Source organism: Malus sylvestris, chromosome 1 (genome assembly GCF_916048215.2).
Source record: "Malus sylvestris chromosome 1, drMalSylv7.2, whole genome shotgun sequence".
NCBI lineage: Eukaryota > Viridiplantae > Streptophyta > Magnoliopsida > Rosales > Rosaceae > Malus > Malus sylvestris.
The window spans coordinates 7,975,333-8,047,421 of NC_062260.1; the positions used below are offsets into that span (position 1 = coordinate 7,975,333).

At 39.4% G+C, this 72,089-nt stretch overlaps 3 protein-coding genes and 1 long non-coding RNA gene across 5 annotated transcripts; 2 read left to right on the top strand and 2 right to left on the bottom strand.

The window, feature by feature from the left end:
- Positions 1–1,963: 1,963 nt before the first annotated feature.
- LOC126582683 (uncharacterized) lies at positions 1,964–5,809 on the bottom strand. 2 transcript variants are annotated; one of them, XM_050246890.1, is made up of 3 exons: positions 5,404–5,809; positions 3,513–4,264; positions 1,964–2,728 (listed from the first exon to the last, which is right to left on the bottom strand). In XM_050246890.1, exons 1-3 carry the CDS (start codon positions 5,689–5,691, stop codon positions 2,200–2,202), a joined length of 1,569 nt encoding a protein of 522 aa, XP_050102847.1. In that variant the 5' UTR covers positions 5,692–5,809; the 3' UTR covers positions 1,964–2,199. The 2 variants fall into 2 exon arrangements, with proteins under 2 accessions (XP_050102847.1, XP_050102913.1); XM_050246956.1 differs by having other exon boundaries at positions 2,577–2,739.
- A 21,912-nt stretch (positions 5,810–27,721) lies between these two features.
- LOC126582820 (cysteine-rich receptor-like protein kinase 26) lies at positions 27,722–30,813 on the top strand. The gene is made up of 7 exons (XM_050247071.1): positions 27,722–28,676; positions 28,801–28,926; positions 29,065–29,195; positions 29,348–29,558; positions 29,657–29,894; positions 30,011–30,161; positions 30,273–30,813. The coding sequence occupies exons 1-7, from the start codon at positions 27,764–27,766 to the stop codon at positions 30,630–30,632; spliced, it is 2,130 nt and encodes a 709-aa protein (XP_050103028.1). The 5' UTR covers positions 27,722–27,763; the 3' UTR covers positions 30,633–30,813.
- A 14,716-nt stretch (positions 30,814–45,529) lies between these two features.
- LOC126582906 (uncharacterized) lies at positions 45,530–54,969 on the top strand. The gene is made up of 2 exons (XR_007609628.1): positions 45,530–45,781; positions 54,190–54,969. It is a non-coding gene; the product is annotated as an uncharacterized LOC126582906 (long non-coding RNA).
- A 4,811-nt stretch (positions 54,970–59,780) lies between these two features.
- Positions 59,781–60,260, bottom strand: LOC126582948 (uncharacterized; the record flags this gene model as incomplete). The annotated part of the gene is made up of 1 exon (XM_050247253.1): positions 59,781–60,260. A coding segment is annotated over one exon (480 nt), but the record flags the coding sequence as incomplete, so codon positions are not given.
- Positions 60,261–72,089: the final 11,829 nt, after the last annotated feature.

The following is a 72,089-nucleotide window of genomic DNA, read 5'->3' on the forward strand; positions in this document are numbered from 1 at the left end:
GAAAAAACCAGGACTCGATTTGTGGGCCGGTTCGTGATTTGACTACATGAATTAATATTTGATTTAATTAAATTAAAATCAAATAATTTATTTTCACCAAATGTTGACACGTGTATGACTCGTCTAATTTTGATGAGTTACATCCATGTGTACAATTTATGAGACACATGGCGCATGCCATATATGTCCTGGCATGTCGAAATTTTAATCGGTTGTGTGAACATTTATTTCACCGAAATTTCGATGTCTACACCAGTTTGACAAAAGAAAATTTCGATATATTAGTTGAGTGAGTGGCAATTATGCCTCAAGCTTTGCCCAGAAAGAACGAGTGAGGATCCTCACTGAATTCTCTTTGTGAGGATCTCGGAGATCCTCCAATTACATCCGTTCATCGTACATCTTGCGGTCAGTTTTCGTCAGGTACTATTTATATTCAATTTTAAATAAAAGAATTTACAATAATTTCTGATCACACGATGTATGATGAATGGATGTGATTTAAGAATCTTTGGAATCCTCACAAAGAGAATCCAGCGAGAATCCTCACTCAAAAGAACACAATGAGATGCAGGCGTATGCGCAGAGAGCAGCACACGCGGATGATGCACGGCCGACATGCAACAAAGGGTTGAAGGCCAAGGAGGCAGGCAGGGCAGGCACTGCTTTTAGATAGCTTGGTGTGCACCCATTTGCCATTTGATTAGATTTGTCAATTGTCTGCCCCCAGTGAAAAGCTCAAAGAAACGCACAGAAAGAAGGGATCAGGATCCTAGCTAAGGGTGAGGATCCTCCTGACCAAACTCATTGGGCCGTTCAAATTTTATCCAACGGTTACAGTTATTATAACTTTTAAAAGAATTCCCTGTTTGTAACCATTGGATAAAATTTGAACAGCCCAATAGACTTGGTCATGAGAATCCTCACTCTTAGCTCAGGAGAGAATCCTCACTCTTTGTGCTTGTACAGCTATGACCCTACCCTCACTTTCAATTCCCTGCACACACTCACACACACGCACACACTTAAGCTGAGCAAATCACCCCCCCTCGTCTTCTTTTCTCATCCTCTCCCTCCCCCTCCCACACAAAAGAAGAGTCATTATATCAATGTATACTATAATTGCATTTTTTCGGTTGGTCTAATGGATAGCGAGCAAAGGTTTAGAACTCCAAACCATAGTTCGAACTCTCAGTCCAGTTTGACTCAATGATCAAAAGTATGCTACTGTCTCCTGTGGTATCGAGACAACATATAAAAGCAAATTAGTCTATCATCAATGTGTGATGAAATATCTCATATATTAGCGTGAGTGTATGTATAATATAAATTGCATTTAAAAAAGTAAGGAAAACTAACAAAAAAAAGTTGAAAACTTTGAGTCTTAATCAAAATAACAAAAAGGCGTTGGAAGTGAATAGTACCAGAAGTGACTTTTTAGAGTAAAAATATGATTTTTCGTTAAAATAAACAGTATCGGAAGTATTTCGTTAAAACTCCTTTAAAGTACTTTAGATTCACCTATTAAATTCTTCGAATTCGTAACAATTTATTCAATGCATGGATGAATCTACTCTAGAATTTCCTAGGAAGGAAAACCGCTAAAGATTGATGAATAGCTAGCAAAGAACCAGTGGTCATGATTGTTTTAATTTGGATAAAGTGGACTTTTGAGTCCCTAGAATTCGATCTAAATAATGAAATCCGCTTACGAATTTGCAATAGCACAAACTATTATGTCTAATCAAAATTTAACCAATTAATATCACGGTCTAATAATATTTTACTTTCAAATTAGAGGTATAGATTCAAATAGGCATACCTAGGAAGTGAACGGTAAGGACCCTTTGACCATATAATATAAGTTATATGACTGCATTAACAATTCTATTAAAGAGAGCTTAAATAAACTCCATCAAGGAATTAAAGAGGTTATATCTACAACAAGAATGAACAGTTACGATTATAACAATAATCAACTGGTAACCTTTGAAATTGTTGCTCTAAAATCTGTGGAAACCCTCAAAATAAACCATTGAGTGTGTTAGTAACAAATAACAAAATGCGGTATGACAAAGATTCTAGTTGTTAACTTAAAAAAGATTTCATGAGCATCCACCCAAGCATGCAAATTTTCTGCACTTGATTTGGCTTACATGAAGCCAATTAACAAAATTCAGCTTCTGCTTTGTACATCCCCTATTCTTTCAGATTTGAGAATGTTTGATGATCGGAAAGAAGGGACTTCTCATCATTATCATCCAAATCAATGACCTCCTCTAATCCATATTCGAAGTCAATTTCGCTTTTTTCATTTCCATTTGGCATTTTTGATTCTGAAACATGAACTTCAGAGTATTCTCCTCGTGAAGGGGAACAATTCGTTTCCAGCTGCTGCATTTCGGATTCTGCTAATGCTTGCATTCTAGCCCGGTCTCTGTCTCTGGGGTATGTGCAGTAAAGGAAGGAGTAGATAAAAACGCAGAGTGTCATCGGAATGCCCATTGCTGTGTAGAGTGCCTTGGCAAGTGATGCAGCGTTTTCTCTATCTGTTTCAACCTCTACAGAATCTGATGATCCTTTAGGAACTGGCTTAAAACCATAAACGTGCTGCGCCAAAAGTCCTACTATCGGGGGAGCAAATGATGATAGGATGGACTCGAATGATTGATCCAAAGCATATATGCTGGTACGAGACCTCTCAGGGACTATCTCGGCAAATATGGGACTGTGAACCAGCTTGCACATTGAAAGAGTTCCAAGAAAGTATAAGTATCTGAACTTTTGTGACCAGTAATTTAGTTTTTGACTGCACGAGGATCACTTGAAAACATGACCATGCAGAATTGGAACGTAACTCTAGTCAATATGACTTATCAACCCTAACTCTTCAGCACTGATCATGCAAAGAGGGTGAAGGATGTGTTTTTACTTGACAGATCATGCATATGTTTCTGTCAATGCAAGAGTGTCCATACCTAGCCTATGAAGCTCAAGAGAGTTTTTGAAAATATAATAGTAAAATTTATCAATAACTCAAAGAGTGTACCTATGAAACTAGTTAAAATACATATTGATATAAACATACTAATAAGGCTAACGAAATGAGTTGAGAAGATTTAAATGGAACTCTAAAATGCTGAACAATTGTCACTAACTCAAGAGAGTTAGCAAATTTGAATTTGACATGGCGGACCTCCCCAACCTAATTACAAAAACAAATTCAAATGAAAGTTTCTAATGTGCAAGACTCGAAGAAAGCTGGATCGACTCCTTTTATAATCTTATTGTTTTGTGAACAAGAACACATGTGAATAAACTGGTCACTAGGATTAGTATGAAATTTTTTTTATTAGCAACTCCTAGAAATAGAAACCAAATCCAATCTTCAATGCAATTTTACTCTTCTCATCCCCACCATGGCATGGGGAAAATGCAAGAAAAGAAAATTCGATGTCATGGTAACTCTAAAGCCATGGTAAAAAGGGACACAGTGGGTCAAGGATACATACTTGTTAGTTGCTGGAGCATTCCAGGAAGTAAACCATCCCATGACGAACAAGACCAGCCCGTGTGAGAATCCTGTTGTTGGGTCATCAGGCAACACCAGTAGCAAAATAGCAGCAAAAGGAATGGCTGAACCGGCACTTATCTGTGAAAGAACTATCCTCCCAGCATTGGGAAAGGGTTTTGCAAGGGTATCCCCCATGATTCCTCCAAAGAGACTTCCAAGTGATCCACCAATAATAAATATGGTCCAAAGAACTGCCGTTTCTTTGTGCGAGAAACCAATAAGTTCTAACCACAAAGGAGCAAATGACAAACCTGACCAGGGGAATGATCCAAAGACACCCTGAGCAATGAGAATTTGAAAAGATGGGATTCTAATAACTGACTTTGCTTCTTTAACCAGATCTTTCATTTCTGATGAAAAAGGCTTATGTGGAATTATATCTTTAGCTCTACCGCTGCTCTCTATGTAGTGCGGATCATTGGCAAAAAGGAGAACCAATATACCGACTATGACACTAATGAGACCAACCAAATGGAATGCAATTCTCCAACCAGGTATGCCCATGAACGAAGTGGACGCTATTAGTACAGAACAAAGACCGCCAATTATGGAGCCAATGTTTCCTGTTAGTTGTAACCATCCAAATGCTGTACCACGGTTGCTCTCATCAGTTGAGTCGGCAACAAGAGACTGAATAGCAGGAGTGACAATGGCAAGTCCAATTCCATTTAAACCTCTTGAAACAGCCACCTAATTGACCAAATCAGACAACTTAGTGTTGAATTGTAATCTTGCAATCCAACAAAACAATAGCTTTCACGTGCTGAAAGTTTTGAGTGATTCAAAACGTTGCAGTTCTGAATTACACCTTACAAACTTATTGGACAGTTTTTTAGCCTATTTACTTGTGGTTAGTTTAAGATTCATTATCTCGTATCAAGAGCTATGAGCTTCATGTTGAAACATGAACTGATCTCTTCCCCAAACCTCCCATCTCCACAGGTGCAACATCCTAGATTAGATTCATATTTATGAAGAAAGTATACAGAATGAGATTTGGCAGTCATGGGCGAGCAAAAGTAGGATTTTTCTATAAGATAAATAAATGGTAGGACACAGCTGGATTTTCAGACACTATCATAATACGTACTGCTGACTTAAAACAGCGAGAGAAGAGAAGAGAAGAGAAACCAAATAAATCACAACTTCAACATTATGTTTATATTCTCTGTTCATCTACGACGGGTGAATTGGCAGTATAAAAAATAAAATAAAATCTCACAAGAACAACACAAAGTCAAATAATTTTATAATTCTAAACATCTGTCTATTCCTGAAATAAGTCCTTGACCATTTTTGGTAATGTTAATAAGCACATTTTCAAACTTGGTAAGGCCAATCTACTTTTTCTTCGAAATTTACAGCATTAGTAATGATCTTGCTAATGAACCATACGATTAAAATGATGATGGACTATGAAAACAATCCATGACAGGCTCATCAAACGATTTTCTTCTTCAATCAGCTGCCTTAGATGATTTTCTCCACACATACACAATGTGGAAACATGGCTGAAGATTGAAATCAAATCAACAGTTTCCCTAAAATATAATATGGCAATACATGCAACAGCATTCCCCATTTCCAATTCAAGCAACAACTCAAAGCAAAACACAGAGCCAATTCAAAACATGGGCTGTCATAGATCTATGCATACAAACATACTGTCTAATAACGAACCGCCAAAGATGACAAAAGTAACTATTCCATCTCACAATATATTCATGTTTGAAGGAAAAAGAACACCTTTTTCGTTCGTCGCTTGTATATAAAAATTTAAAAAATGAAAACAATGAGAGAGAGAGAGAGAGAGAGAGAGAGTGGGAGACCTGAAGGAAAGTGGAAGAGAAGCCAACAAGGAAGGTGGCAGCAGCCCAAAGAAAGGCGCCAAGAGCAATGACACGGGCTCGGTTGTGACGCATGGAGAGGTAAGCAGCGAGTGGGTAGCAGGAAGATTGAACGATGGATCTAAACAGAGTAAGCGACCCCAACCCAGTCGGGTCGGTGTGGAGAGTCGCCCCAACTTCTTTGTACACCCCTGGCAGCAATGACTCATCGGCTCTCTGCATAATACTTGCCAGATTTACTAACAACAATGTCACCGACTCTGCGTTCATTGTGGCTGTTCTGTTCGGTCTGAAAACGGATCACTCTGCTCTGCTCAGCTCAGTTCTCCGACCATACAGAGAGGTAGGACCAAATCGGAGGCTTTATGTTTGAGAGAAAGCAGAAGAAGGTCTGGTTGACCAAGGGTAGATTTGGATTGGAAATCAATTACGTCCAATGTGGGACCTAGTATCCAAGATCTTACACGTGTATGGTTGGGGTTAACGATTGAATGTGGTACCAAGCGTACAAGATTCCGCCTGGCAGGCTTTTGACGTGGCTTTAGCATTAAGTGATATGACATTTTAGAACATTTCTAAAGAAGATGTCAAATATAATATATCAAAATTTTATTTAATGAATGATATGGCAAACTAAATACAAGTGCTAAATTATCTTATTTTTCAATGGATGTGTCAAATATTTATTTTATTATTTTCTTGGGTCTAGAGTTAAATTAACTATTAAAAAAAATCAAAATTAATTGTAGTTTTTATTCTATTGGTTGTTAATGGGATCCATGTATTAAAAAATTCAATTAAATATATTTAACTCATTTGTTTGTTGTTAAAAAATGCAGTTAGAAAGTAAGAAGTCAAATGACTCACATGTCACATCATATATGACATATATATTGGAGAACACCTAAATGTTTTTCAATCTTATTTGGCATATTTGACATCTCATTTGGAGATGGTCTTAGACGTCAAATTTCTTTTCTAAACTGTTAAACCTTTTATTTTTAATATCATACATTTCATTTTTATACTATTAAGATGATCTTTAATTATTGGTTTAAAACTTAAAATTTAGGTTTTAAACGAATCCAATAATTCTCCAATAGTTGGGCCTAAAATAAGTATTGGGTTAAAATCCAAATTGGTTAAAACCCAAAATTTGGGCAAATTTAACCCATAATTTATGCCAGGTTTAAAAGGCTGACCCACCAAAATTTAGGATTTAAACTTACTCAATTATTCTTCAATGGTTGGATCTAAAATAAGTTTTGAGTTAAAACCTAAAATTTGGGCAATTTAAAATTTTACGTACATTAAATCCTATGTTTAAATCTAACGATAAAAATAAAGATTTAACGGCCCAAAATTAAATTCAACTATTAAAACAATTAAAAACTATTTAAATCAAAATTCATCCAAAAACTCTATAAATACATGTTTTATGGGGTCGGTTTAGTGAATTCTCAACTTTTCTCAAAAGCTGAATATTTTTTAGGTTAAAATGTTCATAAAAATAAATTATGATAATCTACATAAATTTTATTTTGAAAAAAAATTAGCTTAAATTCATTCTTTAATAATTTCGTGATAAAATTTTAACCTAGAACTATTGGAGTAAAAAAAAAAAAAAACAGTTTCTGAGTTAAAATCTAAATTTATGAGTTAAATATTTTAGATTTTAACCCAAGAGTTGCAAATGGTCTAAATGATAGGAATATGGTTTGCACACATTTTTTTTCATATTCTGCCCTTTTTTGTACCACTAAGTGCTAAGAGGTGTAGTTTTGTGCACAATGATAAAGTGCAATTCATTACCCTTGTTTATGCTTATCCTAAAAAACATTTACAAGCTAATCTCTAGGATCAAATTTTAGCTCATACACCATCAAACCATCCTGGGTGTTTAATTGGAGATTTAAATAATATTGTGGATTCTATTGAAAAGCTTGTGGGCTGCTCTAATACTACTACCTACATTAATAACTTCATTAACTTTCTAAATAGGGGTGACTTGATTTCCCTAACTGCCTCCAGTGTTCCCTATACTTGGACCAATGGTCATAGTGACAACGTTAGGATTTACGAGAGACTTGATCATGGTGTTGCTAATCCTCAGTGGTTGAGGGAGTTCCATGACTTTTCTCTACATAATTTTCCTATCTTTGGATCGGATCATAGTCCCATCTTACTTACGAATAATGTAAACCCTATTAGAAAAGGCTTTTATTCCTTCAGTTTGAAGCTATGTGGTTACGTCATCCTAATTTTAGGAATTTTGTCAAAAGTGCTTGGACTTCAAGGCCACAAGAAACCTTTGTTGCTTGTGCAGGGACTTTCAAGTATTTGGCAAGGAAGTGGAACAAAGAGACCTTTGGTAATGTCAAAGATCGTAAAGATAAGCTTTTAACCTCTCTCTGTGATATTCAAAATAAAATTATGAGGGATCAAGATAACTCTATAAGCATGGAGGACGAGGTTAAAATTAGAAGTGAGCTTAACAGAGTTTTACAGGAAGAGGAAATTATGTGGGCTCAAAAAGCTAAGTTTAAGTGGCTTTTATCCGTAAGAAAAGAAATGAAATAAAATCAGTTAAAGATAGTAATGGTTTCTGGTGGAATTATGGGGAAGGTCTAGAGCAAGTTTTGTGCAGGAATTTAAACTGCTTTTTTTTTTGTGATAGTTCCCCTTCTCAGGAAACATTGGCTACAATGGTTGATATCATAACTCCTTGCATTGATCATACGCATAATATGCAACTACTTGAATGTATTTCCGATGAGGAAGTTTGGGAAGCGGTGAATAGCATTGGTGCATTAAAAGCACCCGGACTTGATGGTCTTTGTGTTGCTTTTTACCAAGGTTGTTGGGAAGAGGTTAAAAATACTATTATTCCTATGAATAAAGATTTCTTTCAAAATAATTCAAGCCTAAGGTTTATTAATCACACAAATATTGTCTAAATCCCAAAAGTGGATAATCCTGAAACTGTGTCCAATTATAGATCCATTGGTCTTTGTAATGTTAGTTATAAAATTATAACAAAAATTATTATTAAAAGGCTTGAGCCTTTGCTTGACCTATGCATTTCTGCTAATCAATGTGCTTTTACTATGAGGCGTTCCATTCATGATAATATCTTAATTGCCCATGAGTTGTTTTCCAGCTTCAAGGTAAAGAAAGGCAAGACGGGGTCCATGGGTGTTAAATTGGACTTGGAAAAAGCCTATGACCTTTTAAATTGGGATCACATAAGGTATGTTCTAATTCGCTTTGGTTTTAATGAGAAATGGATCAACTTAATAATGGAATGCATTGCATCAACTTCTTTCTCCATTTTAATTAATGGCTCTCCGCATGGTTATTTCTATCATAATCGTGGCATATGACAGGGTGACCCCTTACCACCTTACATTTTCATTTTATGTATGGAACTGCTTATTAGACATTTTAATCGTTTGACTTCTACTCTTAAATCCCATGTGGGAATCCTATCATCCCTTGGGTGATTTAGAATTTCGAACCTAGTTTTTGCAGATGTGTCTACTTTTTGCTCGAGTTACCCCTAAAGGGGCTAGAAATGTCTTTCAAATCCTTAAGATGTTTGCATCGGCTGCAGCTCAACAGGTAAATTTTCATAAATCTTCTATTTATTTTTCGAATAATACTATCAACCAGGATAGGAATAATATTGTGAAAATCTTGAGCATTCAACATAAAGCCACTATTGGGAAGTAATTAGGGATCCATAATATAGTTTTTTGGAAGGATCCGGTTAACGAGATAGAATTGATTAAACGGGTGAAGCAAAAACTTGCCGGTTGGAAAGGGTTGCCGGGAGGCTAACTCTTATTAATTCTAATCTCACTGGGATGCTGAATCATGTAGTGTCTTGTTTTGAGTGCCCCAATAGGGTAACAACTAAAATTGATAAAGAATGCAGAGATTTCTTTTGGGGGATAAATACTAAACTCCGACCAATGGCCTAGAAGAAGGTTTGTTCTCCAAAGAATTAGGGTGGTTTAGGAATCAAACGGATTGATCATTTTAACAATGTTTGTTTAGCCAAATTAGGTTGGAAAGTTTTAACCGACAAAGAAAATTGGTGGGCTAAAATAGTCAAAAGTAAATACTTACGTAAGTCTGATTTTTTAAATTTGAAGATTAAACAAAACTACTCACTTGCTTGGAAATGCATTCTTTCTAATATGAACATCATTCATGAGGCAATGAGATGGATTGTGGGGTAATGGTGAAGACATACTATTCTAGACCCATCAATGGGTTCTTCCTTACCCCCTTTTTCATTTAATACCCGTGAATGATAGGAATCTTAAAGTAAGCAACTTTATAGTTCATAGTAGTTGGGATAACATTAAATTAGCTACTGTAGTTGATGATGACATCATTAGAAAAAATTGTCACATTCCCCTCCATCTACAAAAGTCAAAAGACAAGTTAATTTGGGGTTTAACCAATAATGGGAACTTTTTCATTAAGTCTACTACCTGGCTACAAAATCAAAACAATCCCTCTAGTAATCGCCTTACATTGTTAAAGAAAATGTGGAAGCTAACTATTCCTCCTAAGATTAAAATGTTTGCTTGGCTTATGATTCAGGAAAGGTTGCAAACCAAAAAACGCTAAAGTCATTTTGTTAAAAATATTGATAAGTTATGTCCATTATGTAATACAGCCAAAGAAGATCAATGTCATCTTTTTTGTAATTGTGTTTTTGCTACTAAAGTTTAGAGCTTAACTTTTGGTAGTTTTAATAATGGTAACATAAGTACTAATGATATTTTTTTTTTTTGGATGGAATGCTTAAGTTCTAATGACAAAGACGGCCTTTCTGATCTTAGTAAAGTAATTATGAAATGTTGGAAAATCTAGATAGAAAGAAATAACTTGGTGTTCAGAAGTGTGCCCCCGGTCCTGGCGCGTTGTGTTTCTATCGCATATAGTGTTGGTTCGGCTTTTCTCAAGGCTAATGGGAAGTGTGACCCCAATGAGGCTTTACCTATCTCTTCCTTTATTAAATGGCATCCTCCTGACCGACATGATGTGATTAAACTCAATTTTGATGGTTCAGTTTTGAACAACTGTTATGCTGCTACCTTTGTGCTCCGTAACAGTAATTCATAGATGATTGGGGCGGGGTCTCTTAACCTTGATGGCACTACTATTTCAGTAGCAGAAGCGATGGGTTTGCGAGAAGGGCTCCAGTGTGCTAGGCGCAAGGGTTTCACCAAAGTGATGGTGGATGGGGACTCTAAACTCATCATTGAAGTTGTGTAGGGTCACTGGGGGATTCCTTGGAGAGTTAGCTCTATAATCAATGATATTCGTATCCTGGCTCAGTCTTTTAGTTATGTTAACTGGAAGCACATTTTTAGGGAAGTAAACTTTGTTGCGGATGCTTTAGTTCACCTTGGTCTCTCACTCTTAAATCCTCATTATTAGGATTTCTGTTTACCTGATGTTGCTCTTCATGCCTTTAATTTTGATTGTATTGGAAACAGTTGTACTAGAGGTTTCGTTCTTTAATGAATTTCTTTGCATAAAAAAAAATTAGATTGAACAAATCAAAAGAAAAACAAGAGGCGGAATTAAGAGACATGTGCAAGAGGTGAAAAATCTTGTGTAGAAATCACTACCCAAGATGAGTGATGTGTAATGCTCTTATTTTCCTATTAGGCTACATTTGGTAGGTAGAAATTGTGGATACAAATTTCGTTCAAGGTAGAATTGACGAAACCCCACTTACAAAACAAGAAACACAGTTAGCCTAATTAACGAACACCAAGAAAAAAAGGGAGGGTATCAGCCAAAGGACCTCTTATGCCCAAGTCAAAGAATAGGTTGAGAGAAACTAATATAAGAAGGGTTATTATCAATTTTTCTGTTGAAATTAGTTTTTATAGGAGTGAACCCTCACAAGCAACTGGGAGAGGAGGTTGTATGTCATTCTCGGTAGACTGTTATGTTTTGCTAGTGTGATGCAAACCAATTTTTGCAAGTAGCTACTTGAAGTCTAGTTGGAGGCCTTTGGAAGGTAACTGCACCGTAGCGCTGGACACCCAATGAAGACTTTGAAGAGTCAACTTCCTACAATCTTGGGCCAGGTATGGCACAAGTGGGAAGATTGGGTTATTATGGGTCCAAAGGTCACCTTGATATGTAACTGACCCGAAGGCTAGTACCTTTAGAGCATATAGATGTTAGGCTCTTTGTGGTATACCATGTGGTCTACTTTCGACGTCAAGGGTAAAACCATCATATTGAGTTGAAAGGCAAAGTATCCTTTTTTATTTAATGTGGTTAATTTATGTCTTCGTAGAAATGAATTTACAAGGGGATCAAAAATGAAAATTTTCATTCCTATGTTTGGTAATGACGGGGAAGTAACAAGGAAATATCATTTTTTCGGATATAATAGGCATTTTAATTACCAACAAGGAGGAAAATTATTCAAAATGATGACTGTCTATTTTGTGGAGGGAAACCAAAGATGGTGGAGCATGTGCTTCGTGATTGTTCATTGACAACGTGTTCGTGGCTAGAATTTACGTTGGGGATGTTTCCTAGCCGACGAGCACACAGCTCCTCAAGAGGTTGGCGCCGGTTGATGCTTTCTGTCGGGTTTCTGCTCTCTGACGGGCTTGTCGGGCAAAACCTGTCGGGTAAGGCTGAAAGAGAAGGACATAGTTAACTTTGAAAGGTGCCTTTGTGGGGCCTTAGGTATAGGCCTTGAGGCTCACAATCAAGATTAACTTTTAAGTGCTCAGGCATGCCACTGCCATCTTTAGCATGGCAGATGTAAAACAGATGTTGAGTTTTAGTTGTATATATACCCGAGAAGCCGTGTTAGTTATGACAGGTGCCTTTGTGGGGCCTTAGGTGTAGGCCTTGAGGCTCTCAGTCAATAACTAACCCAGTACTCGAGCATATAATGTTTGTTTCATTGATTACAGAAGTGTTATAACCATTATACTTCTAATTACTCGAGCCCGAAGAGCAGAATGAATCCAAATAGGTGCCTTTGTAAGGCCTTAGATATAGGCCTTGAGGCTTCTCATCAGAACTCCTTCTATACTCAAACGTTCTATGATAATCATAATATAACAGAAATAAAACTAAGGGATAGGTCGATTACTTGCGCCCCAAGTAACTTCGGACTTCTTGTTTATCAAGGACTGTCGTGGATGGGTTAAGTCCACATAAGGTTCTTTTTTATGCCCTGAGACCAGGGACTTTTGAATGATCAATCTTACATGCCCGAAGGCTTAGAACTTAGATCTGATTTAAACTGTGAAGACACATTTCAATCGGATTTAAGAACTGAGGAGTCTTTTAATCACCAACTTGCTAGAAATAACTTGGATACAACTGAAAGTATACAACATATTGCTAGACTAATGAATGAAAAGATAAAAACAAAGAGGGTCGGGCAAGGCTGATCGTCTTGCAACTTCCTATCTTTGTGATTTATCAAGGGGTTTGTGATGCGAAATATATAAGCACACAAATTAAACCCTCTTTTTATCAATTGTAGTAAAGTATGTAAGTAGGGATCGTTCTAGGCCGGGGATTAGGAGGGATTGCTAAATCACTTGGAAACTGACTTGAAAACGTAAAAACAAAGTTTAAAACACTAACTAGACTCAAAGAATGCAAAACTATACTTTAAAACACTAAAACAAACCAAAAGACTCAAAACAGCCCCTAAACACTCAAAACTACCTTAAACACACAATCTGGGCAGTTTTGGGACTCTAACACAAACTTGGACGAATTTTGGTTTTCTAATGAACTAAAACACTTAAAAACATAATCTAAGACAAGTTCTAATTAATATGACTCAAAGAAATAAGATGGGGTTGATTTTGGACGAAAATAATTAAATTAAGACAAGAACAAAGTAAACAAATTCTTAGACAAATTTAAGTGAATCAAAACAGATTGTAAAATGAATTTGAATGAAACTTATGAATGGAAGGCTAGCTAGGAGGTTCTTCTCCACACATGTCACACTTGCATACAAAACGATTTCCAGTTGCTTTTCGATAAGCTATGAATACTCAACGCCCCAAATTAACCGTGAATTGCACTAATTAACCCTCAGTTTTTCCACAAGTTATTGGATTGGATGATTGCATACGACAACCCAAAACATTCCCTACAAGTTCCCTACATGAATTGGATAATAGAGATACAAGCAAGAATCATTAAGTTCTATGAAAAACATAAGCATTGACGAGGCACTCGTTACTATGATTTGCATGAAACTTATGCCAAGAATTTACTTAACGTGATTGTGACTAGCAACCTTCACTACTTGTGAATATAAGTTCATAACGATTAGGTGAAACTCCCTTATATTCTAACGTTAAATTCATGCATGAAAATTAAGCGTGCACTCTCAACCAACATACACAAATCATTTTTTGTATGATCGGATAAGTAAATTGAATTCACAACTTATGAATCACAACTGGATGTAATCAAATCATATTGCAAGTATGAACATGGTTTCGAATCACCCCCTAACTAAGAGGGGTTTAGTTCCTCATACTCACAAAGCAAAGATACATAAAATTAGACATTAAAATCAAAGGAAAGAAAACACCTAAAATGCTCCAACTTGGGTAGCAAGTGCATCCAAGAATTCTCCTTTGCTTGCTTGCGACAGATTGCTTTGTGGACGGATTTTTGGGTAGTTTTATGATGTAGAATGGATGGGGAATGGTATGGAAAGGTTTAGGGTAAGTGTGGAGGAGTGTTTGAGGGTTGGAGGGTGGTGGAGAACTAGGCAAAGAGGGTGGAAGAAGGTGGAGTGGCTGTTATGTTTTCTAGGCACTAGAATGGTGTTTTTGGGGTGTTTTGCTATCTAGGGTGAGTATGGACGAATTTCTGTGATGAATGGTGAATATGAGAGTGTGAACCCTTTGCCAAGGGGTGTAAACATGTATATATAGGCCCCAAAAACCTTAGAGAATCAGGTTAGGCTAGGGAGAATGCACGGCAAAGAGTGTATGTGGTGTGCAATGGTCCAAGGGTGAAAAATGAAGTGATGATGCAAAGTGTGAAGGGTAAAATGGAGTGGTCTTGTAGCTAGGGGGCATGAATGATTGTGTACATTGCATAGAGATGGAAAGGGAGGTGAAAATGTGTCAATAAATGGGTCAAAGGTGCAGCAACATGTGGTACACAAGGCATGGGATTCCAAATGTGAATGATGGAGCATCAATTGGTGCATGTTATGGTTGTGAAAGTTGTATAAAATTTTGTGGGTGAAGGGAACAAGAGGTATCAAGCAATTAAGTGTAATAATTAAATGAATTGAAGCATGAAATCAGAAATTATGTAGGGGACAAGAGTGATCAAGCATGGCATGGGAATCCAAAGGGAATTCTATGTTGTTTTGCATGGCAATGAAGGCAAGTTGGGGTCGCAAATTTTTGGGCTGAGTTCTTCATCTTTTGGACCATAATTCTTCACATTCTTGGCCTCTTTAGTTCTCAAATTCGTCCATCCACTTTGGCCCAAATATGTGACATGCATTCCAAGCTCCATTTTGCTCCAAAATGCTCCAAAATGCATCTTCTTGCCTACTTTGTCCATAAAATCTGAAAACACACGAAAATGACTTTAAACATTAAAATAACTAAGGAAACACGACATAAATGCACAAGAACAAGCCAACTAAGTCGCATAAATATGCTCCTATCAGTTTGAAAGCTTAGAAAGAGGGGTAGGGAGATGAGTTTACAGAAGGAAATCGATACTACAGCAAGATTTGGACAAGGTAACAGAGCTATTACAAAGGTTTTTGGTGAGGGTTGATCCCGAAAGGGATGAAGGCTTGGGCTGACTATAGCTTCGTTTGAAGGCAAATCTGGTTTGAGCAGAGTTTGTGCTTGTATTTGTTTGTTTGTTTGAGTGTCCTAATCTATGATTTCTCTTTATTCTTTTATAGACACTTCGGCTTAGCCTTCTGTAGCATTAATCTTGCTCAAATGCAGCTTGAAGGGTAGTGACTCATCAGTTATTTACTTGTACTGCCATTGTAAAATACTTTTGGGCTGATTAGCTGGCTGGTTTACACCACTTGGTCTCTAGGCAGGTGAGCAAGTGGTCAAATAGCTCGCACCTAGTTAGAAAATGGCCTCTCCTGCCTTCTGGGCTTTGGCTGGGCTTCGGGCTTTTTCCCCTTCTAGATCTCCTTTTAGGCCAACTCCTTCTTGAGCCCAAAGTTCAAGTTTTAACCCAAACAGTGCCCCTTTTAATTAATATTCAGACTGGAACCCCAGGCGCCAATATTGATTGAAAAGCTCCCCATTATACCCACGAATCCTCTACATTCTTAGCACGAAATCCCTCTGGAATTGGAAATTTCCTAACTTCCCAGACGTTTTACTTCTCTAAATCTTTCAGACTTTCTTTTGCTCTTTGTCCGATATCTTCTACCCTTATCGTCTTCTTTGCCGTTCCCCTTCCAAACTTCATCAAATGGCTTCAGGATCCAGCTAAATCCAACTATCCTATGAATATGGCGAAGGCATCACCACTTTGTGCTATTTACTCAACGGACTGCATCGCCCTCGGGCATGTTTGTATTCTGAGCTTTTCTTTAAAGTGTATGGGGCACAATCGTTGGGTCCCGCACGGATTTCCGGGTCCCTGCAGTGATAGAGAACAATATACCCCGGGATAACTGGTTTTCCCCAAATCCCTTTTTGGCTAAGTCGGGCATTTCTTCATCCAAGTGGTCGTCATATCGTCGAGGCTTTCCTTTGATGAACGATCTGGCTTAGGCTCAGTGGATCAATGAACTAGAGTCAACTTTTAAGAAGAAATGGATGAATAACGGCATTTATGAATTGATAATGCTCTAAAAAACTACCATTATTCCCAAGCCCGAACTGCTTGCTTCTTCTCTTCTTTTCTGGAATTCGGGCACAAACACTTTTGATTTTCATATGGGTCCCATGTCTACGACTGTTCTTGATATGGCCCAAGTCTTCGGGCTAATGCCATCGGGTAGGATAGTGGACGTTACTCAAGACTGGGCTCCCTTTTCAATTGCTGAAAGCTCAGGTTCATTCGCCTTTTTCCTTTCCTTGGAATATAATTCTGCAACCTTCAAGAGTTACGGGACCTCATTCAAGGGATTCATCCCTTTTGTAAAAGAGAATTTTCGAGCAGATTCTTCTCATGTTGATAAAGATCAAGAGCACATGTATTTCCTCTTATACTGGCTCAACAAACATGTCTTCCCCAATAAGTCTAAAGGAGTGAAGGTTGAATGGATCCCCTTGGTAAAAGCTCTTCATAATTTTGATGATGTAGCCACAGGTCCATTCCTTCTTTCTCATCTTTACCATCTTCTTTTTGAAATGACTCAGGGCGAGCCATTTGAAACCAACTTGAATGGACCCATATGGATGATCCAAACATGGCTTCAATGGTATTTCCCAGAGTTTTAGGCTGCTAATTTAGAGTTCCCAAAAGGTGTAGCCCCTACCCGAATCTTAGCTGAAGCTGCTCCTACAAATCATTCCACATTTGCCTGCTTCTACTTCTTCAAGGTCTGCAGAACCTGATCATAATTGGAATGGGGCGTGTCAGTTTTGAGGAGATACCATTGGTTCTCTGATCAAGCTTTCCAAGACGCTCCCGGGAAAGATGCCACTTCCTCTTGCAGGGAGAAATTCATTAGTTGCATTCAGCCAAGAGACATGGCCTGGGGAGTTCGAGGTAACCGATATGATCGAGGGTTGGAGGTATATCACCCTAATTTTTGCAGCAGGCAATTAGGCTTTATGCAAGCCATTCCCATTTCGTTCTTTGATTCTATCCATTGTGGCACTTCCTTTCGACTATCATCTCCTTTAGAGGCGACTTTCCGAGCTGCCCGACGTAGTCTTGAAGTTATGAATCAGGCTACCCGCAAATCCATAGTTCTTAACTTTGAATGTACTCCACTCTTTTCTGCCTGGTGGGAAGGTAAATGGACCAAGAGATATGGAGGAGATTTATGGGAAACTCGTGACCGTCTCTTTAGCCAACTTTCCCTCAAGTCATACGCCAGTTCGGGCGAACTTGAAAATTGGAAGGAAATGATCCAACAGAAGAACCAATTACTTTTGATAGGTATTCTTCTTCTTGACTTGACTTTGTCTCCCTTCTGAAGTCCTTTAAATCTTACTTTGCTTGATCATGCAGCCCAAGTAAATGTTGAAACGACACCCATTGAGTCCGATGATGACTCAGCTGATGCAGCAGTTCTTCATGGAGCCGCAGTAGAGGCTAAAAGACGAGAAGCTGGAGAAGGCGAAGATGTTTTGGAATCTTTTGGAGATTCATAAGCTGAAGAAGTACCTGAAGCGATCGTCAAAGCACCTAAGCGAAGGAAAACAATGGTGGTTGAAACCTCAGAATCTGAACCTGCATCCCAACCCAAACCTAAACGACCAATTCCTACCAGAAAGAGCAAAAGAGCAAGAACCATCCAAACTTCCAAGCCTTCAGTCTTGTCTGTTCCAATCTCTAAGGCAGGCAGAAAGAAGCAAAAGTCTTCAAGTGAGTTTTTGTTCTTCTTTATCAGATTGCCATTCTTCTACTTTATCTAATTGCCCTTGTTTTCATTGAAAACATGACCTCAAGCATCTTAGAAACCAACCATTGCTTCTAAGGAGGATCCATTAGGAGTTGAAATGCACAAAAAGGCTGAAGAATTGCGAAATATCACCCTCAAAGAACTTGAGGTATAGTTTATGTTTTTATATGCATAAGCTTCCTTACTTTCACAAAACTCTGAGCATGATTACTTGAGTCAGGCCGCAAGAGAGGAAAAGCTTCTTCCGCCTGAGGCCTCTTCGACACTTGCCCGAGAAACAAGCATCTCTCCTCTCCAGGCTAATCCTTCAGATGTGCATCTCCTTCATCTTTAAATCTTGGGTAACTTTATAGCTTCTGGAACTAATGCCTGAACTTTCCTCTTCCTCTTTCTTCATTCAGGCTGGGGTATATGCCCCCTTGCTTAGTCAAGGTTCTCCTTCGAAGTCTTTGATTTCTCCTTCTGCCCTGGAGGCAATTCCATCTTCCCAATTTAATCCATCCACAGGAGTCATGTTGCACATTGTGGATGAGGACAGTAATTCGGTGAGCAACTGTCCATACATTGACTTTATGTGCATTGTTTCCATATTGACTTCTGTTTACATCTTTTTCAGCCTTCTTCAATACATAAACCACAACAACCATCAGTGGCAATATGTGACGAACCCATAGTCTTTGAGATTCCTATGACTTCAGAGGCCACTATTTTGCAGGTGCTTACTTGCCCAATAGTTACCACTGATGAACCTTCTTCTTCTCCTCAGGGTCAAACTCAGGTATGGAAATATTTTCTTTCTATTTTCCCCTCATAACCTGTTTACTAACAATTGCTATAATCCCTGGATACTTCTAGAGCACTGGTGAAGCTTCAGATGCAGCTCTTTCTTCCCCTGTTGGTGGTTCTTCTCCTCAACCAGGAGTTGGTACTCTTCATTGTGAAGCCCCAGGGGTTCAATCAGGTATATTTCTTCTTCTCAAAGCTTCCCTTTACTTCAAACTGTATTCTTGCCTTAATCTGGTCTTCTTTGGTCTTTGCAGCAAGTTCTGAAAGAAACTTCTCCTCCTTGCTTGGTTCGTAAGACAAAGCTCCCCCGACCTCATTTAACTTTTGGAAGTGTAGGGATTCCCTATCCTGAAATTGAGAAGACCGGGAAGACAGAAATTGCCTCATCAGTGGTTACCACTTCATTAGAAGAAACTGGAACGGGAACTCCTCCGACTTTATCTTTATTTTCAACGACTGGTAACTTGCCCGAACTTTTTGAAAAATTCAGGCAACTTGAGACGAGGTTGAAATCTTCAAAGCATTCTTCAGCACCTTCCAGCTTTCCAGAGCAACAACGAGTTTTCCAAGAATGGGCAAGGAAGGACTTCTCAGCTTCGTTCAGCCTCAAGGCTCTTTGTGACCTAGAAAAGGTTACGATTGAGCTTTTCAAAGCCGGACAGCTGTCAAAAACTCAGCATGATTCCTTTCTCTCTTTCTTTGAGAATTTGAGGGCTCTTAGGGAGCAACATCAGAGAGCTGATAGACAAGCCAATCAGGTAAGATTCTTTAAGGAACAAGAATCAAGCACCTCTGCTCAGGTTGAACGGTTGATAGATGAGGGCTTACTGACAAAAGAAAGGATCATAGTGGTTACTTCTGAAATCCAAAAGCTGGAGGAACAACTGGTTGCTCTTAAAGCTGAGCAAGCAACTCTCCTTGGCACCCTCAAAAACCAAATCGAAGAAGTGAAGAAGTCAAACTCGGAGTTAGAGCATACTAGGTCTCAACTTGTAAATAGCCATACTGTTTTGGCCGAACCTAGTAGTATTTTTGCAATCATGCAGACATATCATTCTCGAATAATCACCCTGAGTGAAGATGTAAAATTATTAGACTAGGATTACTTGTAACCATTTTCTTATCAGAATGAACATGTGTTTTGCCTCTTACTTGCTCTGCTCTTGGTACTGTCTGAATTTACTTCGGGCAACTCCCTGCTCCCTCTTTACTTTCTTTTCTGCTTCCCCCATTAATACAGATTTCAGGACCTGATCATGATCACTTGGTCCTTTTTCTGGTACCACTATTATTGACATAGGGGTATTAGGTCAATAAGGAATCTGTCTCCCTCTTTTCTTGCAACAAATGATGACCCCGGCTTCCCTACCCAAATTAGATTGATCGTATTGATAAGGGCCTCCGAGAAAGGATTTGTATCAACCATCATACTAGCTTGGGGTTTGTCAAGCAACAGCTTTCCCTTCACTATAAGGTCTTGTATCCAATTTCTAAACTGGACACAATTAGTTATGGAATGGTTGAAGGTATAGTGTAACTTACAATACTTCTTCCCCCTTAGCTTTTCTGGCTTAGGCATCTTTTTAGTACTGTCGGGCAAAATCACTCTTGCTCGCACCAGTTCTTCATAGATCTCAGGTGCTTTGGCCAAATCGAACGAATAACTCTGGTACTTGAGAGGTTTCATAGGGACGAATCCTCCGTCGTTCATCACAATTTTCTGATCTTTGATGGGTTGAACTAACCCTTTCACCGTCATTGGTTTGAAAGGCGTGGTCATTTCAGCATCACATACATCAATGTCCTCTCTATCATGGCTATCTTCATGCTCTGGCCCTGTTTCTTCTACCACCACACGATGAATCGCAACTTTGTTTTTGTAAAAATGAGGAGCCTTGGAAGTGTACTCACTTGTTGCTCTTCTAGCAGCAGCCTTTCATACTTCGTTGTGGCGATTACCAATTCTTGCAACTCATTGAATTCCGTATCATAGAACCTTTTCCTCAAAGGTAACCTCAGAGCCCTTTGGGCGATTGATATGAGCTATGCTTGGTTGACGGGGAATTGGCATCTCATCCTTGTTTTCCTGAACCTCATCATGAAATCCTCTATGGACTCATGTTCGTATTGTTTGACTTCAACCAGATCATTAATAGTCATTTCTGGTTCTATTCTGTAAAACTGTTCATGGAAGGCCATCTCCATCTGCCCCCAGTTGGCAATAGAGTTAGGGGGTAATAGAGAATACCACTGAGATGCTAGTCCTACCAATGAATTCCCAAACAACCTTAACTTGTAGTTCGGGTTGTCTTTATATGCCATACAATGATTGGAAAATTTGAAAATGTGGTCTCTGGAGGACACACTACCATCTTCACCAGTAAATGTTAGGAATGTATGCATTTTGAAGTTGAGAGAAAACGGGTTTTGCTCATCAATGTACTCAGGATAAGGCTTTTGATAAGTAACCCTGAATACTGGATGAGCTCGTGATTAAGCATTATAAGCCATCGTCCTCCTTAATTCAGCCAACTTCTCCCTCAGTTGTTGAGTAGTTGTATTATTATTCTGGAAGAGAAGGGCAGACTTGTTCTTCGGGCTTCTGTCATTGCTCACGACTGCTTCTTTCTTTGACTCAGGTTTCCTCCAGTTGGCTCATCCTCCCTTATTAGCCAATGGGGGTGGCCTATAAGAAGGAGGTTTATCTGAAGTTGCGGAGCTTTCCTTTCCGCTGGACTCTCATGTTGTTATGGGCATCCCATACTTCGTTCTCTCTTGCTCGCTCTACTTCCTATTATTAAATGATAATAATGGGAAGCTAGGAAATTCTTTCTCCAAAACTGGTTCTATCACGGGTTGACTTCCTTCAAGAACTACCTTCTTCTTTCCCCTATCATTTTCTTCTTCTAATAGTGGAAATAGGGGAATAACTAGTTCACTTCTGATGGCAACCTAGCTCATCCCACTTCCCTGAGCACCTTTTGGAGTGGAAAACTCCAGATCTAATCTTCTCTGTAGATTCCCTGTTAAGGTACACAGTCTACTTACTTCCCCCTTAGTTTCCAAAGAGATTTTTTCCATACTCCTTAATACTTGTATCATAGTAGCCTGTAATTCTTCATTAGTTCCTTTTCCTTCAGACTTTTCGGATGAAGTTGGGCTTTCCAGGACCACCTGTCCTGATGGGGAAGAAAGATTTCCTGATTGATCTGTCATTTGTAGCAACAGTTGAGAGGAATCGTCCTTTATATTCTTTCTACAAGTTTTATGGCTTTTCTTCTTTGACATGCGAGATCAAAACAAATGATATCCCACCGGGCATGCCAAAACTATGTTCGTGGCTAGAATTTTCGTTGGGGATGTTTCCTAGCCGACAAGCACACAGCTCCCCCAGAGGTTGGCGCCGGTTGATGCTTTATGTCGGGCTTCTGCTCACTGGCGGGCTTGTCGGGCAAAACTTGTCGGGCAAAGCTGAAAGAGAAGGACAGAGTTAACTTTGAAAGGTGCCTTTGTGGGGCCTTAGGTATAGGCCTTGAGGCTCACAATCAAGATTAACTTTTAGGTGCTCAGGCGTGCCACTGCCATCTTTAGCATGGCAGATGTAAAACAGATGTTGAGTTTTAGTTGTATATATATCCGAGAAGCCGTGTTAGTTATGACAGGTGCTTTGGTGGGGCCTTAGGTGTAGGCCTTGAGGCTCTCAGTTAATAACTAACCCAGTACTCAAACATATAATGTTTGTTTCATTGATTACAGAAGTGTTATAACCATTATACTTCTAATTACCCGAGCCCGAAGAGCAGAATGAATCCAAATAGGTGCCTTTGTAGGGCCTTAGATATAGGCCTTGAGGCTTCCCATCAGAACTCCTTCTATACTCAAACGTTCTATGATAATCATAATATAACATAAATAAAACTAAGGGATAGGTCGATTACTTGCACCCCAAGTAACTTCGGACTTCTTGTTTATCAAGGACCGTCGTGGATGAGTTAAGTCCACATAAGGTTCTTTTTTATGCCTTGAGACCAAGGACTTTTGAATGATCAATCTTACATGCCCGAGGGCTTAGAACTTAGATCTAATTTAAACTGTGAAGACACATTTCAATCGGATTTAAGAACTGAGGAGTCTTTTAATCACCAACTTGCTAGAAATAACTTGGATACAACTGAAAGTATACAACATATTGCTAGACTAATGAATGAAAAGACAAAAACAAAGAGGGTCGGGCAAGGCTGATCGTCTTGCAACTTCCTATCTTTGTAATTTATCAAGGGGTTTGAAAGCTTAGAAAGAGGGGTAGGGAAATGAGTTTACATAAGGAAATCAATACTACAGCAAGATTTGGACAAGGTAGCAGAGCTATTACAAAGGTTTTTGGTGAGGGTTGATCCCGAAAGGGATGAAGGCTTGGGCTGACTACATCTTCGTTTGAAGGCAAATCTGGTTTGAGCAGAGTTTGTGCTTATATTTGTTTGTTTGTTTGAGTGTCCTAATATCTGATTTCTCTTTCTTCTTTTATAGACACTTCGGCTTAGCCTTCTGTAGCATTAATCTTGCCTGAATGCAGCTTGAAGGGTAATGACTCATCAACTATTTACTTGTACTGCCACTGCAAAGTACTTTTGGGCTGATTAGCTGGCTGGTCTACACCACTTGGTCTCTAGGCAGGTGAGCAAGTGGTTCAAATGGCCTGCACCTAGTCAGAAAAGGGCCTCTCCTGCCTTCTGGGCTTTGGCTGGGCTTCAGGCTTTTTCCCCTTCTAGATCTCCTTTTGGGCCAACTCCTTCTTGAGCCCAAAGTTCAAGTTTTAATCCAAACACAACGTCATTGTGGTTTTCAAGTATGGGCATTCGAACCACGGAGTTTAGTAGATTGAATGTGCAAGAATGGCTAATTCACTTGGTTCACGTTTCACCCACTCCAACTTTCAAGCTGAGTCTCATGATTCTTTGGATGATCTGGAAGGTACGAAGTGAGTTTTGTTTATTTTTTTTTTTGGGAAAGAATCCAGTTACCACCATGTGACCTGAAGGGATGACTCTCGGAATGTAAAAAATGGCATTTGCCATTGGTGCAACAGCGGGTAAAAACCAAACAGAGGTGGAAGAAACCTGAGGATGGATGGATTAAATTAAATTTCGATGGAGAATGGGAAGAGATGACAAAATGCTGCGGAGTGGAGGTGGTTGTTAGTAGTTATGAGGGCGCCTTTGTAGCGGCATTCACAGGTCCTTGTTTGGTAGCGTCTTTTGTGTTGCATGTATAGTTGATTGCAACAATAAGTGCTGCAATTGTTGCCCAACAGTTAGGCTTGAGTGGGAAGTGGTGCATGTTCGAAAGAGATTCAGTTGTCATCATTGCTGCTGTGAATGGTGAAGGAGAGGATTTCTCTCCACTCACTCCTATTATCAATGATGTTCGTGTTTTGATTAATGATTTTTCTCAAATAAAGTTCTACCATGTTAAAAGAGAGGCTAATCAAGTTGCTCATAGACTTGCTCGCACTGGAATGAGTTGTTCTTAGGAGTTGGTTTGGCATGAAGAACCTTCAGATTTAAATGCAGATGTACTAGTTGAATATGTTTCCTATTAATTGTATCCATTTGATTTGCTTGTGAGGATAGCAAACTTTGGTAGTTTATTTGGGACGGTCTTTTTCTATTTGATAGGGTTGAAATCTCTGCCAAAGTTTTTATCGAGACCTATGTAAGTCTTAATCTTTCAGTATATGTGTTAAAGCTATGAAATTGAGAAGAAAGAGATAGGTGGGAAGAGAGAGATTTAACAACAAAATTGTAAACTTTGGATATTTCACACTAAGGTCAAATGACTAGTACACTATGGTTTTCTAGAAACCATTCTTACAACAACAATAATTATAATACCCTCTAACAATCTCTAATCACAACTAACTCTACCAATTACAAGTTGACTAATGTCATCATCTTAGTATAGCTATTACTCCCCCCTCAAACTCAGTTAGGAATTTCCAAGCTAAGATTGTAGAGTACATGAGCCATCACAGTGTTGCTGCTGTAGACACCTTCCAACAAGATTACGATGCACAGAAAGACTAGTGACTGGAAAATCCCTTCAAAAAAGACTTGAACCGTTGGCGTAGCCATGATGAAAGACACAAGTACAATCCACAAATCAAAATAAATGAATTCTTCTAGGCAGCAAGAGAGTGATACTCTTGACAAATTCTAAGGCAACAAGAGAATGATACTCTTGACAAATTATGTGGAACGAAAGAAAGAATGATACTTTCTTAGCCATAAAAAAAGAATGACACTTTCTTGAAATCTTGTAATCCAACAAAATCACAGCATGAAACAATAGTTTATCTCATTGGATTCATCCAAAAGTAAGAAAAACCCCAGTTTTCAGCATAAACCCATATATATATATATTCAAGAAACCGACTATGAATATCAAAAGCACAAAAATAAAACAAAATCGCCAGATAACCACACCAAGAATGTAACAGCAAACCACCTGATACTTTCACTGAGGGATCCATACCAAGAGCTGCATACATTCATATATACTCCTTAATTGCAAGCATAATGACGAATATGGATGCCAAGAGGCCCAATGTAAATGCAAATGGTGTTGCAATTACAATTGCACAAAGTCCTGCCTTGCAGAATTGCAAAAGCATTCCATTTTGAGCATATTTTGTTCATCACAAACTACAAGACATATCCTACACAGTTACATAGTTGCTTCTCCATAAACACCAAATGTCTCAAGAATCATTGCTAGGAAATCACATATCAATTGCAGTAAATTTTCACTAAGTATTGCACCTCAGACAGACCAAAATCCCTATCAAGCCCAGAGAAAAATGTGGAAGTGCAACGAAATACAGAATCGAGGGTTACCCAGATTGTTGGTCGTAGTGAGAAACAAATGTCACAAACCTTTGGTGCCAACACAAAACTTAACTACTCAATAAAGACTTCAAGCCCTCAAAATCAACAAACAATCGAAAACTTCGATATGATTCAGATCACAAAACTCACATTCAATTTCACAAAGATTCAAGATATAAAAGAAAGGGGTGTGCTATCCACACACCCATTTTTACCTCTTTCACACCCTTTGTTAATTTCTGTGATTTGATCTTCTTCAATTCATCTTATTCGACGATCGAAAATTAAAAATGTGTGAGAGAAGCATAGTCTAAAATATTCATAATATCCTGATATTTCCATCGAAATTTCCGTGTTTTTGGACTACCGATATTTCCGATATCATCGATATTTTAGACCTTACTAAGTCACTCATGTATCTTACCATGCAATGTATAAATGTAAAATATTGTACTAATTCATTATATATAAATGATTATGGTGTGTTTAAACTTCTTTAATTAATTACTACATATTTTCTACACTCACAATGTTTGTCAGCTTGCTATATAATCAACTTAAATCAGTTATATCTATCATGCAATGCATTTCCTTCTAATTTTTTGTGATAAACTAATAGATAATTGACTATATAAACATCCTGCAAAGTTTCAATAAAAATTTCCAAGTTTTTCTTACAATTTCCGTGGTTTTTATTCAATTTTTATCGATATCGATAATATCCCGATATTTCCATCGAAATTTCCGTGTTTTTGGACTACCGATATTTCCGATATCATCGATATTTTATACCTTAGAGAAGTAAAAAATGATGTATGAATATCACACCTATAAAAGAAAAACTAAACCAATTGAAGAAGAAGCCTGAAGAATAACGATGAAGAAGCAATAAGTCATGGCTGAAGCAAATCGTCGAGCGAAAATACCACCGATATATGAATAACATATTTTTCTCTAAAAAGTTATAGGCAGATGGAGCCCTCCCTGGACGAAACGAGAATTCAGGAAAATACCATGGAGCCCTCCCTGGACGTATGCTTTATATTTAGAAGAAGATGGTCACTTGATTTTTTCTCCAATCTGTTCATGCATTAATTTACAGCAGTTTTTTTCTCATGGAAATTTATTAAATTCTAGGAACGTATATGATCACCTTATCTTGTTTCCTTAATTTATCTTGATAGAAGTTTCGTTTCCATTGACCAAGATCACGCGTTAATAAAACACGAATTGACCAGGAAAATTCAGGCAATCAAGTTTTGTTTAAGAAAGAAGAGAAGAATTCTTACCTTCCTCAGCCACCACTCCCGTTTCAATCAAATCGATTGTTTATTAATATGATGAGCATCTTTTTCCTGGTCGGATTAATATTCAATTAGCTACTCCTTTAATATAAAATTATATACTAGCACTGCCTGTCGCTTTGCTATCTACGTTTTAATTAATTAAAACAATCAAATTAAAACAATCAAAGAAACAATTTGATTAGCTGCCCAGTATTGACTGCATCCATATCTGCTTTGTACGAAGACGAACTATTCTTACCCAAAAAACCTATAGCTTGTGATTCGTCCAGTTAAATCTAGTTTAGGCATCGTAGTCAAACTAAAAACGAAATAATTACATCACTAGGTTTTAATTCATTAAGTTTAGTCAATTAGTACTATAATTTAGTAATATTCTTTTTCATTTATAAGTGAGAGATTTTTATGTTCAATTCTTATCAAAAGTGATTTTGAATCACATTATTATAGCTAGCTCATTGAGAGATTTAGCACACTCCTCCACCCATACACTTTGTGTAGATAATATCGTTTATTAAAAAAATTGATTAAGTTTAATAAGGGACTTTTCTTAGGATTAGAATAAAAAGTTATAGGCCCTCAATTACAATAGAAACCGTCTGAAAATTCTGCATCGTTGAACAGTATTTATTTATGCATAAAGTTGCGCAGTGATATGATTCTATGTTGAACAATATTTATCTACCCACCCCACCAATACTATACCAAATCTTTAAGCGCCGACTTCTTTTACTTTCCTTGTATAAAACGATATGTCCTGTGTTTCCAAAAAAAAAAAAAAAACGATATGTCCTGAAACAAAATATTTGGCACCAAAATTATTTACAAACACCATGGCGCCATTAAAGGTCTGCTCAAGATTTCTGTTCTTCCCTTGTCCACTTCTGTTGCTCGTTACTATTCAAGTCATTGCTCAGCCAGATGTTCAAGGTGTTGAATGTTTTAATGAGAAAGGTAACTACACCACCAGTAGTACCTACCAAACAAACCTCAACACCCTTCTCTCCTCCCTTTCTTCACCCTCTAACAACGGCAACGGCTACGGCTTCTACAACTCATCCTACGGCCAAAACTCCGACCAGGTTCATGCAATCGCGCTTTGCAGAGGAGACGTTGAGGCGGACGTTTGCCATAGCTGCCTCAAAAACTCTACACAAAAGATCACAGAGGTTTGTCCCAACCAGAAAGAAGTTTTTGGCTATTACGATGAGTGCATGCTGCGGTACTCAAACCATTCCATCTACGGCATCATGGAAGACTCCCCTTCTTTCTGGTTGTCGAACACACAAAACATAACGTCAGGTGTTGACGGGTTTTTTCAAGAGCTAAGGAAGCTGATGGATGACTTAAGTAGTCAAGCTGCAGCGAATGGTTCGCTTCGTAAGTTTGCAGTAGGGTCAACAACAGCTCCCAATTTCCAACCAATATATGGACTTGTGCAGTGCACGCCGGATTTGTCCGAGCTAGACTGCTCTGATTGCTTGGCTCGCGCTGTGGCAGAAATCACAAATTGTTGTGAGGCGAAGCAAGGTGGTAGGGTTGTTAAACCCAGCTGTAATGTTAGGTACGAGATCTATCGCTTATACGATCCTACAACTGTGGCACCATTGCCCTCATCGCCACCAAGTCCTCCTCCATCGTCAACCAACAACACAAATTCAGGAGGTACATGTATATATTGATATGTAAATATCTACATATATTATGATGCTTTAGTAGAAAATATGTACTACGTTAAATATATCCAAATTATGGTTTGATTAATTAAAAAGATTTCGGGTTTTTGCAGGATCGAAGAATAACACATCTCGGACTGTCATCATTATCATTGTGCCAATTGTTGTTGCTCTAGTACTAATTATATTCATCTTCGTTTGTTTAAGAGTAAGGAGAACAAAGAAAAAGCTTGAAACTAGTAAGTTACTTTCCGGTAATGAAACAAAAGTAATTAATTACGAACATTTAGAGTTCACCATGTTGCATCTCTACTCCATAAACAACGAACATTTTAAACAATGATCTTATACAGTTTTCTTGTTAAATTGTTCATCAGGGGGTGACGATACAGATGAAATTAGATCTGCGGAGTCCTTGCAATTCGACTTTAGCACCATTAGGGTTGCCACAGAGGACTTTTGTGAAGAAAATAAACTCGGACAGGGTGGATTTGGTCCTGTTTACAGGGTAACCATACATCATTGTTTCGAAATACACACACACACATATATGAAAAACTATATAAATTATGTGCCAAGCTAAATTTCATATTTCTTGAATGAAACTTATCTCATTTTTTTAATGATAATTTATTTTTTCTGATAAATTTATTTTTTCAGGGTAAGCTTTCCAATGGAGAAGATATAGCTGTGAAAAGGCTCTCTACGAATTCTGGACAAGGAGATTTAGAATTCAAAAATGAAGTTTTGCTAGTCGCCAAACTTCAACACCGGAATTTAGTTAGACTTTTAGGTTTCTGCTTAAAAGGAAACGAAAGGCTTCTTGTCTATGAATTTGTCCCCAACGCAAGTCTCGATCACATCATATTCGGTATGTCTGGAATTATGCTTTATACTCTCTGAACTTTTCCTAAATTAATTTTTCTATTGATAATTCCAATTCCGTCTTTCTTTTGCACGAATATGTAGACACAACAAAGCGTGCACAACTGGATTGGGATAGGCGCTACAAAATTATAGTAGGGACTGCTCGAGGGATCCTTTACCTCCATGAAGACTCTCGTCTTAGAATTATTCATCGTGATCTCAAAGCTAGTAACATCTTAATCGATGAAGAAATGAACCCCAAAATTTCAGATTTTGGCATGGCAAGGTTATTTGTGCTTGATCAAACTCAAGGCAATACTAGTCGAATTGTGGGGACCTAGTAAGAATGCACTTAACTGCCTCGGGGGCTTATGTTATAGCAGTGTTTGTTTGTCATAATTTCCTAAGTTTCCATTTATGTTGATGAAACTTGACCCTTTTCTTGTTTATATGTAGCGGGTATATGGCTCCAGAGTATGCAATGCACGGACACTTTTCTGTTAAGTCTGATGTTTATAGTTTTGGTGTGTTAGTTCTAGAGATAGTAAGCGGGCAGAAAAACAATTTTTTCCGTCATGGAGATAGCGTGGAAGATCTTATAAACTTCGTAAGTGAATATATTTATATAAACTCTATGTATTGATACAATTGAGTGCAACAGAACTAAACAAATGTTATCACTGATTATCTCTGCAAATTAATTCACAAATCATTGCAGGCATGGAGGAGTTGGAGAGACGGGACAGCATCAAATCTAATAGATCCGACACTGAAGACTGGTTCGAGAAATGAAATAATGAGATGCATCCACATCGGACTATTATGCGTGCAAGAAAATATGGGTGATAGACCAACCATGGCGTCGGTTATTATGATGCTGAATAGCTACTCTCTTACTCTCCCAGTGCCCTCGCAACCAGCATTTTTTATGCATAGCAGCGGCGGAACAGAATTGTCTGAGTCACGAGGATGGGAGAATTACTCAGGGGTGACAAAGTCGGATCAATATTCCAAAAGCAGCTCCGTCAAAGTACCGGAACATGAGGTTTCCATATTAAGTGAAACATATCCTCGATAGAGCTTCAAGATTGAAATTGATTTATGAAATTATAATGTATTTGGAGTTTTAGTATTTTTGTAATTCATTTTTATTCTTTATGGATGGTGCATGTGTTGGAGAGAGTTGACCTTTTGTAATTAGTTTAGTTGCCCGTTTGGGTCCTTATAATCAGGATGTGATTAGGGTAGATATTATTTTATGTTTCTTCCCTTGTAAATCAATCTTGTACAGTATATATTTCTCTTGGTGAGAAGAATAACATCATACAATTAAACCTCAAAATAAGTCCTAATTAGCATGGTATTAAAGCAAAGATCCTAGGATTTTTGCTCTGCCCGTTCCCTTAAGCAAACCCAGCCCTCCCATGAAGAACCTACTACCACTCCAAGGTGAAATCAAAATCCCCATCCTAACCGATACTACCTCTATCCTAAACACTACTACCCTAACTAACCCTACCATGAATCATACCCCATCTCTACCACAAGTTGTTACACAAATTGTTCATCTTGATTCTTCTACGGCTTCAATTGGTATCAAGCTCAATGGTGCCAATTATGGAGTTTGGTCTCAAAATTTTGAGATGTTTGTTGCTGGCAAAGACAAGTTGGGCTACTTGTTTGGGAGTAATCCCCAACCCCTACCGACAATCCGGTCTTCACCAAATGGCGTACGGAGAACGCCATCATGAAGGTTGGCTTATCAATTCTATGGAACCCAATTTAATTGGATATTTTCTTCTACTACTAATTGTAAAAGAGGTGTGGGATGCGGTTACTCACTCATACTATGATGGCTCCAATATATCTCAAGTATACGATCTTATTTGCAAGGCCTCTCGCATAAGGCAAGACGAACGATCGATGGAGACATACTATAATGATCTTCAATCTTTGTGGCAAGAGATTGATTATCGTTGACCCAATCCAATGAAGTGCGGTACTGATATTGAAATTTATAATAAAATTGTTCAAATGAATCGGGTGTATACTTTGCTTGCAGGATTGGATGAGATGTTTGATAAAATTCATAGTGATATTCTATGAATTGAGCCCCCTCCCTTCTAGTTAACAAACTTTTGCCTATGTTTGACGGGAAACGATGCGACATGCTGTTATGAACATTGTAGGATAACTGCTAAGTGGGGTAGCGATGGTGGTTCGGCCTACAGCACGAGCCACGGCACCACATTATCTAACCACCCCAGAGAAGCTGCCTACACCCAGCATAAAACTGTAGCGCTTGCTACAACCTCGAACCCAGCATAGGGCTTACTCTTTACTGCCAAGACGGCCTCACAGCCCACCATAGGCCCCCGCCCTCCTTGTCGTAAACCATTAGGCTGGGTTGGTAGTTGTACCTACTGTGGTAGTGAAAAGCACGACCGTGACAATTGCTTTCAATTGCATGGCTATCCTAACTAGTGGGAACCATTGAAACTTCAGAAACAATGAGAACGAGACAAGCAAGCCAAGCTTGGGCAAGCCAATCTTGTAACCTCAGTTTCCCAATTATCTTAGATATCATAGGATGATCCTCCTCCTGTGTCTAGTTCTTCTGATGTATCTCCGGAGTCCTTAGGTAATTGTGGTCATGCTTTTAGTATGAATGTGATGATACTTAGTCCGGTTGGATCATCGACTTCGGTGCCACGGACCATATGACTTATGACCCCTCTAATTTAGCATGTGATACAGTTACCTTCGACGTAATATTACTAATGCTAATGGTGTCACCTCACCGTGACTGCCGTTGGCACTGTACACCTTATACCCACCCTCTATTTGCATCATACACTAATTGTTGTGTGCTAATATATTCCAAATTTTATCTTATTCAAGATATTCTCACAAATGAGACAATTGGTTGTGTATTAAGAGGGGGATCTCCATTTTTTGGATGATGTTAGTACATGCCGAGTTAATCTAGCCCAAGAAGCCATTGATCACAAGCGACATCAAATTTGGTTATGACATCACTGTTTGGGTCATCCGTCTTTCAGTTATTTACAACATTTGTTTTCAAATTTATTTGTTGGTTGTTCTGTTTCAGACTTTAAATGTGACACTTGCGTACTTGCAAATAGTCACCATGTTTTTTATACTTATTCATTTGGATGTTTAGGGGCCATCCCCAATTACTACTTTATCTAGCATTAGGTGGTTTGTGACTTTCATAGACAATTGCACACGGATGACATGGTTATACCTTCTTAAGCATAAAAGTGATGTGTTTTTGGCTTTTAAGACATTCCACACCATGGTTCAAACATAGTTTTCTACTAAAAACTAGATTTTGTGTTCGGATAATGGCGGTGAATATGTTAATAATGATTTTACACATTATTTGACTAATCACGAAATCTTTCACGAAACTCCTTGCCGTCAGATTCCTCAACAGAATGGGGTGGCTGAGCGCAAAAATTGCCATCTATTAGAAATGGCTCAGTCTCTATTAATTAAGACGCATGTTCCCTGCTCTTCTTGGGTGTGTTGCATTTGTTCGTCTTCATAAGAATCAACGGACGAAACATGACCCGTGTGTTCTCTGTCATTTTTTTATGGGGTATGGAATACATAAAAAAGGGTACCGTTGTTACCACCCCTTTCACGATGGATGTATATTACCATGGATGTCACTTTCTTAGAGCCTGAGATGTACTACTCTTCAGCTCCTTCCAACCTTACTTTTCTGGGGAAGACATCGAATGACGAGCAAGATTAGACCATGGCTGCCACCACCGATCTTCCGCTACCACTTGTTGGAAATGTGCCCTAAAGTCAATCATATGATGATACTTTACGGACATTTCACATGTTAAACTAATCAAGTTTAATATAAAAGGCAAAGATTATTGTTTAAAGCCGTCTCATATAAATGTTATATGCTTAAAAAATAAGTCCAAGGAATATGTAATTGGGAGAATGTGATCTAAAGAAGTTAGATTCATGAGACCATTCATTTTCGTATACATATCCTAAACGTTTTTTATCATAGGATTGCCAATTGGGCATTGACAGTCCATTAAGATCAATACATGCTATGTATTCTCTTAGGGAAAGTGACTGGTCTCGAGTCATTGGTGTGACTGATACCAAGACAAGCATGTAGGTGCTTAATAGAGAATAAGTCCACTGAACGCGATGAACAAGGAGTTCTCATACTCATGTCACATGAGAACTCATGGTTGGGATAATGCAAAGTAGTCTTTTGACCTGAGGCATCATAGTTGTCTTATGGTTAGGCCCTTGATCTTTGACTATGTCAAAGTCACTCCGTCAAGGGGTGTCCACGACATAGTTGGGGGTTAAGCCACTTAGCCATGGAGGCAAGTGAATGCACAACAAGAGATCTCTAACCTTCAAACCGTTTGACGGAGAATACTCTATGATATGATTAAGAATCTCTGGCCAAAGTATGAATGAGATTTAGGAAGTCGTTCCAAATCACATTCAAGGTAATCATATAAAGAAAAGAATCACATTGGTAGTAGACATGAATAAACTATCAAACCAAACAATATGGTCAAAAGTATTGTATTAAAGAAAGACCGTATTGCATTGTAATCCTAAACTGAATAGGTTCTCCACCTTTTTTTATTAGTTTGGGTAGCCATGATATACTGCTAGGTGTCACTCATGGTTTGTGGAAGCCATAAAAGTGTATAATCACTAAAGAGAAAATTGAAAGTATGTTTCAATTTACAATCGATTTGAAGAGTTCTAATCGCCCACTGCCTCGCAAAAAGGAACCTAATGGATCGTACACCGTGTAAGGTAGAGATTGAACAAACAACGGAGATGAGTAAGGATAATTAAATGGTTTAATTATTTATGACTAGGATTAATTAATCAAATGAATAAATTCGTTTTAGATTTTGAGTAATTATTCGACCTCACGACCCATTGGGCTTAGAACCATCAAGCCCATTAGCTTAAGTAAGTTGTTTGACAACTTAATAACTAGAGACTCAAAAGGGCCCAAACAGCCCAAAGCCTTTTGAAGGCCGACCATATTGTAAATGAATGGGTTTTGGTTCTTTTTGTCACTTAAGTGAAGTGACTATATAGAGGACTTTATAGCAAAAGTTCATTAGGGTTTTCTAGAGAGAAAAGATGAGAACTCAATGCCCTCTCTTCTCTTAGGAGGCCGGCCACCCTAGAGGAAAATAGCTAGCAATCTTCCTTCCTCTAGGTCACTCATCTCTTCCTCAATGCTCTTCTTGGTGTGGAGACTTAGAGGTTCCATATTTTGGGAACTTGGAGAATCCATTCCTTCATCCATCCAAGAAGTCATAAAGCCAAGAAGCAAAGTTCCTCCATCCACATCTATGGAGTCAAGGAGCAAGAAGACTAAGGAAAGAAGGCCCTCACATGGGTGAATATCCTTTGCTAAGCAAAGAGGTGCTTCAAAGGTATAAAAGTTTCTTAACTCTTTTCTTTAAGATTTGAGTTGAGTCTTGGTTTACCACAACTACTAGGCCTTGAATTTCATGGGTAAAGTTTTGTTTTTGAGTGCATATAAGCATGATTTTGCCTTTTAAGTGTTAATTGCATGCATAGATGTTGCTCAAAGGAACTAGTTTTCACAAATTTTCCATTCACCACTATCAGCTGAGATAGTAGCTGATGCACTGCCAGCCCAGCCAACAACAACTGCAACGCTACCCACAGAACAAGCAGCAAGCACGACAACAGTGCTCTCACCACCCACAGCAATAGTGCTGGCACCTGCAGTTTTTTGGACTTCTACTAATACTACTTCCCTTCATCTCCAAATATAGTACCACCAGATGACCATACTCTTGAGAATATTCCTGAGGTAAGCTCTACTATCCCTGCTTATGTATTCAATGTTCCAAATTATCAGTTACCTTTCAGGCAGAACCGAGGAAAGCCACCTAATCGATACTTACTAAGAACAACGAAAGGCTATATGTATCCCATTGCCAACTATGTGTCATCACATAAATTATTAGAACCCGACGAGGCCGTTGTACAACAAATATCCAATGATAGCACACCAAGTTCATTGAAGAAGGCACTATTTGACGATCAATGGACCAAGGCAATGGAGGAAAAAATTGATGCACTTTAGAAAAATCAAACGTGGGATTTAGTTCCGCTACCACGATGAAAGAAAACGGTTGGATGTAAATGGGTATACATCATCAAGTACAAAGTCGATGGGTCCATAAAGCTATAGAGACCACGATTGGTGGCCAACACTCAGACGTATGGTGTTAATTATATAGAAACATTTGCCCAGTATTGAAGATTAATACGGTAAGAATATTACTTTCTTACATGGCAATCTTAAGAAAGAAGTGTTCATGGATCTTCAGCCTAGATACGCATCGGTTTCACTACTTAGAACAATGTGCAAGTTGAATAAGGCATTGTATAGATTAAAACAATCAACTCAAGCATGGTTTGGTAGGTTCCGGACGACCATGAAGAAGTATGGGTTCAGGCAGAGCAATTCCGATCATACACTTTTCTTGAAACGTCAAATGGGTAAATTGACGGCACTCATTATCTATATAGATAATATGATTGTTACAGGTGATGATAAAGAGGAAATCTCAAGACTAAAAGATTATTTAGCAATCAGGTTCGAGATGAAAGATTTTTGTGGATTGAAATATTTCTTGGGTATAGAAGTAGCTCGATTTATATTGAGTATATTTCTATCTTAAAGAAAATATGTTTTGGACTTGTTAGCCGAAACTGGAATGCTTGACTGTAAACCAATTGACACCCTCATACTCCAAAATCACCATCTTGGTGTGCACCCTGATTAAGTTCCTACTAACAAAGATTGTTATCAGAGGTTAGTTGGGAGGTTGATCTACTTATCTCACACCAGGCCTAATATTGCATATGCAGTAAATGTTGTTAGTCAGTTTATGCATTCCCCAAGTGATACTCACATGGGTGCAACTGAATGCATTCTACAATACCTAATGTCATCCCCGAGTGGAGACATCAACGTTTTCAAAGAATGGTCATCGTTGGATAGAAGGTTATACTGATGCAGATTGGGCAAGGAATATTACTGATCGACGATCCACATTTGGATACTTTACATTTGTGGGAGGAAATTTAGTGACCCGACGGAGTAAGACACAAAAAGTTGTCTTTATCAAGGGCAGAAGTGGAATACAGGGGTATGGCAAAATGAGTATGTGAACTATTATGGTTTTAGTGGTTACTAGCGGAACTCAGGTATCCTTCAATGTCAGCGTCGGATTTGTTTTGATAATAAAGCAGCCATTGATATCTCACAAAATCCAATCCAGTAGTGGTGGGTTCAAAAAATTGAACATGAAAAAAAACTAGAATGAACACCAAACTGAAACCAAAAAACTGAAAGAAAAAAAAAACCAAAAAAGAAAAAACAGAACCAACCCGAACCTTATTGGTTCGGTTTCGGTTTTGGAGGTTCAGAAACCGAACCAAGCCAAACGTAATCTCTTTACACTTTATAAATGTATGTCCATGATGTTTCTTTTGTGAAACTTTGTTCCCAAGTTTGAAACTAACCTAAGGCTTTTTTAAGGAGCATACTTGTTCAATTAGGGAGGATATTTCATTAGTTATAGAGGAAAGTTTTGGAAGGCTTTGCAACTTGGAAGATCTTCCCTATTTGTTTGCTTTTTGAATGGATACGGTGATCATTTTTGTTTGCAATTGAGGTTGTTGATAGAATAGGATTGGTTTATATGATCTTGTATATATATAACTACCATCGCACTCTCCACTTTCCCTATTTTCTTATTATTAGTCTACCAATGCAAGACTCTTTTCTAAAAACCGAACAGAAAGAAAATTGAACCGAACATAACCGAACTGAAGTTTTGGTCCAGTTTAGGTTTTGGTAAAAAATCGAACCGAATGAAACCGATCATATCCCTACAATCCAGCATAATCGTACGAAACATGTGGAAGTTGATAGACACTTCGATAAGGAAACGTTGGATGGAAATTTTATTCAATTTTCGTTCGTAAAGTCAGATGATGAATTAGAAGACATCTTAACTAAAGTTGTTGCAAGTCAAGCGTTCTACAACTCTCTCGGCAAGTTGGGCATGAATGACATTTATACACCAACTCGAGGGAGAGTGTTGGAGAGAGTTGACCTTTTGTAATTAGTTTAGTTGCCTGTTTGGGTCCTTGTAATTAAGATGTGATTATAGTAGATATTATTTTATGTTTCTTCCCTTGTAAATCAATCTTGTAAAATATATATTTCCCTCCTTGATGAGAAGAATAATATCATACAATTAAACTGCAAAATAAGTCCTAATTAGCAGTATGATGTCTGTCGATGCAAGTTTTTGGCATCTTCAATCTTGACGAAAATGCACCTGCAAAACAATCAACACCTTTGATCAGAGACCAAAGCCTCACACACCTACTCTGAAAATTTGGTAGAATATGGGGTATTTATAGGGCTAGGGCAGGCCATACAATGTTTAATGGAGAGATATTCTCTAAATATTCCCAAGATATTAAATAGGAAATAATATCTCGAGATAATGGTGTAATTATCCTAATTTAAATAAATTAGGATTCCTTACTTGATTGGAGTTATTCTTTAAGTAGGAATGTATTAAAGGCAGGTGAGTTGGGGCAGTTGTGTTCAGCTCCTGAGTCTTTCAAGGATATGAGCTGCGAGTGGGAGCATCTGAGAAGCCTGCCCATTTATTAAGGGCAATCTTGTCATTCTGAAATAAAAGTCCACGTCTCGCCTCTAGAATATTTGGGATTATTTTAGGCTTCACAAATGCCCCTACAAAAATCCGAAGTTGCTTAGGCTTGTAGAATTGCTTCCCAATTTGAACTTGATCTTCTTTCTTGGTTTGGAAGATAGACTTCTTCTAGGAAAAGGAAAATAATTGCCCCCAATACCTATTTAATTCTGCCTTAAGCAGGGGATTAAATAAATTTGGAGAACAATCATTATTCCAACAAGGAAGAGAAACCAGAGGAAATTTTTATTCCCCATCCCCTAGCATTCTTCTTCTCTTGCCATTGCAAAGAGTCGTCTCTTGTTATAGTTATTCTTCTCCGTGCCACACCAAGGTAAGAAACATTTGAATTTTCTTCTTCTTGAATTTTTTTGGGAGTCTTGAGACTTGAAAAATTGGCTTGGCGGGGGTCGTGGGTGTGGGTAACACACGGCATGGGAGCCTCGGGGCTGCTTGGTGGCGCGGCACAAGTCAGCTGGCATGGACCAAGTAGACAACTAGGCTCGGGCCGAGGAGATCAGCACGCTGGGGTGTGGGGAGATCGGCCAAGGTCGGATCTTCAAGACTGCTGGGCACGGGCCCATGCAGGTGAAAAGATAGGGAGAAAGACCAGCATGGGTTGGCTTTCTTGCGTGCGCGACTTGAGTCGAGAGGCCTGGGCTTGCCTTAAGGCGCACTGGGCGTGAAAGAAAAAGGGGAAGGAGACGCAGGCCTCCCCTCATGCCACGTCTTTCCCAAGAGGTGATCTGCTTCATGAAATGCGCGCCTGCTTAGTGTTCCCCGAATGCAGTTCATGTGATGGTGGGGTTCTCAAACTTGAGCTGGTTCTTTAATCTTGGCTTGACCATAAATGTGTTCTGGTACTTGTTTGAGATTGGCCACAATGAAGGTGTGGGGCAGCTGAAGTCTCTTTATAGGATTCTCAATGCTTCTAGTAAAGATGACTATGATTGGGCGAGAGATATCTTGGAGGTAAGTGGAGAGTGGGAGTCTGACTCTTCTCTTGAGCTGATTGTCTCGACTACTTTTATCAGTGGTAAGTGAACTGCTTCATTCTTGTCATACTTGAGTTTTTTATTGAGTTGCTCCATGACTTTAATTTATTGATCGTCTTTCTTGCTTTACGTAGATTCGAAGTTTGGCTCAACCCTCAGAACCTCGGCAGATATGAAGAAAGTGCACGTCGCCTTGGGCATTCCTGTTGAGTATCGTGAATGACGTTGGTTGGTTAGCCTTCTTTGTCGAGAAAAGGGTGGTCTACCCTCGTGGGAAAAGATAAAGTGGATAAAAGACGAGGCATTGGCTTGCCCGATAGCTACTGTAAAGCTTGCTACCAATAAGGGTGGAAAAAAGAGGTCTTCCTCACCTATTTACGAGCCTTCAGGTCAGAAGAATCCAAGGACTTCTTCTGCTGGTCATGGGAACTCGTCTGCTGCCGAGAAGCTTGTCATTGATCTAACTTCCCCCAAAGGGGTGAGGATAACCGTTGAGCCTGAGCCTATGAAACCTGCTGCTCCGAAGGTGACCGCATCCATTGTTGAGAGACTTGCCCAGCGGAAGAGTTTGATGGTGCCTCCGGTGTTTGGGTTTGTATCTAAGCGTCCGTCAGGAGCTAAATCTGGCTTTACTTTTGAGAGGCTTGTTGCTATGAAGAGCGGAAAAATGGATTCTGCTGCTAATGTGAGGTCTGGGCCTGCTCATCCTTCTGCCGTGACTGACTCGTCTGCTGAGAAGGGGAAATCTGCTCGCACAAGCAGTTATGAGAGATCTATTGAGTCTAAGGCTGGAGAGTTTTCTGAGGTTTGTGCTCTGCTGAAGGCTGACCTGCTTGAGGAGGTCGATGGATGCACTAAGTTTGTTGACGGTGTTGGGAAAGTTGTCATCCGCTTAGACTCATTTGCGAAGCATCCTGCCTACTTGAGGAGGTCCTCCCTGATTGCTACAATGCATAAGACTTTGATCCTGGCAGTTGATTCTATACGCATTGATCAGGAAGGCCAAAGTGGCGTTGGTGGCTCAGCTTCGCTCAGTTACTGAGAAGATCGATAAGCTCGAATTTGAACTCGTCGTTTTGAAAGGGTCTGATGTCTCTACCCACACTTCTTTACAACTGGAGATAGCTCATCAGGAAGTCACCCATTTGAATGCTAGGCTTAGTGCGACTCAAGCAATGTTGGAAGCTGTAAAGAATGAAGTCAGTCGTGTTTCTTCGTTGGTCAAGAACCTTGAGCGTGTTAATTCGGAGCTACGATCTGTTTGTTGCCAAGGACGAGGAGCTTATCTTCATGCATGCTGAAATGTCTCGTTTCAAGAAGATTGCCAGTAAGCTTGAGTCCAAGGAAGTGGATCTGCAAGGTCCACTGTCTACTAGCAAAAACCTGGAAATGGATCAAGATGAGCTGCAGGGTGCTCACACTGGGCTTGTTGAGGTGAATGCGTAGCTGAAGAATGAGAAAGTTGGTCATGAATTGACGCTTACTTCTTGTCTGGCTGATTTCTATAAGTTTGGCTATGTTGACCATCTTCAGGGCAGGCCATCTAATTATGAGTTTTCTGAGAATGACTTCGAGACTTTTTTCATTTCTCCTGTTGATCTGCTGATTTCTCGTTTGAGGCTGCCTTTGGTGGAGCAGCTAAAGGTCAGGCAGTCCAGGCAGGAGCAGCTGAGGATAAGCTAATGGAAGTTTTAGCTGCTGGTGCGGCTGCTAAAAGTGTGGCAGTCGAGAAACCAGTGGTTGCACAGGCTGCCAACGAGTAGTCTTTTTGCTTAGACTTAGGAATTTTCTTATTTTCCTTTTTGTTATGCTTTGCTTGAACTTTGTTGGCTTTCGAGCCGGTTTATCAATTTGCTAGAAATTTAATAAGCAGTTTTCCTTGTTTTTGCTTCATCCTTTTATTTTGCCATGTCTTTTGTGAAACTTTACTGTAGGACGGGCGGCTGGGTAAGCTACTTCAACGAAGCAGTTGATCCCATGTCGTCACTTAGGTTTTAGTTTTGGCTTTGGGGCTTCGGGAGCCTTGCGTGCTTGAGGCATTTTGCCAAACTTTACCGTAAGACGGGCAATTGAGTTGGCTACTTCGATAGAGTGGTTGACTCATGCGGTCACTTTAGGCTTTAGTTTTGGCTTTGGGGCTTCTAGAGCTTTACCTGCAAAAGGAAGAAATGTGGGATTTCTAACTTATAGAGCCGACAGTCGAACTCATTGTCTCCATAGGAGGCAGGCGAGTTCGCGTAACTACTATAGATGTGAATCTTGGCTTAGGTAGCTTCATGAGCTTTAGCCCTCCAGGGGCATGTTGCGAGATTTTTAACTTATAGAGCTGTCGACTGGACTCGTGCTTCTCGTAAGAAGCAGAAGAGGTTCGTACTACTGCTATAGTCGTGACACTCGACTTTGTGGCTTCTTGCGCTTTGGGCCCTCTTGGGGCATGTTGCGAGATTTTTAACTTATAGAGCCACCGGTTAGACTCGTGCTTCATGTAGGAAGCAGAAGAGGTCCACGTAGTTGCTATAATCGTGACAGTTGACTTTGTCCCAACAAAACTTAAACCATAGACCGTCGCCCGAAAATGCTATTTGTAAATAAGCAGGCGAGTCTGCATAGTCATGGCAGGTGTAAGTTTTGGCTTACGGGCTGCCTTGGGCTTTTATGAAGGATGATTTTGTGAAAACATGTTCATTTAAGCAACATCAATAAGCATGCAATTAACAATTAAAGGCGGAAACATGCTTGCATGCACTTAAAAACAAAACATTAACCAAGAAATTCAAAGCCTAGTAGATTGGTGAACCAAAACTCAACTCAAAACAAAGTGAGTTGAAATTTATACCTTTGTAGATTCCTCTTTGCATAAGCAAAGGCTAATCACCCAAAGAGAGGGCCTTCATTCTTTGCATCTTAAATCTATGGATTTGGATGGAAGAATAGGTTTCTCCAAGTTCCCAAAATTGAGAACCTCTAAGTCTCTTCACCAAGGAGAGATTGGAGAAGAAATGAGTGACCTTGGAGTAGTGGGATTGCAAGATGCACCCCCCAAGGTGGCCGGCCTCTTTAGAGAGAAATGGAGAGACAAGTTCTCACCAATTTTCTCCAAAAGAAAACCCTTAATGAATTTTGGCTATAAAGTCATATTTATACCTTTATTCATTTGAGTGGCAAACTTGTAAATAAGTCCAAGTTCACTACCCTAAACAATATGGCCGGCCATTAGGATATTTTGGACTAATTGGGCCTTTGTGAATCATTATTCATTAAGTTGTCATACAACTTAAGTTAATGGGTTTGACGTTCGAAGCCCATTGGGCCTTAAGGTCCAAAACTATCCCGAGGTCTTTAACGAACTTATTCGTTTGATTAATTAACATATTAATTAATCCTTGCCATAAATAAATGATTAAACCATTTAATCATTCTTACTCATCTCCATTGTTTCTTCAATCTCCACCTTACACGATGTGCGATCCATTAGGTTCCTTTTAGCGAGGCAGTGGGCGATTAAAACCATTTTACATCGATTGTGAATTGAAACTTACTTTCAATTCTCCCTTTAGTGATTACACACGTTTAGGGCTTCCACAAACCATGAGTGACACCTTGCAGCATATCATGGTTACCCAAGCTAATCAGAAGAGGTAGAGAAAACCTATTCAGTTTGGGATTACAAATGCAATATGGTCTTTCTCTAATACAATACTCTTGACCACATTGTTTGGTTTGATAGTTTATTTATTCATGTCTACTATCCAATGTGATTCGTGTGCTTATATGATTACCTTGAATGTGATTTGGAACGCATTCCTAAATCTCATTCATACTCTGGCTAGAGATTCTAAATCATATCATAGAGTATTCTCCCCCAACGGTTTGAAGGTTAGAGATCCCTTGTTGCGCATTCACTTGCCTCCATGGCTAAGTGGCTTAACCCCAACGATGCCGTGGACACTCCAATGGAATGACGTTTGACATAATCAAAGATCAAGGACTTAACCACAAGACAACTGTGATGCCTCAGGTCAAAGGACTACTTTGCATTATCCCAACCATGAGTTCTCATGTGACATGAGTATGAGAACTCTTTGTTGATCGCGTTCAGTGAACTCATTCTCTATTGAGCACCTACGTACTTGTCTTGATGTCACACACACCAATGACTCGAGACTAGTCACTCTCCCTGAGAGAAGACACAGTACGTACTGATCTTAACGGACTGTCAATGCCCAATTGACAATCCTATGATCAGGAACATTTAGGATGTGTCTACGAAAGAATGGTCTCATGAATCTAACTTCATTAGATTGCATTCTCCCAATCACATATTCCTAGGACTTTATCGTTTAAGCATATAACATTTATATGAGACGGCTCAAACAATAATCTTTGCCCTTTATATTAAACTAGATTAGTTTAACATGTGAAATGTCCATAAAGTATCATCACATGATTGGTTTTAGGGCACATTTCCAACATTTTAGCCGTCGGGTTGTCAGCCAGGTGTCTTACTTACATAAGCAGATGACCCACGTAACCACTTTAGGTGTCATCCCTAGCTCTCGGAGACATTTTTTGACGTGAGGTGTAGGCATAATAGCTCCTCAGAGGCCATATCCTTCTGAGTCGCAGCTTTGATCCTGCAAGTCGCTTAACTAATATTGTAACATTTTAAAATCAAGCCACTTCATGAAGATTTGCACACCGAGGACAGACCATCTTGTCACGCAAACTCTTTCATGGGCAGGGGTCCTGCACTTAGTGTCTTTTCCGGTTAAAGACCCGGGATCCCGCGGAATTGAATCCTTCAGTTGGCTAAGTCTATTCCAGTGGAAGAACTATTTTGGCCAATTCTGGGAGTTGTCCAGCTCAGGTAGTCATTATTGGAAATGTGCCCTAAAACCAATCATATGATAATACTTTAGAGACATTTCACATGTTAAACTAATCAAGTTTAATATAAAGGGAAAAGATTATTGTTTGAATCTGTCTCATATAAATGTTATATGCTTAAACGATAAGTCCAAGGAATATGTAATTGGGAGAATGTGATCTAAAGAAGTTAGATTCATGATACCATTATCTTTCGTATACATATCTTAAACGTTCTTGATCATAGGATTGCCAATTGAGCATTGACAGTCCGTTAAGATCAGTACGTGTTATGTCTTCTCTTATGGAGAGTGACTGGTCTCGAGTCATTGGTGTGATTGACACCAAGACAAGAATGTAGGTGCTCAATAGAGAATGAGTCCACTGAACACAATCAACAAGGAGTTCTCATACTCATGTCACATGAGAACTCATGGTTGGGATAATGCAATGTAGTCCTTTGACCTGAGGCATCATAGTTGTCTTGTTGTTAGATCCTTGATCTCTGACTATGTCAAAGTCACTCCATCAGAGGGTGTCCACGGCATAGTTGGGGTTAAGCCACTTAGCCATAGAGGCAAGTGAATGCACAACAAGGGATCTCTAACCTTCAAACCGTTTGATGGAGAATACTCTATGATATGATTAAGAATCTCTGGTCGGAGTATGAATGAGATTTAGGAAGTCGTTCCAAAATGAGATTTAGGAAGTCGTTCCAAATCACATTCAAGGTAATCATATAAGTAAGAAAATCACATTGGATAGTAGACATGAATAAACTATCACACCAAACAATATGGTCAAGAGTATTGTATTAGAGAAAGACTGTATTGCATTGTAATCCTAAACTGAATAGGTTCTCCACCTCTTTTGATTAGCTTAGGTAGCCATGACATACTGCTAGGTGTCATTCATGGTTTGTGGAAGCCCTAAAGGTGTGTAATCACTAAAGGGAGAATTGAAAGTAAGTTTTAATTCACAATCGATTTGAATCACCCACTACCTCGCTAATAAGATCCTAATGGATCGTACACTAAGTAAGGTAGAGATTGAAGAAACAACGGAGATGAGTAAGGATAATTAAATGGCTTAATTATTTATGAGTAAGGATAATTCAAACCCATTAACTCAAGTTGTATGACAACTTGAAAATACAAAGGGCTTGAAAGCCCAATGAATCCTTAAGGCCGGCCACATTATAGGATGAAGGGTTTTGGTTCTTTTGTCACTTAATTGAAGGACTATATAAAGAACTTTATAACATTTCATCATTAGGGTTTCTTTTGGAGAAAAATGAGAACACAAGCTTCCTTTTCTCTCTAAGAGGCCGGCCACCCTAGGAAGGTTTTACTAGCGTCTAAATCTTCCTAGGTCACTTATCTCCTCATCAATGCTCTCCTTGGTGTGGAGACTTAGAGGTTCCCTCTCTAGGGAACTTGGAGAACCCATTCCACCATCCTCATCCAAGAAGTCCATGGAGCAAAGAAGTAAGGAATGAAGGCCCTATCTCTTGGGTGATTAGCCTTTGCTTATGCAAAGAGGAATCAACAAAGGTATAAGATTTCTCAACTCACTTTGTTTTGAGTTGAGTCTTGGTCCACCATAACTATTAGGCTTTGAATTTGATGGGTAAAGTTTATTTTTGAGTGCATACGAGCATGATTCCGCCTTTAATTATTAATTGCATGTTGTAAATGTTGCTCAAATGAACTAGTTTTCACAAACATTTCCTTCAAGTGGTATCAGAGCCTAGGTCTAGTAGTTGGTGAATCCTTTTGGGTTTTGTAGTTCATAGTCTTTGATTTGAATGTTGTAATTGTTACAAGCTTTATTCTTGCTTCTTTGAATGTAAATTTTGCTAGAAAATTTGTCATCTCAAATGTTGTAGATGTAGTTCATATGAGCATGAATTTTGGAGCTAAAATTTGGTGCCATGTTTATGGGGAAATTCGGCCAAATCCAAAGGGTGAATTTTTGGGTTCATGTTTGTCTTGTTAAAAGTGTTTTAAAGTGACTTTTGGAACCCCCTAAGTACCTTAGGATGTTAACCCCCTTTTGAGTAGTGAAAATTTGAGTTTTATTGAGTGAAAACATTCATGGAGCTCTTATGGGTTTTCATGGATGTTCTTCAATGTTCTTGCTTTGTTCATACCAAGAACAAAAAGTTTGGTGATTTGATTCAATGTTTTGGTTGATTACGTAAAGTCTTTTTTTTTTTGTTGGTTGGTGTGACTTTTCAATCAACAAGACATTTCTTTTAAAAACAGTGATTAGAAGTTTGAGTGTTTGAAATTATGTTAGTCATAGTTGGTGTGTACTTTGCTTTCACACCCATACCTATTTTATTTCAACACCCTACCTATTTTTCAACTTACTTGACTTTGTCTTTCATCAAAAACCACTCCCTTACACTACCATGACCGGCCACCCTATTAACATAGGATACTTTTGGGGCTTTTGTGCAATTACATAAAGTTTTGATACTTTTGTGTATTTGCACTTTGACCCGAAAGTTTACGTTTTTACATAAAGGCCTAAAAACACTAAAGGACAAATTGTTTTGCTCATTTAATGAAGTTTTAAGTTTTTGCATTTGTTGAAATTTTTGGGTTCTAGTTGTAATTACATGAAATAGTGGACTTTTGTATTTTTACAAAGTAACCTCAAAAGTTTTGGTTTTGCAATATAGCCCAAAAAGTTGAGGTTATTGCATTTTGACCCAAATTAGTTGAGAACAAAATAGTTTTGTATCTTTAAATGAGAATTGGATTTTCATTTCATTTAGCTCCATCTAAATCAATTCTATGGATACAAAAACCAAATGGCAATGTTGCATTCAAGTTTAATTAGTTAAAGCGTTAATTAATTAAGGAAATGGTGATTATGAACCTAAGCCTACGATAATTGAGCTATGTGAAAGGCCGTCTCTCAAATTTGTTTGAACCATGGGAATGTGTAAATTAGATTTTGGTTATAATTTGATATGATCAAATGTTGTAAAAGAGCACTCTTTACTTTGAAGTACCCCCTTCTTGTTTTATTTGATATGCATGAAATTAGAGTAGTAGGGTTCAACGCCCAATAAGAAAACACACCTTAATGTGATTAAACGTGTAACTAAAATCAATCACCATCCCTAGACCGAGATCCAACACTAGGCTCGTGTTGGATTGAATCAAAGGTTCATAGTCATCCTAAGGCCCTAAGGCAACTACATAGTCCATCAATGAATGCAAATCTTATGTTAGTAATACTATATACTCTTGCTTTAAAAATATAAAAAATAAAAAATAAAAAGCCATTTTACAAGCATAGTGAGAGTATCATATACTACTAAATCAATCACATGAATCAATAGTTGTAATAGGACCAAATTGTTTTAATATGATTAAAATGAATGCTTATATGTGATGAGACCTAAAAACCCTCAACCAAACCATTATTAAGTTGACAAGCATGAGAGTGTTTTGAACACTCTTTCGTGGCCTTCCACTGTGGAAGGCTCCAATCGTTTGTGACTCATACATCGTATTCATCCAATTCTGGGGTATACAAAGTATGTGCTTACATTCAGGAGAATCCTATAAACATATGATGAAGTGAAGATAGGCAACGAGTATGGTCAATATGATATTCTTATGAGGCCATTCTTGAACCCCTACTTGAACTAGCATGGTGGGAATGACTTAACTAAGTGCAATGGTGCCAATATGATATTCTTCTGAGGCATCATTCTCTAAAGGCCAAACTAGATGGATAAATACAAAAGTTGTAAATGGCTAAAGCATTATCCTCTCATCATTATTGTTGCTAGCCAATATGATATTCTTATGAGGTGGGCTTCGTAATGGTGAGCCTCTCATACCCTACTAAGAGTTTCCTTAAAAACTCTCGAATTCCGATGAGGGATATGGAATTTGCCAAAAATAGTGGGTGGTCCTATTTGATTTAAAGACCCGGATCAAATGGCTTAAAATCAAGCAATTTATATTCGTTATGTATTTGTTTACTAATATATTTGCAATTGATATCCAAAACTTGACAAAGAAAATACGAATGCTTTAGTTTCCGGACTTAGTACCACAATCCCATAGATTGTCTTGAATGGTCTCGTCCTCACAATCTTCCTATTGATAATGTATCAATGGAAAAACATGTTAGATAAGTCTATCATAAAGAGGACAACACTTTTAGTGTCATTATTCTTCACTTACAAACCGTTGTATGAAGAAATAAGAGTTGTTTTGAACAACCCTTAGTTAACGCAAACTCTAGTGCTTGTTTCTTTGTTAAATGAATAAGGAACTTGAGAAGTAAGCACAAAGGGCATGGACACTTTATGTGCCATGATTCTTCGCTTACAAATTGTTGTATGAAGAAATGAGAGTTGCCTTGAATAATTCTTGAAAGTTTTTAATTATGTTGAGAACATAATGGTTGATTGACAAATATAGTCCATTAACATGGACTTATGATGATCTTGAATCGTTAAGTGTTGAAGTGTTAAACCACTTCAAGAGACGGAAACTAGACAATGACTTCACCTTTGAGTCCTTATCCAAATGGTTCACTAAGTTTATTGTAAACTATATAGTGAACAATAACCGCACTCTCTCCAAATCGTTTAATGTGTATAACACAATTGAAATAAGTTTCAAGAGAGATAGTGGGAGTTTAGGGACCATGACAATTGTAGTCAAGGGAGAAGTCAAATGAAGAAGAAAAAAAAATAACTCCAAGGGAACAAACTTTCTTTATGAAATGATGGACATTGGAAGGGGTATATGCAAGAAATGTCTTGCAAGTTTCAAGAACACACCTTTCGAAGGCGTTGTAAATTGTTCTTGAATAGTTCAAAACAGTTGGTTCTTCTACTTGAATGCTTGATTCCGTATTAGTAACTATGTTTTACAATTGTTGTAAAAGTGTGGCTAATAAGAAGTAGAAGCGTTCTATGTCCCTCTAGGTAGTTGTAGTCATGGGTTTGACTTCGACCCATTTTGTGAAGTGGTCGGTCGCTACAATCATCATGCCTCTGCCCCTAGTGGCAAGTAGCATAGGTCCAATCGCCCACTGCATGAATGGCTAATGGCTCATCTACGGATGGAGTTCGCTGGCAGGTAATGCAAGCATGGGTTTAAAGCGCTGGCAGTTGTCGCACCTTTGTACATACTCCTTAGCATCTTAATGCATGGTCGACCAATAATAGCCAGCGTTGTGAGCTTTTTGCGCCAAGGAACGGCCTCCAGACTGATTTCCACATACGTCTTCGTGGATTGAACTAAGAATATTTAAGTCATCAGGAGGTGATAGGCAGCGGAGATGTAATCCTGAGTACGATCTTTGAACAAGCATGCCATTCCACATGTAATAGTATGCTACCTTCATCTGGAGCTTCTTGGACTCCAGTATGTCCGCATGGAGCGTTCCATTGACTAGGTAGTCAATGATGGGATCTTGCCAATTTGGGATTGTGCTGATATGCGCCACCTTGACTGCTGGTTCCTTATCTATGCTTGGCTTTTCCAAGTACTCGACTGAATTGAGCGCATGAGCTGATGGTCTAGCACAAAGCCTAGGCTTGCTAGTGCATCTGTGTAGGCATTTTCTGCTCGTGGAACCTGAGTGAATGTGTACAGCTGGAATGTCCCTAGCTGCTCTCATACCTTCTTAAGGTATCGGGCCATCCTTAGATGCTTTGCTACGTACTCCCCTAAGGTTTGGTTGGTGATCAGTTGAGAATCGGAATAGATCGCAAGCTTCTTCACCGCTAGGTCTTTTGCCAATCGGAGACCTGTTAGTAGGGCTTTATACTCTGCTTCATCGTTTGATGCTTTGAAGCTTAGAGTGATCGCCTGCTCGAGCATCGAGCCATCCAGGGTACTAAGAACTAGGCCTGCCCCCGATTCTTGATGGTTGGATGATTCATCGACTTGCAAATGTCAAAAATCTCCATCAGGTGGAGCTTGTACGGCTATGGCATGCTCGTCTACTTCCGAGGCCCTTTCGGGCCGTGTTGTTGCATCATTCGGGCTTGGGGTGAATTATGCTATGAAGTCCACCAATGCCTGGGCTTTTATCACCGTGTGGGGTTGGTATGCTAGGCCGTATTGATCAAGTTCCAAGGCCCACTTCATCACTCGTTAAGAAGCGTTTGGACTGTGCAAAACTGATTGTAATGGGTACTAGGTCATGACCATGACCGGATGCCTTTGAAAGTAAGGTATGAGTATTCGAGCTACAACAACTAGTGCGAAAATTAGTTTTTCAATCTTCGGGAATTTGGTTTCCACATCAATGAAAGCTTTGGATGTGTAAAATACAGGCAGTTGGGCTCCCAGCTCTTCTCGTATGAGGGCAAAGCTTACTGCTACTTCTGATACCACCAAATAGATGTATAGGTTCTCCGCTGCTTCCGGTTTGGATAATAGTGGAGGTGATGTCAGGTATTGCTTCATGACCTTAAATGGTTTCTCGCACTCATCGTCTCATTTGTCCTTCTACTCATTTTTATTGTCTTGAAAAAGGGCTTGCATCGGTTAGTGGATCGAGAAAGGAAACGATTGAGTGCGGCTGCTCATTTGGTCAGACTTTGGATCTCCTTCAGATTTGTAGGCGATTTGATGTCCAGGATTGCTTTGATCTGCCTTGGATGAGCCTCGATTCCTCGCTGGGTTACAAGGTATCCTAAGAATCGCCTGATGAACACCAAATGTGCACTTGGCTGGGTTGAGCTTTATGTTGTATTCTCGAATAATGGCAAAAGTTTCTGCCAAGTTGAGAATGTGGTTTGACCGCTGCTTGCCTTTCACCATAATGTCATCGACGTAGACTTCCATGGTGACTCCAATCTACTTCTTGAACATCGTGTTTACGAGTCGTTGGTAGGTTGCTTCTGCGTTTTTTAAGATAAAGGGCTTGTAGCAGTATGTGCCTTGCTCGATCACGAATGCAGTATTTTCTTTGTCAGGCTTGTGCATAGCAATTTGATTGTAGGTTAAGTACGTGTCCAAAAAGTTGAGCAGCTGGTTCCCGGATGTTGAGTCAACGAGCAGGTCGATTCGAGGAACCAGGTAGTTATTTTTTGGCATGCCTTGTTGAGATAGGTGTAATCCATGCATACTCTCAATTTGCCTTTCTTTTTTTCATCACTAGCACGACGTTGTCCACCCATGCTGAGTGTGCCACTTCTCAATGAATCCGGTTTCTAGTAACTTGTTGATTTCTGCCTCAATGATCACTACTTGCTCGGGTGTGAAATGTCACATTTTCTGGATCAGAGGTTTAGCAATGAGATCGACGTGCAGCTTGTGACAAGCTATCGCTGGATCAATGCTAAGCATGTCAGAGGGTGACCATGCGAAGATGTTGTGATTTTCCCTAAGGAAAGTCGTGAGCTCTTCCTTCTCCGCTAGGCTCAGACATGAGCCAATTCTAGCCATCTTTTCCGACTGGTGGGGGGTCAAGAATGATGTTTTCGGTGTCTTCTTCAAGTTTCCATCCTAATTCATCTTTTAGGGCATTGTCGACCTTGACGCTATCTTTTTGATCTACCTGATGTAATTGTTATTTGGCGAGGCTAGAGTCATTTTTCTGCACTTCAGCTGTTACTGTTGGGGCGAAAGACTTATTATTCGACTCCTTGAGAACTTGTACAGTGCATCGCCTGGACATGGCTTGGTCGCCTTTGATTTCTCTGATTGCTCCTCCTCGGATGCGAAATCAAATTTTCTAGTACTCAATCGAGGTCACAGCTCCAATCTTCACTAGCCATAGTCTACCCAATATCCCATTATGGGGAGATGGGTCACTAACGATCATGAAGATCTACGATGAGACAATTAGTGGGCTGGTTACGTCGAGCGTGATAGTGCCAATGGCAGTTGAGGTGAGCCCATTGAATCTGGTCAATACTTTTGCTTTATGCTGGATCGTGCTTCCCAAGCTCATCTTCTGGATAACTGATAGTTATAGGAGGTTAACTGAGCTGCCATTGTCCACCATGACTCTGTCAATGATGGCATTGGCCAGTTGTACAAAAATCACCAGGGCGTCGTTGTGGGGAATGTCTACTCCATCAGCGTTTTGCTCAGTGAAGCCGACGATTGGTCCATGTACATCATCTATGGCTTAAACCTAATTGACCGATTTTGCCTGCTGGATCTTCCTCTTCTTGGAGTTATTGGTGGCCCCCAAATGCTAGGATTTGGCAAAGATTCTATTGATTCGAATTGTTTTAGTGCTTGGCATCGGCATCTGCTTCTCGCCTTGGCCGGGCAGTTAGTCTGTCGACATACTGGTCGCACTTGCCTTCCTTCATGAGCTACTTAAGATACCATTTCCATATGGTGCAATCATTTGTTGTGTGCCCAAGACCTCTGTGGAATGCGCAGTATTTGGTCTGGTCCATCTTAGAGGTGTCACTCCTTAAAAGTGACGGCGGTTCGAACCATTGTTTGTCCTTGAGGTCGCGAAGAATTTGGCTTATCAGGACTAAGAATCTGGTATACAACTTCAGTGTTGTGCCTCCCTTTGTTGGGGACCAGTCTCTGCCTTTGTCCCATGGCTTGATTTTGATGTTGAGCAGTTTATCGCTTGCCTTCTTCTGAGTCGATTCCAGGGCTCTGCGTGGCTGCTCAAACAGCTTCTAGGAGCAATTTTCCTCATCCCAGAAGAAGTGTTTTTCTGCCAAAGCATAAGATTTTGCCATGGATAGGTTCCCACCCATAATTAATTCTCCGAAAGCGAGTGATCTGCCTGAAGTGCCTTTCAAAAAGCTGAGCATGCGATGCTGTCATTGCATCCGATAATCTTTGCCTTCTCCGCCTTAAATTTTTTGACGTAAATGCGGAGTGACTCTTTCAGGTTCTTCTTCATGTTGAAGAGGTGATCAAACTTCTTTTTGATCGAGCGGTAGGATGAATATTCCTTAGTAAAAACCAAGGAAAGTTAGCTGAAGTTCCAGATTGAGCGTGGCGGCAGGGTGTGAAACCAGTCTTGCGCCTCGCCTTGGAGAGTTGTGGTAAAAATCTTGCACATGAGAGCGTCATTATTGGCGTAGAAGGTCATGGCATTTCGGTAGTGCATCAAGTGTCTGTCCGGATCTTCATCTCCCCTAAACGAGGTGAAATGTGGTGGGTTGAACTTCCGCGGTGGCTCCGTCTACTTGATCTCATCTATGAATGGTGACCTGCTCAGGTTGGCCACGTCTCTACGAATGGCATCGTCGGTAGTGTCAATACGCTGGAATTCGCACAGCTGCTCTTCTACGAGTCTTTGTACTTCCTCCTGGATATGTGCCTGGTGGGGTAGCGGAGCCTCAAACTACCCTTGGTGTTGACCTGATGGTACATGCTGCTCTTCGACTCATCTTGCTCGTCTATGTCACGGTTGCGGTACACGTGGTTCACCTTGTGCTGCCTATCGTCACTCTGGACGAAAGCTGCCAGTGGAACTTGAGCTAGACTGCTCACGTACTCTTCTCTGGGCGTCATGCAGCTGCCTACTCCGTTGCCTCATATGAGGATCACCTTGTGGGCCTAGCCTCGTATTGACGCTATTCTTAGAACGTCCTGAGTGCTCATTGGAGTGTGGACCTAACCTCGAATGCACACTGACTCATGAGCCAAGTCAGGAATAAACACTTCTCCGCGCATCTAGGCGGGAGAAAATGTTTCCTCGAGGGCCCAAACAAAAATGCACACTACCCGAACGCATGGTTCGTGGCGGGCTAAGTGGCTCTTTTTGGGGATGTCGCTAGAATAAGTTATGTTCTTTCGCCCTTGTCCTGCCTCAAGACACCTCATCTGGGGCACGCTGCATCTCGATGCGCTCAAAGAGCTAGTTCACCAAGGTGGTTGATAGGATCATATTTATGCGACTTAGTTAGCTTGTTTTCTTGCATTTACATAGCTAATTTCTACTTATTAGAGTGTTTTAAACTGTTTTCATGTGTTTTCAGGTTCAAATGACAAAGTTGGCAAGAAAGTGCAATTTGGAGTATTTTGGAGCAGTTTTGGGCCAAGAATGGATAGCACATACATGGAGCAAGGTGGATGGACGTTTTTGAAGTTCAAGAGGCTAGGAATATGCTGAAGAGATGAAGAAAATAAAGTCAAGTCAAAGAAGATAAGGAATTAGCAAGAAACAAGGAAGCATTATCCAAAAACCTTATCTTACATTATCCAAACCTTATCTTATCCTAACCTTATCCTAATCTACCTAATTTCCAGCTGCAATGAGGACATCTAAATGACATTAGGATACCTACAAATCAAGTTTCTAGAAGCCAAGCCCTATCCCTAAAAGGGTGACGCATCCACCCATTCTAGAAGCTATGTTTCCTACTGTAAGGACCATTCCCCTCCTTCTCAGCCCTTTGACATGCCTTCCCTTATCTCTTTAAATTTCATTGTGTCGTAGCAATCATACATCATCCATCTCTCACCACAATTCACAACACACATCCATCATACACAGAAATCTCTCTATTGCCGCAGCCTTGCAAGGAGAAAGGAGATGAGACCCTTGGAGTCGTGCCCTACCATTCACGCTTGGATTGCTGGAACATTCCTAGGTGTATTCTATCTTTTGTTTTCAATGTTTAATTTAAGTTATCTTTGTTTAAGTGCGAACATGTGGAACTAATTTCATTTTAGCTAGAGGTGAATTCAAAGCCATGAACATATGTGTGATATGAATTCATTACATCCAGTTATTGTTTCATAAATCGTGAATGCAATTTACTTATCTGTTTGATTAATAACTTATTCTTGTATGTTGATTAAGGATGCATACTTAGTTTGCATGCAGGGATTTGATGCTAAAATATATGGGAGTTTTACCTAATAGTTATAAACTTATATTTACAAGTAGTGGATGTTGCTAGTCACGATCGCGTTAAGTAAATTCATGGCAGGAGTATCGTGCATTTCATTGTTATGAATGTCATGTCAATGCTTATGATTTTCACATAACTTAATGATCTTTGATATGTATCTCTATTATGCAGTTCATGTAGGGAACTTGATAAGAATAATTTGGTTGCGTCGCTGAGTCCAATTCAATGAATTTAGGAAAATTTTATGGTTAATTTATGCAGTTAACGGTTAACTTGGGGCATTGTCATTCATGGTTTATAGGAAGAATAACTGGAAATCGATTTGTATGCATATGTGTCATGTGTGGAGATGAACCCTCTAGTTAGCCATTCACCCATTAAAACACCCAATTTCGTCCAAAGTTGTTTAGAGTCTTTAAATCTGTTTGCTTTTACTTTAAATTCGTCAAAAACCACTCCCTCTTTATATTTCGTGTCTTTTAGTTAGAATTCGTCCATACACATTGTTTTGAGTCTTTTTAGATCAATTTTCGTCTAAAGTTATCCTTAGTGTTATTTTTGAGTCAATTAGTTTGTTTTGTGTAGTTTTGAGTAGTTTAAGTCAGTCTTAAGTCACTAGAGTCTAGTTTTGTATTTTTAAGTTTAATTTGTGTTGATTAGCATCCCTCCTAATCCCCGGCTTAGAACGATCCCTACTTACACATACTATAACTATCAAAAAGAGGGTTTAAGTTTGTGTGCTATTTTATATCACATCAGTGGTCTACTGCGCGAGGGTGTTCGTCAAATTGGTGACCTGCAGAGGCAAGTCGTGCTCACCATTTGGATTAGAAGAGCTCGGATGATGGGCGTCTCCATGTGTGGTGGAAGTATAGTGGACTGCAGGTACAAAGCTTGGGCCTAGAGTGGGCAATCTTGCAGAAAAGTGGGGTGTAAGTAACCTTGAATCGATCGCGGGACCTGTGGTCGAAATCTGAATTGCTAGAGGTGGCCTCGAAATGGATTAGGTTGCAGGTCAGATCATCGAAGCGGGTCACGGAGCGTGTTAAACATGTGCATGCTCGCCCTAGATTTGTATGGCCGTGGGCCCTCATGGTCGTTGGGCTACCACATCATGGCCTGCTGGCTGGATGGCTTGAGCTTGGGCCCGTTGAGTTGCCTGGCTGGCAGTAGCTGCCGAATTCTGGGCTCAGGTTCAAGCCTGCTACTGCATTGAGCTGGGTCTCCTGCCCAAGGCTTGCTGTGGCAGCTGCCAAGTTCGAGGCCTCCTGCCCATAGCCTTGGAAGTGGACCTAGGCCTCATATCTAGGGTTTGGTTGCCTAAGGTTTGGTGGGAGTGGTGCCGTGGCTGCTGGGTCACGGTGGTGATAGTGGTGGCGCAGCTCTGCGGCAGTGGGGCTCCTCCTGCCGTCGCGTTGAGCCTCGAGGATCTCCGTCGTGAGGCTATGTCCTCGTCTCCACTCTCTGGTCTAAATCCTTCCATGTATGGGGTTCCGTTCGTTGTAGTTTCTGAATTTCCTACCATTGTATCTTTTCTCCAGGGATTGCTCAAGAAACTTTTCTAGGAAAAATTAATTGATACAACGTGTGAGAAATTCAACGTAACAAAAAATTCAAGAAACTAATGCGAGAGTCTTCTTCGAGTATTTTGAATCAGCTCTCAATGAAAGCACCAATTTGTCGATGCAAATCTCCGCTGTTTTCAGTCTTGACAAAAATGCACCTGCAAAACAATCAATACCTTTGATCAGAGACCTAAGCCTTATGCGCCCACGAGGTGGGGGAGGTTAGGTCAACAGATCTTCGATGCCTAAGCTAGTTTCTCTGAGAGATTAAAGTGTTTAGGGCTTTTTTAGGTTGCCAAAGCTCTGAAAATTTGGTAGAATATGAGGTATTTATAGGTCTAGGGCCAGCCATATAGTGTTTAATGGAGAGATATTCTCTAAATATTCCTAAGATGTTAAATAGTAAATAATTTCTCGAGATAATGGTGTAATTATCCTAATTTAAATAAATTAGGATTGTGGATGCAAATTTACGCCTTCTTCTTCTTGGACAAAATTGCACCTACAAAACAATTAACACCTTAGGTCAAGGCCAAGAGCCTCACGCGCCCACGATGAATAGGGTTGGCTTTGGCCGAAGAACCTCCGATGCCAAAGTTAGAATTTAGAGAGAAAAATGTTTAGAGAGTTTTTGGATTTTTGCAAGCGAATGAGAAATCGTTTTTGGGAGAGAATGGTGAGCTATATATAGGGATATGGCCGGCCCTATTAGGAGAATAGGGACCGGCCATTTAGGTATTTTTTGGGTGTAAATTGTGGTTAATTAGCCATTAATAGATTAATTAGGTAATAAATCTATTAATTGACTAATTAACATATTTTGAAAGAAATTATTTGGGGAGTTATGGAATGATTAAGATAATTAGCTAATTGATTAGCTAAAAAAGGGAAAATGAGGTAAAAAAATATAAGGAAAACTAATGAAAATGGCTTGAAAACTTTGAGTTTTAATGATAAGGACAAAATAAAGGGTAAAGTGAATAGTACCAGGATTGACTTTTTAGTGTAAAAATGTGGTTTTTCGTTAAAGTGAACAGTATCGGGAGCTTTTCGTTAAAGTTCCCAAAAATATATGGAATGAAATAGGTTTTGGGAGTTACCTTGTATAAGAGATTTAATGAGATAGGTTTTGAATTGTTACCTATTTTGGGCACTTTTGACTTAGTTGATGGATGATTACCCGCTGCTTGCGCGTAGGAATCTCGTTACTCGCGCGTAGGAATCCTGTTATGCCTCAAGGGTATTTTTGTCCTCTTCTGTCCAAAAATCCACGTGTCGCCTTGTGATTATTTTTGGCTCCACAAGGATTACTTACTTGATTTGAGTTATTCTTCAAGTAAGAATGTATTAAAGATAGGATTTGGGTAATTAATTCTTATCTTTAATTCCTTGCCAATGGCAGGTGAGCTGTGGTTAGTTGTGTTCAGCTGCTGAGTTCTTAAGGGATATGAGTTGCGCGTGCGAGCATCTAAAAAGCCTACCCATTTATTGAGGGCAATCTTATGCTTCTGAAATAAAAATCGATGTGTTGCTTCTAGAATATTTGGGATTATTTTAAGCTCCACAATGTCGTTCATTCATTGCTTCACATTAATTATTTGTAGTCATTTTCATTTACATTTTTTTTTTCAACACAAGCAATATTCTATACAAAATTAACCTAAATAACAAAGACATTCGACTTGGGTTTGTGATGAAAAACAGCTTACAACAAAAGCAAATCTCAATAGGCCTTGAAAATTGAAAATATCACAGACCCAATTGCAAAAAACAAACAAAAAACAAAACAAAAAGTCACATAACAACGTCATTGGTCCGTTGGAAGTCACATGGTAAGATTTCAACGTCATTGGTCCGTTGGCTTTGGCATATCTAGTGGGATTTTTTTATTATTAAGATAATGTAAAATATCAGAACTGTAGGCTATAGTTACGTCTTGATATATTTAAATGGTAATTCATAACAACGCCGGGGGGCTTTTGGGTTATCCTGAGGTTGAGAATTCGAGCCTCTCTCACCCCATTGTTTTTACAATTTTTGCATCGGAAGTTGATTTTGTTTTACTTTTCGTAGTTAGTTTTTTTTTGGGGAATTATTATTGATATTTCAAAATTTTCATTTTACACTCCAAGTTTTTTATAATTAGAAAAAAAAAATATGCTTATGAGGAGTGTAGAATGAGATTATTTGAGTGCTAATAACAGTTTTTTATTTTTTTTGTTAAACGATAGATTTTATTAGATTAAATGTTTAGATTAGCCACTAACGAAATTTGAACTCATGCCATCACGATAGAGTAATTAGTTGAACATAAGACCTCTAATGCAACACTAAACATACTTAATCAACCGAACTATAATGTCTCGCACTCGAAGACATAGTTGGCCTTTCACCCTTTTGGACACATTGAAGAAATGGGGAACAGAACAACTTGTCGGTGTTTTTGGAAATGTAAAGATCCAGAAACTAAGGTCATCTCCAACCAAAGGATTCAGATGGCCAAAAATAGCCCAAAAACCGTCTCCAACTAAGGGCTAGGCTAGAGGGCTCATGGGCCCCACAGAATCTGAACAGGCTAGCCAACCAACCCGCTGGCCAGCCCACTTTGATTTTTTTTTTCTTTTCACTTGCCCAGCCTAGTTCCCTTTTTGTGTTTTTGTTATTTCGACCCACTTTAGGGCCTTCAATTTTTTGTGTCAGCCAATTTTTTTTTTCTTAACAGCCCAATTTTTTTTTTAATTTCTAATTTTTTCTTACACCATTTCTCACATATTTTTTCACCATTCCATATTATCTTACCTCATTTTATTTCAATTCTTCACATTTCATATTTATAGCCCTTTGGCCCTCGGTTGGAGATTGGTTTTTGTGACAGGGCAATATATTAATATTTTAATGAACAGTACAGGACCATATTTGCCTCCATCTCCAACCGAGGGCCATAGGGCTCGTTTTAGCCCTGTCACAAAAAACCATCTCCAATCGAGGGCCAAAAGGTCATAAGGTCAAACATAATTTATTATTTAAATTTAAAAACAGCAACAACTTAAATTTAAAAACTACAACTTATATTTAAAAGCTACAATTTAAATTTAAAAACTACAAATTAAATTTAAAAACTATAAAAACTTAAATTTAATATCCATAATCAACATCATCTTCATCATCCACCATTGTAGGAGTATAGTTAAAGGTAAAAAACTGTCGTCGGGTCATAATTTCTTTTTTTTTTTTCCTATCAAAATGGGTCTTACTCATTGGAATGTAATTTGTAGTGTTCATTTCCATATTCTTATAATCCATCTTTTGTTGTATTTGTTTGGCCCGTTCATCATGTCTACGATTCCTTTCTTCTGCGACAATGACATTTTGCTCTGCCAGTAATCTCAATGAGGCTGCAACTTCCTGTTGAGCGGCGTAATCATCATTTGCCTTGCCCTTTTCCTTCAACCTTCGGGCCTTGTTTAGTCCCATAGCCCTAGGTAAGGAACCTTCGTCCGAAGATGGATTTTCTACCCTTATTTGTTGAATGGTAAGAGATCCATCTTCATCCATATTTATAGCTAGGGATGCAGTTCCGAACACCGGCGTAGGACCTACTCTATGTTGAGGTGGATCTTCAAATAACACCCACCTTTTACAAATTTCCCAATTGTGAAACTAAAAGGGTTTTGAGCTGCCCTCTATATACAATTCCTCCGCTTGGCGTACCTAGAAAATATAATTACACAAATTAAAGGAAATTAATTTATGAAATTAAATGTAATATAATTAAACATTTAAAATAAACTGTGAAAACACTAACTTCGTCATAGTAATTGGTGCCGCTTTCATGTCTACTTGCGGATGCTAATAGTGCTTGATGTCATTTATTCAAACTTGGATGAAGATGTTGCTTCCATCTTGAAGAACAACTCTCGTGGTTTCGGGCATTCAGTGGAATTGTGCCTTCGTAGAACTCTAAGTAGTTTTTGGATACACAAATCCAAAAACCTTCACTTGTTTGAGAAAACCCCCTCACACTATCTTCCGAGACCCATCTATAAGCCCTGCAAAGAGCTTCATCCTTCTTTTCGGGTCCAAGCCCTACCTCTCATTGCAGATGAAGCTATTTGAAAATTATTGAAAAAATTGAAGGAAATATTATTGGAAGAGGTAAGAAAATATAATGTGAAGAATTGAAATAGAATGAAGTGAGATAGTATGGAATGGTGAAAATTATGTGAGAAATGGTGTGGGAATGGCTTAGATATTTATAGGGAAAAAAAAGGTTTAAATTCATTTTTAAAAAAAAATTGAATACAACGGCTAGCTGTATTCAAATTTTTGCCTACTATTCATGTCGGTTATAACCGAAACTATTGCTTTTATTCATGTCGATTATATTCGACAGGAAATCTGACAGCATTAATAAAAAATTTGGGCCAGCCCGAGGTTGGCTGGCTGGCTGGAATGGGCCAGCCGGTTGGCCCTTTGGCCTTTTCAAATTCTATGGGACCCAGAAGCCCTCTGGCCTAGCCCTCGATAGGAGACGGTTTTCGGGCAATTTTCGACCATCTAGCCATCTGGACCCTTCGGTTAGACATCCATTTTGTCTTAAGTTGTACATCCATTTTACCTTTATGGTACATTTGCCTTTTGTTATTATTACAAGGGCTTTTGAAGAACACAGAAAATTAATGAGAAGGCATTTGGCAAGATGAGGTTTAGGCGTGACCTAGGCAGATTTAAGTAACTTTATTATATATTATATAAATAAATATCTATTCATACTTAAAAATAAATAAATAATTGTGTTGGAATACATAAATTGTAAAATAAAATGACATATAGATTATAAAGTATTAGAACATATTGAAAATATGGGGAACAAGCATATAATGAGTGTTTACCCGAGTATTCAACAAGTTTCTTACATTTTATTGAAAAAATAAAATACAAAATGAAAGGTATTGATTTTCTATTTAAGTGAGAGTTGCGACTTAAGTGAGTGCCTAGGCAGTATAGACGGGCTAGCTTAAGGATTAATCGGGGTAGTGGCTCGCCGCTTAGCACCTAAGTGAGGCCTAGGCGGCTCTAAACGAGAATTTTTAGAACAATGATATATATATATATATATATAAATGAAACCTTTAAGGGAATGGATCCCCCTTTTTTTTTTTTATAAAAATAGGGATTAGTTGTGAGGTTCATACCACATTGAACTTTAACAATCTGAATCGTCTATTTTTCAAATTGCACCTCATAGATCATCCTTGCAAAATATTAGCAAAACCGGAAATGTTTAAGACATCTAATTGTGTTCAAAGAAATTAATGAATACATTGTTATATAAGAGACAATGAAATTTTATCTTGATAATTAAATAGGCAAATGGTTTCGGATTGAATTGAATTTTCGCAAGGATGATCTATGAATCGAGACTTACAAAATAGACGATTCGGATCATTGAAGTTCGATGTAGAGTGGGCACCACAACCAATCCCTATTTTTTGAAAAAAAAAAATGAGAATCCCTTCGCGTATATATATAGAGTAAATTGTAGTAATGGTCCCTTAACTTTAATCAAATTGGAGTAATGGTCCCTCAACAAAAAATCCATTACCATTGGTCCCTCAGCCCATCAAAATGTGTAGCTATGATTCTTTTCATCAACTTCGTCAAAATGAGTTATGTTGGAATGACCATTGCCATAATTAGGGTCCCTCAACTCATCAAAAGTGTAGCTATGCTCCTTTTTGTAAAACTTCATCAGAATTTGATCAAAATGAGTTATGTTGGAATGAGCATTGCTACAATTGTGTTAAAGTTGAGGGATCATTGCTCCAATTGAGTTAAAGTTGAGAGATCATTTCTCTAGTTGGATTAAAGTTGAGGGACCAATGATAATGGATTTTTAGTTGAGGGATCATAACTGAACGTTTTGATAAGTTGAGGGACTATTGCTCCAATTGAGTTAAAGTTAATGGATCATTACTACAATTTACTCATATATATATATATATAACCCACTTTAGCGCAAAAAATTAAAAAAAAATACAAAAAGCAAGGGGGGCATATTTTGAATCCATGTATGTCCCCGACTTTTTATATAAAGATGAAAGAGAAAAAAAGTAGTGGGCTTCTTCATCCTTTTTTTCCCTTGTTCCTTTAATGGCCTTGCATGGCCTTTTTCACATGGCTTTCTTCATGTGACCGATTACAATTGACCCCTTATGGGCTTCAAATGGCAGAGACGTGTGGAAGCACAACCACAAAGTTTGACGCTTTACGATATCTTCTCGACTCTAAAGGAACTCAAATAATAATTAATATCGAATTTGTTATTTATATAATTTGAAATTAAAACATGTCAATTACAAGTGAGCAAGTGCAATCCCAATCTGTCTTCTATAAACCAAAATAATTTTAAATAAAAGAGATTGTTTTTACATGTATAAATTATTGAATAGCAAATAGAATCACAATGTTGAATGCACTTCAATATCCTAGTAAATAGGGTGTTGGGTTTTTATTCATGTGCTTCGAAACTCCTCTCCTTTATAAATTAATAGTTTTGAATCTTCACCCCTTTTTTTAATAATAATTAAAATTAAAAAAAATAGAATCACAAAGTTGAATCATAATCTTAATGATATTTTGTTTGAGTGAGGTTTAGTAGATCAAGCCGCATACAAAACAAAGGTGCGGTCCATAGGATATAATTCCAGCTCAGTTACCTACGTTCATTCTAATGAGAGAGATAGTAAAGAGGGTACATCAGCCATTGCATAGGATCCTCACAACTGGGTCCCAGTAGGACTTGTGATCACAACGTGGCCTCATGCAGGCCCGTACGTGCCACGGCCCTACCAGACAGTCTCAGTGTTGAATTACGTAGTTGAACTTGATCTCAATCCCAGATGGGAAACGCATTAACGCCACCATGGTTGATAAAACAAGTCAACTATTTCAACCATCGGTCTCACACTCACACAGGGTTTCCCAGATCTTACATCTGACGGCTATCAACAAGACTAATTAAGGTAGAACACATACCATAGTCAAATGGCCCTTACACACTTGTACTCTTTGTTTTATTCAATCGCTAGAAGATGAGCACGTATTTTGTCTGTATGAAAATTTTCATTTTATTTTTTGTTTTTTTATTAAAGAGTGTGATTAGTTTTTAAAATTTTAAAAAATAGTATGAGGCAATGATGATGAGACCGTTTATCTTAATAAGGGTATATTTTTTTTGTCGTATGAAAAATATATATATGATTGTCATTTTCTCAAAAAATAAGGGTAAAATAGGAAAAATAGAGATATGATTGTCATTTTATCAAAAGGTACAAAATTAAAGTCTCTTCAACCGCCCACCTTCTCCCACGTTCTCCTCAAGTGCAACCGCTTCAGTTCATTCAAACTATCCAAAAAACATGATTTCACTTAACTGCATGAAAAAATGATGGTGAGACAATTTCTCCTAATAAGTGCATATTTTTTATCTTATATAAATATTGTGTATCAAAAGTGACGGTAAAATAGGGAAAATAGGAATATGATTGTCATTTTCTCAAAAGATACAAAATTACTATTTTGCCATCCTTATGTAAATATTGTGTATAAAAATGAGGGCAAAATAGGGCAAAAAGGGGCAAAAAGTTCAAAAGATACAGAAAATTACTATTTTGCCCTTCTTATGTCAATATTGTGTATCAAAAGTGAGGGCAAAATAGGAAAAAAGTGGCAAAAAGTTGACAAGGAGGGTTCTCTTAATAATAGTATAGATTATCAGGGTTTAGGGTTCAGTTGTACTCAAAATCCAGCATTGATTTTTCCATGCCATAAATTCATCCATTCGAGTTCATTTTTACTTCTCACACATTTTTTTTTAAATATCAATAGACAAAAATTAACAAAGGCGTATCATGTGTGGAAGATAAAAAATGATGTGTGGATAGCACTTCCGATTCATAATGATGATCTGATGGGTTTCAGTTAAATTCTTTTACTCGAGTGTACTACCTATCCCCCCACAACAGAGGAATGAGAATTCGAATTCTCTTAGCCACGATGTTTCCATTTATCGATCAATCGCATCATTATCTGGTTTGAATTTCTCCTGACCCGACTACAAAAAATTGAATCAATGCAACCCTCAAAGAATTCATAACTATAAATGAGGAGAAATTTTAGGCCAATTAGTAGGAATGATATTTTTTTGACATTTGGTTTTAGAAAATGATCATATATTGATTTTATACCGACGACACAATAATAACATAACGTCCACACAACAAGACATAACGACACCTGATCAATTTTGCAACCAAATGTAAAAATGATCATTCCTGCTAATTGCCCAAATTTTTATGTGTACCAAAAATACAAGATAGTATATCATGTCTTATAAGATAAGTGGACGACAACATTGACATGTCATACTTTCAGTATATTTCCACTGTCCATCCACTTATCTTTTGACTTGTGGTAAACTATCTTGTGTTGTGTCCCGATTACACTAAAAATTCTCCGTAAATAAGGCTTAAAAAAACTAATTATTCTATGTATAGGATAAGGTGCCTTGCAGTATCTCATACTCCGAATTTTTTAATTGTTTAATCTCGATTTTTGTATTTTAAACAAATATGTAACTATTAAATCACATGAATTAAAATATGAGATACTCTGAAGCACCTTAGAAATATCTTAAAACACCCAAAACCCTTCAATTGATTTTCTCAATTTGGCCTTTGTAAAGGAATCAAATGATTTAGATGCAATAAATTTCCAAATGTGTATTGTGGAGGCAAATTTGTACACGTTGATTTGACAAAATTCCACCTACAAGAGAACAAATCTCATTAGCCTAATTGACGAACACCTTGAAAAATGGGAAGAGTGTCCACCAAAGGGCCTATGATGCCTAAGTCGGAAGTAGTAGAGAGAAAAATAGAATGTGAGCAAGTTCTGAGTAATATGTGGTGATTATTGTTTTCTCTATTTGACCTGACTATTTATAGGGAAATACCCGAGTAGGCAGCTGAGAAGGGAGGCTACAGAGCATACTAGTGTCACGGGCCATATGTTAAAAACAAAGAAATCGCCCAAGACATCATATATCTAAGCCCATAAAGCCTTGTCTTCATGGAAGCTTCTGGAACATCCCGGAAAAATCAAGAACATGGCGGAGCGTTCAAGATAATCTAGGGCATTCCGGAACATTCCACACAAGTGTACAAATTTAAGCCTCACCTAGAACAATCTAGATTAGGCAAGTTGTATCTAGAACTATGCTAGATATTTTTGGATGAAAGTAGGGAATTCTAGAACCCTCCATTGAAGAGGTGACTTAGGCCTATAAATAGGAGGCAAGGCCATTTGGCCAAGGCATCCAAGAATTGTAAGCAATTGTAAAGTTCTCTTAAGTTTCAATACAAAGCTTCCTTTCTCCCATCTTCTAAGTGATTTTAGCATTCTCCAAGCTATCTTAGCTTTCTTTGTGATTCGATCCGGGGAAGCGAGGCTTCGAAGGCTTACTTAGCTTGTTCATCGAGGTATTCAAGTCTAAGTGCCGCACGGGTGGAAGGCTTAAAGAGTCATCCTGTGACAGCTGGTATCAGAGCCTAGCTCGTGAATCACTTGAAGGAAAGTAGGATATGGCAAGTGGAAAGATGGTGTCCGGAGTCTCCGACCTAAGGGAGCGTACTGCCGAGGTCCAAGACGTTGCCAAGAGCAAGCCAAAGTTAAAGGACTTGCAAGCATCGATGGAGACCATGGAAGAGCGACTCGAGAAGGTGGAACGAACCATACTCGAGTTCGATACTCGACTTGATGAGGACGTTGTCGACAAGGAGGAAATCCAAACCATGGTGGACAATGGTAAGGATGAACTGCGTGGCTTGGTGGAAGGGCTACGAGATGAGCTCCTTGGCGCTCTCAACACCATGGCAGACAAGATGCGGAGGGAAGTCCAGGTTCACCTTGACAACATAGAGGCAAGGTTTGTGGCACTTCAAGAAGAGATAAAGGACACAAGGGAACTTAAGGGAGATGTGGCGTTTTGTAAAGAAGCAGTCGTGAAGCAATTCGTGCAAGGGCCGAGGGAAATCAAGGCGTTGGACTCCAAGGTAATCGACTCATTTAAACCCAAATCCTATAATGGGAAGAGGGAAGCAAAGGAGCTCGACACATTCGTGTGGAACGTGGAGCGATACTTCAAGTACCTGAAGCTTGAAGATGACGAGTCCAAAATCTCAACGGCAACCATGTTCTTAGCTGACAATGCCCTTATGTGGTGGCGTCGTCGGAGCATGGAGATTGAGCAAGGTACGTTCTCCCTCACCACTTGGGATGAATTTAATAAAGATCTTATGTTGCACTTCTATCCCCAAAATGCCAAGTAAGAAGCCAAGGAGAAACTAAGGTGGCTCAAGCAAATGGGGAGCGTCAAAGACTATGTCAACGCATTCGTGAGCTTGTTATTCGAGGTGCCCAACATGTTAGAGGAAGACAAGCTCATGTACTTCATGAGTGGACTGCAAAATTGGGCAAAACTCGAACTACAAAGGAGACACGTGCAAACATTGTGTGATGCCATTGCCGCTGCAGAATCCTTGATTGAGTTTAAATTAAGCCACCAAGGTGATTCCAAGTCCACGGGGAAGAGGGGTAACCATGAGAGAAGTGTGGGAGAACATAAGCCGAAGGACAAGGCCGAGACAAGCAAACCGAAGGGGAAGAGGGGTAACCATGAGAGAAGTGTGGGAGAACATAAGCCGAAGGACAAGGCCGAGACAAGCAAACCGAAGGAGAAGAAAGCCGATAAGCATGACAAAAGCAAGGGTAAGTCTTGGCAACCCACTTGTTACCTATGCGACGGCCCTCACATGATGCGAGATTGCCCACAAAAGAAGGCCCTTAAGGCCATGGCCTTCAAGGAGGACAAGGCCGAGGAGAGTAACGATGCAACGATGGGATGCATCCGGCTACTGAATGCCATCCAGACAACCCTCCCATAACCTAAGGCTCAAGTTGGGGGGAGGATCATTGTTCGTCGACGTCAAGACTGGTGACAAGACGACGCGTGTGTTGGTGGATATGGAAGCAACCCACAACTTCATGACGTCGGAGGAAGCCACAAGGCTTGGCCTCCGAGTCACAAAGGAGCCTGGTAGCGTGAAGAAGGTAAATTCCGCTGCCACCCCCATTGTTGGAGTTGCGCGCAATGTACAAGTAGACATCGGCACATGGAAGGGAAAGATCGACTTCACCGTAGTCAAGATGGACGACTATGGTGTAGTCATTGGGTTAGAGTTCATGGACAAGGTATGAGCCTTTCCCATTCCCTTCTACAATATTTTCTGTATCCTGGCTGACGGAAGACAACCTTGCCTGGTGCCATTGGAAAGGCAAGCCAAGAAGTGTACCCAGCACTTGTCGGCAATTCAATTTGCCAAGTCTTGGAAGAAAGGTGAGGCCATATTTCTTGCAACCCTAATGTTGAATGAAGGGGAGGAGAAGCACGGGCCTTTGCCGAAACAAGTGGAAGACGTCCTTGTGGAGTTTGCGGACGTGATGCCTAAGGAACTGCCAAAGAAGTTGCCACCAAGGAGAGAGGTCGACCATGCGATTGAGTTGGAGCCTGGTGCTAAGCCTCCCTCCAAATCACCTTATAGGATGTCGCCACCCGAGTTGGAGGAATTGAGGAAGCAACTCAACAAGCTACTTGATGCTGGCTACATCCAACCCTCCAAGTCCCCATATGGTGCACCCGTCTTGTTCCAACGCAAGAAAGAAGGTAGCCTAAGGTTGTGCATCGACTATAGAGCATTGAACAAGATTACCATTAAGAATAAGTACCCACTTCCGTTGATCGCCGACTTATTCGATCAACTTGGTGAAGCAAGGTACTTCACAAAGTTAGATCTTCGATCGGGACACTACCAAGTGAGGATAGCCCCTGGAGACAAATCGAAGACGGCGATGGTGACCAGATATGGATCGTTCGAGTATAAAGTCATGCCATTTGGTCTGACCAATGCCCCCGCAACATTCTGCACATTGATGAACAAGGTATTCCATCCTTATCTTGACAAGTTTGTCGTGGTTTACATTGATGATATCGTTGTCTATAGCAAGACATTGGAGGAGCACGTCAAGCACTTGCGCATAGTGTTCAAGACCCTTCGGGAGCATGAACTCTATGTCAAGAAGGAGAAATGCTCATTTGCCACAAAAGAAGTAGAATTTCTTGGCCACAAGATAAAGGAGGGGAAACTTATGATGGAAATGGGCAAGATCAAGGCCATTCAAGAGTGGGAACCGCCGACCAAGGTACCAACACTACGATCCTTTCTGGGGCTAGCCAACTACTATCGGAGATTCATAAAAGGGTATTCAGCCATAGCAGCACCCTTAACAAACCTTCTTAAGAAGAACAAGGCATGGGAATGGACGGACTGGTGTCAAGAGGCCTTTAAGAGGTTGAAGAAGGCCCTAATGGAAGAGCTGTACTAAGGTTGCCCGACCTTAGCAAGCCATTCGAGTTGCACACTGATGCTTCCGACTTTGCCATAGGAGGAGTGTTGATGCAAGAGGGACATCCGATAGCCTATGAAAGTCGCAAGCTAAACAATGCCGAGAAGAGGTACACGACCCATGAAAAGGAGATAACCGCCATCGTCCATTGCCTTAGAGTTTGGAGGCATTACTTGCTTGGTACCCCATTCATCATCAAGACGGACAACGTTGCCACTAGCTATTTTCAAACCCAACAAAAGCTCACACCTAAGCAAGCAAGGTGGCAAGAGTTCTTAGCGGAGTTTGATTACAAGCTAGAGTACAAGCAAGGAAAGGAGAACGTGGTGGCCGATGCTCTAAGTAGACGAGTAGAGTTAATGGCTACGGTACTCAAGCCGCAAAGCCATCTCTTGGGCCGTGTCCGAGAAGGTTTATCACATGACGTCCAAGCCAAGAACATTGTGGAGTTTGTCAAGGATGGGAAGACAAGAAAGTTTTGGCTTGAGGACGGCTTGCTATGCACCAAGGGCAAGCGGATCTATGTCCCAAAGTGGGGAAGCTTAAGGAAAGAAATCCTTAAGGAGTGCCATGACTCAATGTAGGCAGGGCATCCTGGCACTCACCGCACGTTGGCTTTGGTGAGCGATGCTTATTATTGGCCACAAATGCGGGATGATGTAGATTCATACGTGAAAACTTGTCTTGTGTGCCAACAAGACAAAGTGGAACAAAAGCAACCGGGATGACTGTTGGAACCACTTCCCACCCCATCAAGACCATGGGAGTGTTTAACCATGGATTTCATCACACATTTGCCCAAGTCTGATGGATGTGGATCTATCTTCGTCGTGGTCGATAGATTCACCAAGTATGCCACTTTCATACCCGTACCTATGGAGTGCACAGCCGAAGTAGCTGCACGCTTGTTTCTAAAGCACGTGGTGAAGTATTGGGGTGTTCCGAGGAGCATAGTTAGTGATCGAGATGCTCGCTTCACGGGTAGATTTTGGAAGGAGCTCTTCAAGCTACTTGGCTCAAAGTTAGACTTCTCCACAGCTTTTCATCCCCAAACTGATGGACAAACGAAGCGGGTTAATGCATTGTTGGAGACTTATTTGCAGCACTATGTTAGTGCCAATCAACGAGATTGGGCTAAGTTACTTGATGTTGCCCAATTCTCTTATAACTTGCAACGTTCGGAGTCGACGAGGAAAAGTCCGTTCGAGTTGGCTATAGGGCAACAACCCTTGACCCCGAACACGGTCGTGACTGGCCACACGGGGAATAGTCCAGCCGCTTTCAAAACTGCTAAGGAGTGGCAATTAGCCCACGAACTTGCTCGAGCTCATTTGGAGAAGGCTTCAAAGAAGATGAAGAAATGGGCGGATCGCAAGCGAAGGAATGTGGAGTTCCAAACTGGCGACCAAGTCTTTGTGAAGCTCAATGCGTCTCAGCACAAGAGTACTCGTGGCTTGCACAAGAGCTTGTTGCGGAAATATGAGGGACCATTCCCTATCATCAAGAAGGCTGGCAAAGCCGCGTATGTTGTGGAACTCCCACCCCGCCTCAAGTTTCACCCGGTGTTCCATGTGAGCAACTTGAAGCCTTATCATGCAGACAATGAGGAACCAAGCCGAGGTCAGTCTCATCGAGCACCCCCTTTGATGACGGAGGCATTTGACAAAGAAGCGGAGAGCATTGAAGCCAAGCGTGTCGTGGTGCGACCAAGACAACCAAAGCATGTGGAGTACTTTGTCAAATGGAAGGGGCTACCATACTCCGAAGCAACATGGGAGAAAGAGACGTCCTTATGGCAATATAAGGACTTGATTCAGACATTCGAGAGGCAAGAGTCGACGAGGACGTCGACGGCTTAAGTGGGGGAGGATGTCACGGGCCATATGTTAAAAACAAAGAAATCGCCCAAGACATCATATATCTAAGCCCATAAAGCCTTGTCTTCATGGAAGCTTCTGGAACATCCCGGAAAAATCAAGAACATGGCGGAGCGTTCAAGATAATCTAGGGCATTCCGGAACATTCCACACAAGTGTACAAATTTAAGCCTCACCTAGAACAATCTAGATTAGGCAAGTTGTATCTAGAACTATGCTAGATATTTTTGGATGAAAGTAGGGAATTCTAGAACCCTCCATTGAGGAGGTGACTTAGGCCTATAAATAGGAGGCAAGGCCATTTGGCCAAGGCATCCAAGAATTGTAAGCAATTGTAAAGTTCTCTTAAGTTTCAATACAAAGCTTCCTTTCTCCCATCTTCTAAGTGATTTTAGCATTCTCCAAGCTATCTTAGCTTTCTTTGTGATTCGATCCGGGGAAGCGAGGCTTCGAAGGCTTACTTAGCTTGTTCATCAAGGTATTCAAGTCTAAGTGCCGCACGGGTGGAAGGCTTAAAGAGTCATCCCGTGACACTAGGCAGTCCTTGATGATGGAGGTCAGTCTCCATAGTTCTGCTAACTTGTTAACTAGTAGTTTTGAAGGTCCCTGTTGATAAGAGCGTGGATGTGCCAGACGCCCAAGCAGAGACCCTGGAGAGTCGGTGCTTTGCCATAATTGGATTGGATATGGCTCGATGGCAAAAAGTATTATGGACAACCCGAAAGGCCCATAATGTGTGTGTCATGGGCAGCCTGGAGAGTCCATGACTTGTACTATGGGCGGCTTGGAAGGCCCATGATCCATTGGTGGTATAAAAACCCAAATTCCTTGCAGCAGACTACGTCTTATTCCTTTAGGTAGTTCTATGGTCTACCTCATGATGTTAAGAGTAAAACCTTCATATTGGGCATATTATCCACACATCCCTTTCCTATTATATGTGGTTAATTATGTCTCAACGTACTTTTTGTTTTTTTTTTTTTTTCTGTTGAAATTATTCCTTTTTTATTGCAACAAGCATATAGAGTCGATGCGAACTCAGCATTTCAAAATC

Excerpts from the sequence above, each read along its gene's own strand:
- LOC126582683 (XM_050246890.1), bottom strand. The coding sequence starts at position 5,691 with ATGAACGCAGAGTCGGTGACATTGTTGTTAGTAAATCTGGCAAGTATT. Across the intron at positions 4,265-5,403 it reads TCTCTTCCACTTTCCTTCAG|GTGGCTGTTTCAAGAGGTTT; the intron begins GTCTCCCACTCT and ends TTGGTCAATTAG. Across the intron at positions 2,729-3,512 it reads AATGCTCCAGCAACTAACAA|TCCCATATTTGCCGAGATAG; the intron begins GTATGTATCCTT and ends GCTGGTTCACAG.
- LOC126582820 (XM_050247071.1), top strand. The coding sequence starts at position 27,764 with ATGTCCTGTGTTTCCAAAAAAAAAAAAAAAACGATATGTCCTGAAACA. Across the intron at positions 29,559-29,656 it reads TCTCGATCACATCATATTCG|ACACAACAAAGCGTGCACAA; the intron begins GTATGTCTGGAA and ends ACGAATATGTAG. Across the intron at positions 29,895-30,010 it reads AGTCGAATTGTGGGGACCTA|CGGGTATATGGCTCCAGAGT; the intron begins GTAAGAATGCAC and ends GTTTATATGTAG.